The 72,089-nt window shown below is 42.7% G+C and overlaps 2 protein-coding genes across 2 annotated transcripts; both read left to right on the plus strand.

Annotated features, from left to right (window-relative positions):
- Positions 1–4,694: 4,694 nt before the first annotated feature.
- Positions 4,695–28,863, plus strand: GPRIN2 (G protein regulated inducer of neurite outgrowth 2). The gene is made up of 2 exons (XM_075288299.1): positions 4,695–4,868; positions 26,833–28,863. Exon 2 carries the CDS (start codon positions 26,850–26,852, stop codon positions 28,650–28,652), a length of 1,803 nt encoding a protein of 600 aa, XP_075144400.1. The 5' UTR covers positions 4,695–4,868; positions 26,833–26,849; the 3' UTR covers positions 28,653–28,863.
- A 15,388-nt stretch (positions 28,864–44,251) lies between these two features.
- LOC142183552 (elastase-1-like) lies at positions 44,252–65,452 on the plus strand. Its single transcript, XM_075258680.1, has 6 exons — positions 44,252–44,436; positions 54,896–55,005; positions 58,428–58,522; positions 59,243–59,523; positions 61,653–61,816; positions 65,077–65,452. The coding sequence occupies exons 1-6, from the start codon at positions 44,340–44,342 to the stop codon at positions 65,254–65,256; spliced, it is 927 nt and encodes a 308-aa protein (XP_075114781.1). The 5' UTR covers positions 44,252–44,339; the 3' UTR covers positions 65,257–65,452.
- Positions 65,453–72,089: the final 6,637 nt, after the last annotated feature.

Genomic DNA, 72,089 nt, shown 5'->3' on the forward strand with positions numbered 1-72,089 from the left:
CCTACCTATTTGCCTCAACTACCCTAAGCGGTACATGGCAACTGGACAATGGTCCTTTCCTATAATAAGTGAAAACTGAACGCAGACAAGACTAACAACAAAAATGGGTGGTCAGACTAGCCAGGGGTTCCGCACCAGACAGGCAACTAGGTATAACATTGGAATCAGAAGAATAGTCAAGAAGGAAAAAGCAAAGCTCCGACTATGCTAGAGTTTATTGTTTTTCTGATCATTCAAACTCAAAGAGGCTAATACCAAGCACCCAAGAGAGGACTAATAGGCTGTATATAGGAGTCACAGAACCGGCCTCAGACAAGATTGGAAGGCAAGTTGTCAATAAAGGAGCAACAAATGTTAACCCTTAGCAAGCCAGAGGGAACTCAGAGTACTGGCCAGACTGCTTCACTGCAACGAACTCTCAGCTGTGCTAAAACAGATTAGAAAAGGAGGCCCAGGAACAGCAGATCATAAGTGGACACATCTCCTGCACTGTAGCATGTGGCCAAAGGATGGCGCAGACGTCCTAACTGGCAAGGATGTTAAACCCTTTTTTTTTATGTAGATTGCACATCAATTTGGATATAGATCTGCCTTAATAAATCAGTTTGGCATTTAACCATGTATCTGTGTATTTGTATTTGGATTGTAGATCTTAAAATGTTATAGCTTATTCATGGGTATAGATATGTAAACAGATGTTAAAATTTCACCTAGTTAACTGAGTGTCCCTGTTTAAACAAAATTTGGGAGGAGTGTATCAGTACAATAAGACACAGTGCAACATACAACTTATTAAATGAGTCCACCAAGATTCTCCCTCCCATTGTTTTCAATGGGAGCCACAGATCACAGCAGGACATTCAAATAATAATCGCCCTGATCGATCTTGCCGCAGCAGACTTAGCCGGAGATTCCTCAGCTCAAGACTCCTTGCTGATTAGGCCTGTTCATCAGCAGAAAGCCACGACTGAATGCTGATACTCTGCATCGGCATCCCATCGTGGGTAGCCCATGGCCAGAAACTGGTGGTGGAAAATGAAGAGGAATTCCCCATTTTCCACTAAGTGAACTCACCCTTAATCTTCTGAGTTCCTACACAAAGCCAAAGAATTAAGTTTGGGTCCCATGTGGCATAACCGTCACAATTTCCCTTCAGCGGAAACACTGCCCGCATGACTAATGCAGCCAGGAAAGTAGATTGTGAACTACTTTCCTGTACTCATGATCGCTGTGGAGATCTGCCGGCAAGCACACGGACCCCATTATAGTTTTGTTGTTGCAGGTTTTGCTACAAAGTTTTGAGCCAAGGCCAGGAATGGATTTGCAAAAAAAAAGCACAAATATTCTGAAATGTGTGGCCTCAACCTAAAATACAAGAAGTAAGATAAATATGGGATAAAAATAAGAAAAAGAAAAAAAAAAGAAAAAACAAACACACACACACACCCCAGACAAAGGTGTGCAGCTACAAATCATACTCAGCGTAGAATAACAGGACCAAGTAAGCACAGACTGACTGGCAAGGAGAAGAAGTAGCAGAGTCTAGAGAAGGGAAAATCAACCCAGCTTTCATTTAAGGGTGTTCACACCTCCATTGCTCTGTCCATTCTTCTGGTTCATTGTAGGACCAGAAGAATAAAAAAGATTTGTCTAATGATGGACAAGAACAGGTCCTTAGGGACCCCAATGACTTAGTGCCATAAATACCCGGGTAGCAGCGATAGCGGTTGCCAGAGAGCCCAAGACAGCTCCCGATACTTTTTTAATAGGCCGTTACCTGCTGGAGTAACCCCAGCAGTTAATGGGCCCCATTTATTTACCGATCCCCACTCCTGCTCATGGGAATCAGAGGCAGCTGTGAGCAGGAGCGGGATCGGCAAGTGAGGACGCAGATTCACGAACCCCCAAAAACACTGCTATCATTATATTCAGAACCCTGAGTTAAGGATCAGAGGGCCAGGGGAGGTAAAAAGACACTTACTTACATCCCCTGTGCTACAGCAGACTTCGGGCCTATTTGGTGATGTTCCAGATGTCATTTGATCCAGACTGACGTCATTATGCTTCGCAACACTGGCCTGGCTGATGTGACTTCTATACCAACATTGAAGAGATTTGAAAGCAGCGGGGAGTGCACCAGAGCCTGGGAGAGGTAAGTAACAATGTTTTTTATGTTTGTATCCTCTCCTGGGTCTCAGATAATTATACTCTGGGGTCTGAAAGATAATTATTCATGGGTTGTCCACTATGGGACATAATACTATGTTCTGGGGCCACTGTGGAGCATAATACTGTGTGTGCAGGGGCCACTATGGGGCATAACACTGTGTGCAGGGGCCACTATGGGGCATATTACTATGTGCTGGGGCCATTTTGGGACATAATACTGTGTGCAGGGGCCACTATGGGGGATAATACGGTGTGTGCAGGTCTGAATAGGGAATATGACATTGGGGCATTTTCTCTGAGTTAACTTCATGTGATTGCAACCTTCACATCATAATAATGTTCTAAACCCTGTATATTGGTTTTGTTTATACACTACTGTACTGCTACATGATTAATACTAAGTGCTTTACTTTGGTTTACTTCCAGACGCGACCCTGAAATTGACCGCCAGTTGACACCTACGAAATAGATACCCTACAAGAGCATTGGGCCACGTATTAAATGTTCCATATATGTGTCCTCTCCTTTCTTCCACTATCCCTACTCCTTTTGTTCTTTATTTCCTTTTTTTCCCCTTGTTCCTCTCTATTTGCACATGACAAACTACATGACAATGCTAGTCATTTAATGCATTAAACACTCCCCTCCCTCTCTCCCCCTCCCATACCCCACCCCTGGTAGATGCCTGCCCATAGTGTACAATGCTGCATTACATACGTGCAGCTTGCAGCGTACGCCGTAGCCACGCCCCTAATGGGCATACACATTTCCCGAGGCCTCCGGCAACCTTGACACGCCCCCCGCTCGCGTCTGCTGGTTGGGATGCGAGCCGCACGGCAGTGACGTCACTCGTGACGCACGCCGATGACGCGCGTTTGCCCGCGAAAGCAGGCAGTTTAAAGAGGACGCCGGCATGAGCGCACGCCGGCTCCTCTGCTCCCGACCGCCACCAACGGAACCCGCCCGGGGCCACGCAGACTAGGACACCTACACTGGTAAGACTGTACAAGTGGGGAATGTAGCCCTTTACCTCAGGCCACAATGTTAACCCTTTCCTTGCCGTAGGAGACCCTCAGGAGGCCACCACTGCCATTGTGAACTACTCACTACTATGCCTGCTTACATTTGATTTACATGTCAGAGGTATGAACCTTATCCACAACTCTTTGTATTTGTCCTTCTTTTTAACCATACCATGGCTAGCATATTTACTTACTTTTTTATTGCATCCCGCTTCCAGTAGGGCAAGCACAGACCACAGCTACTCTCTAGGGTACCCATATTCTAAGGGACCTATTTGAGCCTATAAGGTAAATCCTATACATATCTCACGCATGTTACTTTACTGAGTATCCTACACTCCTCACAACCCATTCTACTTCCCATAGGTCGTGTTGCACACCTGAGTATACCTTACACGCTAATACGGCCATTACCCGTACTTGCCCGACAGGACAAAAAACAGGGGGGGACATTCACCTTACCCTGCCCATTTGGAGCCTATTCTACACTCCTACCATTACTACGGTCAGTACTTTCTATACCACCTTCTCCCTTCTATCTCTATCTCACCCATTACCCTGCTCTAGTAGTACTTTGGTCATATATCGTATGGAGGTGTGCACACTGCACGGGACATTTGATGGTCAGGGAGTGTACCGCGATGTGTAGCTACGTTACATTTACATGTGATTTTGTTACTTGTTCTCTCCCTTCCATTCATTGTTTTCGGGAACCATGACTTGTTGTATATTTTAAATTGTATATGTTGTATAGCACTACCCTACCACTGTGTTTTCACGATTATTGTGACCACATGTATGCTTTGAACATACCTTTGGATGCCTGTACTGCGTCCCTAATGTATACACTTTTGTTTCACGCACAGAGCTTGAGGAAGGCAGAACTTGCTGAAACGTTCTCGTATATACTCTGTATAGCCATGTGTGGCACAGTGCAATTTGTACTATTAGTCAAATAAAATATCTTTGATATTACAATTTAGCCTACCAGGATCCTTTATTCTCATGTGGCGTTATACTGTTTGGGGGCCAGGAAAGGGCGTGCTATGCTGCGGGGGGCAAGTCAAAAGTTTGCTGGGGGGCCCAGTCTTTGCTAGTTACTCCACTGCATTGACTATTAGGCTCTGTCAGGTGTCAATTACTGTTTCCCCGACATCACCAACATAAAAGTTGGGTTTACAGGACTTTCATACGGGATTTCAGATGGACTCTGCAGCAAACGGACACCGTGCACAGATGTGAACATGCCTTAAGGCACAGTAGTGACAACATGTCAGATAGATCATACACTAGGAATTGCATTCAGTTTAATCCAACTATTCTATGCATGTGAGATTTCATTATAGCTATAGCAATAGGATATTTGTTACATCTTCCCTTGTCTCCCTGCCTGCAACTCTTTCTTGTACTCTCTGGTCTAGTGTATGCGCCTCCCTATAATGAGATTTCAGATTATCTCCCTCCTCCTTCTGAAACACCATCTTGTCCCCTGCCACACAGCCAGAAGTAGGTGGGTTAGAGGAGGGACAGTGGGCACCTGTGGCAGCGCTCATCTCCATACTAGCTCCCTATCTCTACTTCTACAAGGAATCTCAGTCGAGGTAGCAAAATATATCGGTTTTGTAACAAGAGGAACTCACTAACACAGGATCTGCTAGCTCAACATTTAACTTAAAGGTAAGGACACTAGGGGATGAATGAAGGGGTTATACTGTATGAGAATAATTGTACATGTACATTATATTTAACTGCAGCAACATGTACTTATATGTATGTATATAGAGCATAGTAATTCTTCTCAGCTCTGCTATATCAGTAGACTTGATGTTCTTTGTTTTACTCCAAAAACTGTGCATGTAAATGTGCCGATGTCTGAACTGAATTGTTACATTGTATCATGTATATAACAAACATATAAACAAAAATAACAAAGGATACATTGAATTCAGTTCTCATATATAACAGTTTTAGACTGTTATATAGAACGCACAAGACTTGTCAAACGGAACATCTAAAGCAACAAATAAGATAAAGACAAATACTGATGTAGCAGTGCCGAGTGTGCCAAACTCAGATTTGTGTTTGTTAGGAGTTTTCAAGTTTTGTCTGTAAATTATGCAGTCATTTAAGTGAGTTATCGCAATACAAAATGTCAGAAATCTACTACATTAGTATATATTAGCACAATATATGATAATAGAACATTATATGATGAGAACTTTTTGCCTTTGCTTGTATGGAGATTTGTCTGACATTTCACATAAAGACAGCTGTAGCAGTGCTGAGTTTGTCAAGGATGATTTGCTGGTGCACAAATGTATCCGCTGATCTATATTACAGCTAAAATACCGTAACAATGATTAAGAATTGTGCAAAGTGACAATCTCAGCGCTGCTGTGTTTTATTACAGTATGTTAAGTCCCTTATCTGGTAGAAGGAAAGGAATTGTATCATTTCAGCGCTAAACAATACAGATGTTTGTTTCTGCTGACTTTGACATCATGAATAAAATCTTGTCATTGTGGTGGGGTTAATACGAACAGGCCTGGGGATTTATCTCATGAAATATATTTATTGAGATTATTGTACAGCGGAGGTCAATAGGAGACAAACTGAACGCAATAGTCCTGAAATATTGGCAGTTCTGGCCTCTCTATATTATCAAGAACTAGACTGAAAGCCTGTGGTAAGGGTCCTCTCTCCTACTTGTATTATGTTGGCTATTTAGTTCGTTTTGTGTTTGTTGTACTTGTTATTTGGACTATATATGTAAATGTATAGTGCCATGAAATTAATAGCGCTATATACTAGAAGTATAGCTATTATCATCCTACAACTTTATTTGCATATGATCAGTCTATAGGCACAGAATGATTGGTGCCTTGGGTTATTTCCCTTTTAGGGTCAGTTCACACGTGAAAACCGCCTAGCTTATTTGTGCGAGGTAAAAAACCTCGGGGAGTTTTTTTGACGCTGTTTTTTGCATTCCACGCGGTTTTTGACGCGGTTTTCGCTAGGTTTTTTTTTTCCTATATGTGCTATAGAAACTGCAGGCGAAAACCGCGCGGTTTTTTGCAAAAAAACGCGCGGTTTTGTGTGCAAAAAAAACGCACGTTTTTTTACCGCGCGGTTTTCGCCTCCCATTCACTTCTATGCAATTCTTCAGGCGTTTTCCGCCTGAAGAAAGGTCATGTCGCTTCTTCAGGCGGAAAACGCTAGGAGGAAAAAAAAAAGCTAGTGGTCTACATAGACCACCATGTTAAAGGAGCGGTTTTTGAAGCGAATTCCGCTGTCAAAAACCTCCGCTTTGCCCACGTGTGAACTAGCCCTTACTTTACAATAGTCACAACAGTCTCCTTCCTTCCACCAGCATGTACAAAAGTTTAGCAATCCCTCCCCCCCCACCAACCCCAGTACTCACAGCAGTGGCAGCCTCCCCTAATACTCGCAGCACTGGCAGCCTCCCCTAATACTCGCAGCACTGGCAGCCTCCCCTAATACTCGCAGCAGTGGCAGCTTCCCCTAATACTCACAGCAGTGCCTTTCTTCTTAATCATGACATTATCCTCTTTTCTTAATGGTCACAGAACTGCCTATCCCACTTTCACTCTTGTAGCCTTAGTAGAGCTTTTCATTCCCTGGTGTGACCTCGTTCACATTTGCGTTGGTATTCTGTCCGGGGAAGTCCACATGAGGACTCCCTGAATGGAATACCAAATGCAACTGCAAGCAGTGTGCCAGTGAAAGCACATGGACCCCATAGACTAACAGTGTCCATGTGCTTGCCGCGAGATCTCCGCAGGGATCATGCGGACAGGAAATTACTTCACAATCTACTTTCCTGTCTGCATGATTCGTGCGGCAGCACACGGACCGCACATCACTTGCAGTTGCGTTCGGTATTCCGTTCGGGGAGTCCCCATGCGGACTCCCCAAACGGAATACCGAAAGCAGATGTGAACAAAGGGTAAAGCTGGCCATACACACATACAATAATGCAGATCTTTGGCAGATCCTGCTAGATCTGGTAACATCTGGTGAGAATTTAATGTCCTGGGAATTTACTAAGTTGGTCATCTATAAAAGTGTTTCCGCTATGAAGTGCAAACTATACAATAACCAAGAATAAAAAATACATAATACATTTCAATCTGGGTGTCCTGCTGGCTCAGTGGTTAACACTGTATCTTCTAGCTTCAGTTGTATGTTTGTACTGTATGTCCTTCCCATGCTTGTTTGCCCCCCACCCAATACACTAAAAATATACATGAACTTTCTACATGTCTGCCACAAAGAAATGACTCTTGACCGAAAATGATAAATGATGAGAATTGCAGTGCAGCGCTGTGGTATAGGACGGAGATATAATAGCAAAACAAAATACTAAAATAACTAAAAATAATATAGACTTCATCCTAGGACATTCATAAATCCTGAATAGACACAGAAAGCCCCTGAAGTATAATGTTATCTTAATAAAACTAGACAGAAAGGCTTCTGTGTACACGGCATGAGCAGCTGAGCAAATCACATATCCTTCTGGCTTAAAAAGACTTTCTGCCTCCCCTGAGCTAGAGCTTTCCCTCAGCTGTTTCTGACCTTCTTACAACTGGCTAAGCTGACAATCACCTGATCGCTTTGTACAGAACTCCCTCCCGGCTCAGCCGTCGCTGCCAGTTCTTCTGGCTCGCTGTAATGCCATCTCTTCTGTCTAGAGAATAGACTTGTCTTGTGACATCAACATCCACTAAAAAGCTACATACACATAAATGTACGGGTCGGTGAGAAAACGTCACAGACAGCACATGGACACAACTTTGCTGAATCTAGTCGGATCATCGACGGCAACAACACGCAGACAAATTGCTGCCGTTGATGCTCCAGCATTTTGACAGCTCTCAAGCTGTCCTGCTGCTGAACTTGTTCCTCACACCGTGCCTGTGATTGTTCTGGCATCTCAGCAGCTCACTGGGATGCCATACAATGAGTGTGTTATTGACGTCGATGATCAGCCTGCTCTGGCGTTTCAGCAGCTGTCAAGCTGGCCTGCCACTGAACTTATTCCTTGCACCGTGCCTGTGATTGTTCCAGCATCTCAGCAGCTCGCTGGGATGCCATAAAATGAGTGTGTTGGCATCGATGTTCTGCCTGCTCCAGGGTTTTGGCAACTCTCAAGCTGGCCTGCCACTGAACTTGTTCCTCACAACATGCCTGTGATTGTTCTGGAATCTCAGCAGCTCACTGGGACGCCATATAATGAGTGTGTTAGCATTGATTATCTGCCTGCTACAGCGTTTCAGCTGCTCTAAGAGCCGCTTGATGCATAGCTTTCTCAGGAGAATTCTGTTGACTTCTGGCTACTTTCATAGCTCTTATTGTTTTAGAATTTTGCGACAAATTAGATTTTCTTTTTCCCGGCATGTTTTAAATTGGCAAACTGCCAATTTGGATTAAAGAGTTTTTCCCATGTTAGTGTTTCAGCACCGGAGCAGATCAGATAATATGTAAAAGCTTGTACACAATAGACTCAGTGTTATCTGTATGTTTACATAGAGAGATAACAACCCTGGCTTTATCAGAACCTCAAATAAGCTGCTGGCAAGAACAGTGTAATATAGTATGTGAACATAAATTCATAACAGTCGTGAAGCCATGTCATTTACCAGGATAAAAAGTAGCCTGTGTGTTAATCCAGGTTACAAACTATGTGCCGAATTTCATCCAAATCCGTTGAGACGTTTTTGCATGATCGACTAACAAACACACAAACATCCAAACTTTCACATTTATAATATTAGTAGGATAGGAAGGGTTAGCGTGCTAGACTTAAAAGAAACGGACATCACCCTAACAAAGTACCCATTCATACATGGAGCCTAAAGCTAAGGGCCCACATTGCGGAAAAACTGCACTTTTTTTTCAGATTTTACTGTATTCTTTTGAGCCAAAGCCAGGTGTGGATTGCGTAGAAGGGAGAAATAAAAGTACGGTATTTTCTTTATATTTGCCACTGTGTCTGAAGCTAATCCTGGGTTTGGCTCAATAAAACAGCAAAATCTATATTAAAAAATAAAAGTAGCAGCTTTTCCACAGTGGGGCTTCAGCCTAAGAAAAATAAATAGCGTTTTACAGTACCAGAAAAGTGAATGAGATTCTGGCTAGTCACATCCACAAATTGCGGAAACACGTAGCATGTCAATTTTAATTAGCGAAGAACCTCAGAGAAAACCGCAGCAAAAGCGCAATGAAAAACTTGATGCCATGTGTTTCCACTGCCACAAAAAGACCATATGTGACACCACCCGAAGGAAGATTTTTAGTTTCTTGACATGTGAAAAGATATTTTCCTTTTGTTCTAGATGGTAAGGAAATGTTGCGCTATGTAACAGGCCAAATGTTGTTTTCTTCCAATTGACACAATGAAATTGAAGAACCGACCAGAAATCTCTGTAGTTCAAAAGTGACCATTTTAAAAGGCTTGAGCTTGTATGTTCTCTGGAATATAAAGGATATGAAATAAGTGTGTGTGTGTGGCTGGTCGCACTCATCAGTGGACCACCATGATAGTGGGCAGTGAAAGCTTGGCTCCCTAATTGCTATACATAAATCCAATAGATGGCGGAGGTGATGGAAAATAATAAATATATATACCTATCATAAGTTTGCATCGGGGCCCATAAGACTTTACTTATGCCACTGGATATAGATTGTACTCTCCAGGGCTGACAGAATTACTTTGTTCCAGATGATCCTTCTGAAGCTTTAGGATTTTTAGGTAATTCTTCATTATAGCTCAATAAGAATGTCAGATGAGAATGTTGAGGTTTTTATTCCACAATGTGTCGATGGGATTTTCTAGAATTCCATCCACTATGCAGGGACTGTAAAATGCTGCAATTTATCTGTTTACAACACATGGGGCCTTATGGCGCAATGACAGATTAGTTACAAGGTTTGATATTTTATTGATCATGATTGTTTGGAGAGCATATAAACCCTAATTGAAAACAACATGTAATAGGGTCTGTCCCCTCCTCAAAAAATAAAATAAATAAAAGAATACCACCATATAGACCCTAGTTTTAGCTCTGCACTGCTGCATTAGTCGCAGTTGCTAGTGATTACCATGGACCAGTGGAAACATCATCTGTAGTTTTTTTTGTATAATGTATATGCCATGTTATACAGTGTTACCACCAACAAATTACTGTTGCTACCTTTCAGTCAGGTATGTAAATGATGAGCCATATGTTATATACGAGTATGTGATTAGATGGGAGAATATGTCCGCAAGGTGTTGAGGTACTGCCAGTGAAAGGTCATACTTTTGTGCTTTTTAGTTAGTGCACTGGGCCACAAGGAGACATGGTTGTGTCATAGGTTGGTGTCAGGTCAAGTTGGCGTGCACATGCCCTCCTAAGAGTCTAAGAATAGATAAAGGGAGAGACTTTCCCGTCAGTTCGGGTTAGATTATAAGACAGCAGACAAGCACAAGAGAAGATTGTACTGAGGAGGAGGCCAGCTCACTGAGAAACACTTAGCAAGGGAGGTGTAAGCAGGAACCGTAATTATGGAGCGTAACGCTAGGGCCTGGTGATGGCCATAAAGAAACAAAGCCTAAGCTGAACTAGTGGAGATCAGCCTACCTGCAGCAAGATATGAGAGTACCTTCACCAGTAAATTCAATATGTGCCATTCAGTGGCGTAACTAGGAATGGCGGAGCTCGTGGCGAACTCTTGACATGGGACCCGTCCCCCAACCGACACCGATGCCAAAGACCTCGACCGACCCACTCCTACTCTTTCCTGCATGCTCTATTATGCCCCATAGTGGCCCCTGCACACAGTATTATACCCCATAGTGACCCCTGCACACAGTATCATGTCCCTTGGTGGCCCCTACACACAGTATTATGTCCATGAGTGGCCCCTACACACAGTATTATGTCCCACTGTAGATACCCATAAACAATTATTATACTATTATATTATTATAATTATTATATAGAGTATAATAATCGGAGACCCAGGGGGAGAAAAACATTAAAAAAATCAAATTAAAAAAAAATATATATATATATATATATATATATATATATATATATATATGAAGAGCTCAACGGAAAAATGGCCTAAGTCCACATTTTGTCATATTTCAAATTATTACCTAGAAAGCTTCTTTGTACCTCGTTCTATGCATTGGGTTTACAAGGTACCTAGGATTAATGACCTAAGTCCATATATTTCAATGCAGAAGAATTTACATTCAATGGAATAATGGCCTAAGTCCAATACAAACTTTTTTTCTCACAATATTGATTTTTGGACTTAGGCCATTTTTCCGTTGAGTTCTTCATATATATATAGGCCGGGGTCATTAGACGTCAGCAAACTAGGCCAAAACCTGTGTTAATTATTTACAAATAATTGCTTTTTTATCTTTTTCCCTTATTCTTCCATTCCCTCTTTGTCTGAAGGATGGATGTAAAGGTAAATTCACACAATAGAGCTGAGGGGGGTCCTGCAGCACTACTTGGATGGTGGTGGTAGTAGTTTCCCCCAGGGTGCTTCCAGTTGGAGAGGGGACCTCTCCTCTCTGAGATTGTGTGATGGTGTTCGGAAGGGCCCTGATGGTGAAGCAGGCATGGCTCAGGCAGCCAGGAGATGCAATTGAACAGATTAACAGCTTTATTCAGCAACTGGAGACAGGTACAAATGGCAGCTTCCAACTGAGGGTAGTAGCCTTGGTTTTAAGAGGGTGCCCAGGGATTACACAGGCTCTATGGCAGACTTCTCCTCCAACTAAGTGCAAAGCAACTAACTCAGTGTCCCTCCAATGGGATGAGGACCACTGAATAAAGCACTGCGCTAGTTCCGGCTTGAAAATATGTAAAGCTTTTATTGAAGACACACCACAACAACGCTTACAACAGCGTTTCGGGGTGACAAATACCCCTTTCTCAAGTGATACATGGCAAACAATAGAGGGATCCTGTTGGGCCCCCTCTGAACAGCAGCTGGAAGGACACAACAAGCCGTAAGGTAACTCAGATACCTGAGCACATGTATGGTACTGTGGAGGAAAAGGGAATGGTTTGCATGTTTCAAAGGAAACTTTGAAGTAATGTCTGTTGAAAGGTAATACCAATGGGAGAAGACCGCTAGCATAGCAATCGTATATTCAGTGGGACAGTCCGAGATTCTTGGTGCTATCCTGCTTTTATGGGTGCAATGTGTCGGTGTCCACGATGAGGCTATCAGCATAAAGAGAGAACTTAGCCAGTCTAAGAGGTAGATCGCGCACTAACAAAATATACGGCATGATCACGCCATTAACATTATAGTGAAGACCCAGGTAAAAACCCCAGAAATAAGGGTACTCGTAAGTCTAATTGTCAACACAGATACTAGGGCACCAATAAACCCAATAGAACAAAATCCTTATGATTCGTGTCTGGAAATTTGGATGCTTATCACAAAGATAGTACAACAAAACCTTAAATGATGCAATGTGAAAGGTAACTAGGATCACATTAATCCTATGCCAAACATATCAATCGCATCAGTATTACAGATTCTTACCTGGCTCGATAAAGTACTGGAGCTGTAGCTAAAAAATACATGGCATAATACAGTACCAAAACTGTGAAGTAAGAAAGTAATATCATTCCACATTACCATCCCAGATTCCATAATCTAAGAGCTAATCTGTAGACATTGGCCGGGATTCGATCGCAGGTCAGGCTTGGAAGGCAACTAAGCTCACCAATATACTACAACCAAATTGTAAGTGATACTGCCACAATGCCCGCATTACACAAAGGTAATCTCCCATAGGGATGGACTAAGGGCTAGTTCACATCTGAGTTTGGTAATCTGTTCAGGGAGTCTGCATGGGGACCCCCCTGAATGGAATATCAATATGGTCCGTGTGCTTTCCATGTGGTGTCCGCACTGAACATCCGGACAGGAAAGTACTTCGCGATCTTCTTTCAGGTCCGCATGATTCATGCAGGCAGCACACGGCAAGCACATGGACCCCATTATAGTCTATGGGGTCTGTGTGCTTTCACTGCACACCACTTGCCAGTGCATGGTTGGGAATGGAGACATTGTGTATGGGGGTGAGACTTACAAAACTTAAATGGTCCCTTGTTCAGTCCTTTGAAAGTTGGGAAGTATGATACAATAGCAAATATGGAAGCTGACTCTGGTGGCCCCGCTATTATTAATCCCTTTATTGTGACTTCACATTACATTTAGTTCACTTTAGTTTGCACTTTATTCAAATTGATATGGGCGATGAAATGGCGAAAAAGCAACGGTTTGGTTTTTCCTTATTTTTTTCCCCAAGGCATTGATCGTAAAAAATATTTATGTAATTGTAGACCTCATGTTTTTTGGATGTGGGGGGGGGGGGATGTATAATTTGTTTTCGTTTATTTATCTATATTCAAAATCTAGGGAAAGGGGGCGCTTTGAATAAAGTTTTTTTTTTTAGTAGCCCTGGGGGGAGTGAACCTGCCATCTTCTGTATTTCAGACTAGCTGGTACCCGCGACTTCGTCTGCGGTGATTGTAAAAGTGGGTATATACAGGCGTGGGTAAGGTTTTCGTAGTGTGTATAAGGGATGGGATATGAAATGTAAGTTTGTATCTTGTTTTTGCCGTAATTCAGAGAATACATGAGACTTTTGTGTTGAAGTTAATTTGTATTTGAGCTGCTATATATACGGTGTTGTGAGAAACTTTACATAGTGACTTTGGGACAGAAGTATTTGAAGTTAACCCTTTCCCGCCGATGGCATTTTTTGATTTTCGTTTTTGACTCCCCTCCTTCTAAACCCCATAACTTTTTTATTTCTCCGCTCCCAGAGCCATATGAGGTCTTAATTTTTCCTGGGACAAATTTTTCTTCATGATGCCACCATTATTTATTCTATATAATGTACTGGGAAGCAGGGAAAAAATTCTGAATGGGGTGGATTTGAAGAAAAAATGCATTTCTGCAACTTTCTTACGGGCTTTGGTTTTACGGCGTTCACTGTGCAACCAAAATGACATGTCCCCTGTATTCTGTGCTTCGTTACGATTCCGGGGACACCAAATTTATATGGTTTTATTTACATTTTAACCCCTTAAAAAAAATCCAAAACTGTTAAAAAATTATTTTTTGAAAAGTCGCCATATTCCGACAGCCGTAACTTTTTTTATACATGCGTGTACAGGGATGTATAGGGCGTCTTTTTTGCGGGAACGGGTGTACTTTGTAGTTCTACCATTTTCAGGAAATGTTATTGCTTTGATCACTTTTTATTCAAATTTTTAGCAGAATCAAAACAGTGAAAAAATGGCGGTTTGGCACTTTTGACCATTTTTCCCGCTACGGCGTTTACCGAACAGGAAAAATATTTGTATAACTTTGTAGAGCGGGCGATTTAGGACGCGCGGATACCTAACATGTATGTGTTTCACAGTTTTTAACTACTTTTATATGTGTTCTAGGGAAAGGGGGGTGATTTGAATTTTTAATCCTTTATTTATTTTTTTATATTTTTTTTACTTTTTTTTAAAAAATTTAAAAATTTAAAAATGTTTGCATTTATTAGACCGCCTAGGGGTATTGACATGGGTGGGCGGTGTCGTGGATTGTCAGAGTGGTGGGGGTCGGCAAACATGGCTGCTCCGGAGCGTTAAAGAGCGCCTCCTGGAGAATCGTTAAGGTGAGGGGCAAAGTGGTAAAGTATATGTATATGTGATTGTGTGGAGTTAGGGGCTAGGCTGTAGAGGGCAATATGAATTTTGTGGCTTGCTATGGTCCAAAGTGTGTGAGATTGCAGAGATGGTGGTGTGAGTTTGGGTTTTGTGGGGGTCCTGGCACAAACGTATGTGCGCTATTGTGACGAAAAGTAGCCTATTGTTTAATCGAGTGTAATGACTATGTTTGTGGAAAATTTCAGCCAAATCGGTGGTGCGGTTTTTCCGTGATTGAGGAACAAACATCCGAACATGCAAACATCCAAACACACAAACCCACAAACTTTCACATTTATAATATTAATAGGATTATGGAACTTTTGCTACATTACTATTAAGGCTGGTCATCGACCAACCTCAATAGTTATATTCCTATGGCAGGCCTTTTATAAGTCTCCCAGCTCCCACAATCTTGCTGTGTGAAAGTTGTCCTGCAACACAGAAGGTGCGGGTCCAGTGGGGACTGGTCGCAGGGTTGATTATTTTATTATTTTTAACTTTGGGGGGGGGGGGGTATAGGTACACAATGCCCATGATCAGAGTGGACCCTTATCACTTGAATTAGCACTGGGTCTCCACTGTGCATTACAGTGAAGACCCATTGGCTATGGGCGGAATGGGTTAAAAGCAAAGATATCATAGATGAGTCCTCACCACTCTTAGCCCTCATTCACATTTGCATTGGTATTCCATCCGGGGGAATCCGCATGAGGAACACCCCCCCCCCCCCCCCCGAACGGAGTGCCGAATGCAACTGCAAACTCTGTGCAGTAAAAGCACATGGACCCCATAGACTATAATGGGGTCCGTGTGCTTGCCGCGCGCTGCCCGCACGAATCATGTGGACAGGAAAGTAGATTGTGAACTATTTTCCTGTCCGCATGATCCCTGCGGAGATCTGGCGGCAAGCACACAGATTCCATTATAGGCTAAGGGGTCCATGTGCTTTCACTGGCACACCGCTTGCAGTCGTGTTCGGTATTCCGTTCGGTGGGGGTCCTCATACGGACTCCCCCGGACGGAATACCAATGCAGATGTGAATGAGGCCTTAGTATCAGCAGCCTTGCTATGACTTGGCTATTGCCATTTAACTTTAACAAAACCCAAAATTTCTGGGGTTTGGCTGTTGAGATTCAAAACCCTTTGCATTTAAACCCAAAACTCTGTATTTAGAACCACATGAACTTACAGCCAGAACCCTGTGTTGCGGACGGTGCTACATTGAAATGTCCAAATAGCTTGAATGACAATATCTAGAATGTTGTCTGTGCATATGCAGTAACATGGCGGGTGAATTTATTTTCCTGACAAAACAGCAAGAAGATAAATCCCCAATGCCCTGAAGATGCCACATGTCACTAGTTGGAACCTAGCCAGCAATTCTAAGGACATTGCATGTTAGCAGAGAAGGACAATAAGGTAATTTTACTGCAAATTGAGTTTATTCAGTGCAATAGTTCAGCTAAAAAACAATCCTCAGCAATAGGTAAGCAGCGCCGCTGTAATGCAATGATTTGTCTGCAAATATTCTATGAAAGATTAATGGATCATATACAAGAGTAACAGACATCTCAAACGCAGACCCAAGCAATGACTTACACAAAATATATTATAAAAATAATATATCAGCATCTGCTAGAGCTCAGGCTCACGGAACCTAAAAACAGTGGGCAGACAAAAATAGCAAATATGTAATTCAAAGAGGTTTTCCAGGCTTTATTCATGGATGACCTATCCGCTTCACAAGCTATGTGATGTCACTTTCATTGGTTAATCCAATAATGCCCTGTGTCCCCCAAAACATACCCCTGTATGCCTGCTTAAATCAATAATATCTCACCTAATAATGCCCCCCCCCCCCTAATTAATAATTCTCCTGTATATTTCCTTAAAGGGGTTGTTCAGGAAATGCAAAACTGGGGCAGGAGGTCAGAAAAGGTGAAACAAAAAAAAACAAAAAAAAAAACTCTCCAGTCCCCAGCTCTTCGGTGTCCCCATTGCTTCTGTGACTGCTGAAGCCAACGATTGGCCTCAGCAGTCACATATGGCGAGGACTACCGCGAGAACATGCCCATGAGCGGCATTCAACTTTACAGCAGTGGGGGGCATCGGAGGACTGGAGGCAGGTGAATATCTTGGGGGGTTTTATGTTTCACCTTCCCTACTGCCCAATTACTGTAATTCCTGGACACACCCTTTAAATCAATAATATCCACCTTAAATTAGTATAGCCCAATACCCTCTTACATAAATGCTGCCTTCCGATAGCTCCCTTATATTAATAATGCTCCTGCTTTCCCTAATAACCCCTTATGGTTATTGACCCTTAATATTTTTAAGGCCTCCCCCCTTCCCAACAAAAAAACAAACAAACACAATACTCACCTGCCTAAGATGCCTTTGCTTGGTCTTGCCACCACTGACTTTTCTTGCTGTATCCTGCAGCCTACAAGATGCTGTCACCACAGAACGTCTATGTCCCAGCTCAGGCAGCACTATTTAGTGGCGTCATTGTACCCGCCTGTGCCAGGATGCTGACGTCTTAATTGCTGCTAGGGAATCCAGCCCAGTAGGGGGTCAGAGGGTGGTGCTGGTTGACTATTCGGTTTCCTCTATTCTGGAAACATAGAAAAGAGGTCAGGGTTCCAGGCGGGACTTCCTTTTGCATAGCCTGTGCGCATCTTCTACTTTCCTCCTGGAATCTAGACCTCCTATTCTATGAGACTACTGGCAAGAAAATCGAAATTGGGCATAGTCTATGTGGAGGAGGAGGTACCGCACCCCATCACTGTATGGCAGAACAGGAAGCTAATAGCTTATTGATCTAACATGTATTTCTATTATCAGTGTCCTGCAGATGCCAATACAGTTGAATTTTTTGTGTGCATTTCCGATGGCCCCGGAGTAGACCCACTGCCCTCCGGCTAGTTACGCCTCTGCTTGCAATGCTTTATACATACCCTCTAGATCAGGGGTCTCAAACTCAATTTACCCGGGGACCACTGGAGGTAGAGTCTGGGTGAGGCTGAGCAGCATCAGGTTTTTCCCCAAAATTTTTTTCTAAAAGTCCCCATATTCTGACACCCGTAACTTTTTTATACTTCAGTGTACGGGCATGTATGTGGTGTTTTTTAGCGGGACCCTGTGTACTTGTACCCCAGGGGGTCTGATCACTAATGCAATGCATTACAATGCTAATGCATTGCAAAAAATCATCATTTCTTTTGCAGGCTGCATAGAGCAACCTGCAAAAGAAAGTCACTGCAGACCAGCCAGGAACAAGGCTCCCGGCTATCATGCCAAAGTGACATCAGCCCTGAAGCATGCTGCAAGTGCCAGCGATCACCGGCAAAATGGCAGCACCCATGCGCTGCCAGGAAAATGGCGCCTCGGTCAGCATTGACCGAGGCGCCGGAGGGGTTAGTGCGGGCACCAACCGGAGGCATTAGTGCTGGGTGTCTACTGTGTAAAACAGTAGACACCTGGCAGCTATGGTGTCCGCCGGGAGCCGCAAACTATTGTCCCGAGGGTCGCAGTTGGCCTTTGGGCCGCGAGTTTGAGACCCCTGCTCTAGATAGTCCCTAGTTGGCATTGAAATCCATATTTTATGCAGCAATAGTAAAGTAATGGAAGTGGCGCTCACAGGTCAGAGGCACGTTAGTTCATTTATGTTTATTGAGAAGTAAGCACAACGCAAAACAGGTAACCGCGTTTTGGGCCAAAAGTGGTTACTTGTTTTGCGTTGTGCTTACTTCTCAATAAACATGAATGAACCAACATGTGCCTTTCGGACCTGTGAGCGCCACTTCCACTACTTCCCTATTGCTGCTGTCTACTCCCGGTTCCCTTGGAATTCGGTGGCTGTGAGGTGTGTTGCCCCCTCCGCCTGGTCATCCAACCTTAATACGTAGTTGTGAACGGTTCACAACTGGTACAGGTGAGAAGCTATTTGGCCTTATCCATTCCAAACTGGTTTTCACGGTAATAATACACTATCAGGTTGCTCAGTGTCTGTTTTTCTTCTTTTGAATATTAATTTTATGGGCGTAATAGGGTTTTATATAGACCACAACAGAGTAAGACAGTGACCATTCAGTTCTCTACGGTCTCTCTATGAAATACATTCATAGTGACTTAATTCACTGTATGGCAAAGCATGGATTTGGTTTCTTTGGGCGGTATTTAGCCATACTGAAAAATGTAGTTGCATCCCACCAAGAATAACCCGTACAGCAGGGGTAGATCGCAAAGGACGTATGGGTCGATCGCGGGATGCAGGGATCCCCGGTGTCTTGTTCACAGTGCAGGCTAAGAGACATCTCCGGACACTGGCAGGTGGGGCTGCCGCAGCCCCAGCCTGCCAGTGTCCAGAGATAACTCTCAGCCTGCGCTGTGAAGAAGCAGACAGCGGGGATCCCTGGGCAGCCACAGAACGCTGCTGTCTCCTGCTGTCACGATCCGCCTGGCCCCACCCATGTACCCGGCCGCGCCCACATGCCCGCTCTGGCCCCGCCCTAGTAGATCTTTTGCCTTGGTCAGCTAATAAATTACCTCACACACTGAAAAAGTGTAAGCACCCCTGCCGTACAGTACATTTTTCTTTTTCGCCTGCTTACAGTTGCAGAACATTGATAGATTTAGCTTCTTTTAATATCATCGAGGACATCATTTTAATCCAGCGTTCAATGTAAGCCTTTTTGTTTGTAATTTTAACTTTGTTCTATGTAAGTAGATTGAAGATTAAAGAGAATTATTAAATATTGAATTCAGGATTAGTTTATGTTTTTAATATGTGCACAAATAAAAGTATTATTCAAAGATTTATCTTACAATCCTATCACTCTGGGTCAGCAAGAACATCGTGCTAACCATCCCTAACAGACAGATGAAAATCCATAAGGATATCCAATAAATCTCTGTATGTCGCTGCAAAATGTAGAAAATCTATCAATTTAAGGAACAGTAATAAATTTAAAAAAAAAAGTCTAAATTCTGATGGTAAACATATTTACACAAGTTACCACTCAATATCATATTGTACAGTAGTATAAGTATATAGCAGTATAGCAAGTGTGGCAACAGTTGTCAGTATACATCTAGAAAAATAAAGTTATCGGGGCATTTACTGTAAAGTTTCATAGTTTTTAAATAAATCCTTCCTATAGAAGACTATCATCTTTGAGTATTCACAAGGCAGGTTAAAATCTGGACACTGGGGGCAACACGGTGTCTCAGTGGTTAGCACTGCAGCCTTGCAGCACTAAAGTCCTGGGTTCAAATCCCACCAGGAACAACATCTGCAAGGAGTTTGTATGTTCTCCCCGTGTTTGCGTGGATTTCCTCCCATTCTACAAAGACATACTGATAGGGGAAAAAAAATGTACATTGTGATCCCCATATGGGGCTCACAATCTACATCAGAAAAGAAAAAAAAAACAAAAAAACACCTGGATACTGGTTAATATAGAAAAGAGAAAGATGCTAGGCTTTTCAAAACAATAGATAGACAACCAACCAAAAATAAGCAACCTAAAGTATATGCGTAAATGCATGGGTTCCTTTAAACTATACCAAGCCCTAAAGAAATCTGTGTCCTCACCATTAGGGCCGGCGTCAGCACACGGCATAGTCGGGCAAGTGCTGGGGCCCACAGAGCCTGTGGGGGCCCCCCGGCACTTGCCCGCCCCAGCACTTGCCTGTCCCGATTTCAGTCGGATGCCGATGTGCTGAATACATAGGCGACTAAAGCAGAAGCTGTCACAGCTCAGATCCTGCTTTAACACTGCGGTCCGGCTTCTGCATTTGTAGGTGCAATGTGATGACTCACAATTATGTGATTGGAGTGAGAGCGGAGAGAGCGGTGTGGGGAACGTTGGAAGGTGAGTGTTTGTTTTGTGTTAGACATTAAAGGTGGAACATAATGAAGGGGGCCCATGAAACTGGGGGCAAATGAAGGGGGAGGGAACGGCATGACACTGGGGAAGATGAAGTGGGGGAGAACGGCATGAAACTGGGGACAGAGATGGAGAACGGCATGAAACTGGGGACAGAGATGGAGGGGGGACATGAAACTGGGGACAGAGGGGGGCATATAATTTACGGGTGACTGTAGGAGGATTATACTGTGTGGGGGCACATGAAAAATGAATGAGAATGGGCGGAGTCAAAAGAAAAGTTGGCGGGGCTAAATTTGCCGAGGCGCGCAGTGCGCGCCGTGCATTTTGTTCCTCTTTCTACTCTTCAAAAGTTGGGAGGTATGGCATAGGTGATGCCGCGCTCCTGCGTGACGTCACTCGCTTCGTCCTCCCGCAGTGGCACGTAGTGTTCTGACTCCTGCCTCCTCCACAAGGGGGCCCACTGAGGCGCTCTTGCCCAAGAGCCCATAAAAACCTGGAGCCGGCCCTGCTCACCATACACATAAAATATCTACTAGAAAAACAATCGTGAGTATGACACAGTATAAAAGGAATATATTACACATCAATCCCTTTAAATACTTAAAGGGACCACATACCATCTGTTGCACTTTACTTTTACCCAGTCAGTTTGTATTTGTAGATTCCCCTTCTAATGTCCATCTTTTATATATGTGTATGATGTAATAAATAAAATTTTGACAAGTTTATTGACCTAGACTGGATATGTAATATATTCCTTTTATACTAAGTGTCATACTCACGATTGGTTTTCTTGTGGATATTTTCAAAACAATAGTATACAAAAGAAAAGGGTATAAACTGCAGTATTGTAGTCACTTTAGCTATAATGTCAGGCTGAGAAGATATATTCCTAGTGGCTTTTCTTTGCGATGGATTAGTTTCTGGGAGTAAGTAGTTGTCTAAGACTGCAGCCATATAATGTGACAGTACTGGCTAATAACTTAGTCTCACCAAATGGCACCTCCCAGTTTACATCATTCTTAAAATGTACATATGCTTTCATACATTTTTCATAAATCAAAAGTGTATAGCATATAAAATATAAAATAGCATCTGCCTGCAACTTCATTTGCGTGTTGTTGAAGATGATCTGCCTATATTCAGCAAATTGTTGCAGTCGATGGTTCACCTGAACTTGTTCCTCACACTGTGCCTGTGATTGTTCCAGCATCTCAGCAGCTCACTGGCACGCCATATAATAAGCGTGTTTTTGGCATTGATGATCTGCATGCTCCAGTGAGTCGGCAGCTGTCAAGCTGGCCTGCCGCTGAACTCATTCCTCACACTGTGCTCAATTGTTTTGGCATCTCAGCAGCTCACTGGGATACCATATGAGTGTGTTGTTGGCATTGATGATCCACCTCTTCCGGCTTTTTGGCATCACTCAAGGTGCGAGGAGAAAGTTCAGCGGCAGGCCAACTTGCCTGTAATTGTTCTGGAATCTCAGCAGCTCGCTGGGACACCATATAATGAGTGAGTTGTTGGCGTCATTGATCCCCCTCAGCTCCGCTTAAGAACTGTGTGACTTCTGGCTACCTTCATAGCTGTCGATGTTTTAGAATTTTGTGACAAATTAGATTTTCTTTTTCCCCGGCATGTTTAAAATTGGCAAACTGCCAATTTGGATTAAAGGTGTTTTCTCATCCAGTGTGTCAGCACTGCCTGGAACAGATCAGATAATATGCAAATGCATGTACAGAATGGACTGAAGGTTAACTGTGTGTTTACATAGAGAGATAACAGACCTGGTTTTATCAGCCTGCTGCCAAGAACAGTTTAATATAGAATGGGAACATAAATTCATAACAGTCGTGAAGCCGTCATTTACCAGGATAACAAGTAGCTTATGTGTCAATTGAGGTTGAAAACTATCTATGTACCAAATTTCATCCAAATCCGTTTGACCTTTTTTGCGTGATCGAGTAACAAACACACAAACTTTCACATTTCTAATATTAGTAGGATAAATAAAAGTCTACTTCTGCTTTAAAGGGGCTCTATCAGCAAAATTTTGCTGTATGAGCCCCACATATGAGTGAATAGCCTTTTAAAAGGCTTTTCAGGCATCGCTAATCTTATTTTAAACCCCCGTCCCGTTTTAAAATAAAATTATAAAAACATAGGTAAATCATACTTGAACATGCACCCTGGGCAGTGATGCACGATCCAACGTCATCTTCTAGCACGCCTACCTCTTCTTTCGGTGATGCCCTCTGGTCCTGGCTCTTCCCCGGCTTCATCTTCATCCTCTTCCAGCGGTTCAAATCCGATTGGGTGAATTCCAGCGCGTGCGCAGTAGCGCTCCCTCCAGAGCTACTGCGCACACTCCAGTGGCACTGCCATTGAGAAATATGGCTGATTTTGTCCATGAAACATCTATGAGGGACAGTGACAAATGTATTTGCAAAGTCCAGGAACACTATATGCACAGCCTCCCCTCTGTCCAGACTACTCACCTCTTTGTAAAAGCGAATCAAGTTGGTCTGACTTCTGCCCTTAATAAAAACTATGCTATCTGTCACTTACAATGTTACCTGCAGTCACACAGTATGCAGTCTCCACTAGAGCCTTTCCCTTCTGACCTATCAACCACTATAATATCTGTCTCTCCCCCCTCATTCCTTATATGCCCAGTGTAGAATTCTCTCCCACATAAGTTATCTGTGGAAAACTGATTGTATCCAAATATAAAGTCAGCCCAGGGCTCTAGGAAGCCAAACCCTTCTTTCCTACACCAAAACTTGATCCATGTATGCAACTCCCTAAGATCTCACTGCCTTTCCTGCACAGCACACAATACCGGAAATATTCCAGAGAATAGATCCTTGAAGGTCTTTCCATTCGGCTTGGGTGGGTAAATGTCCATGATCAGAGTCATCTCTTATTTTATGGCCACTTTTGCCAGGTCTCTGCTGTGTGAAATAGCAGAGACCCCAAGGCTATAGCGCCTACTCATAGCTGAAACCTCAACATCCGAGGTAATAGTATGGCATGTGTCACAAAGGGGTTAAGAAGAGGTCAGTTTGGCTGAATTTATGCAGGTTTTTTTGGACAGGATTTTAGCACGGAATCCGCCTCTATAAACCGCCTCCCATTGACTTCAATGGGAGCTTTCACTTCTTTTCCACGAGCATTTTTTTTGGCATGGGAGGGGTTAAGTTTCTGCCTAAATTGAATATGCAGGGATAGTGGAGGCGCAGAGTAAATAAGGTTCAGTACAAAGATTTGGCATGTAAGGTGGTTTCCTGCTGCATCATTGTATTATCTGTTATATTACTCTATTCCTAGTTTATTGTGTCCCCTGATAGTTTATAGTTCCTTGTCAAATTTTATAAGGCTTTCTTGTACCCCAAATAATAAAAAATTCCTATACTCACTTTACCCAGATTCTGAAACAAGTGAAGTGACTGAGGCTTCTTCTGACCTCTGGATTCAGTAGTATGGCGCAGGTTAAATGATGCAGTGACAATTACACAACCGGGAAACCGGGGCACTGACATTCTATGGATTCCTAACATGCGGATTTTGCAAAATCTGAGATTAGAATATCTGTGTCTCCAAGAGTTATAGGAACAGCCAAAAGTAGCTTTTCTACACTGTTTCCTTAAAGGGATCCTATCATTAAAAAAAAAAATTTCTGGGTACCACGTAGTAAAGCCCTTTCATATAGCCGTATTTCCAGGACTGACCATGACCTGAATTACAGCATCATAGTGGTATAGATAACGCTATCGGCTTCAGAATTACCAGAATTATGCTGTCAGTTCAGGTCAGTAGAGGTGCAGTAATTCGGAGGCTTACAGCATTATAAATCATTCTACTTTAAGTTCAGTTCATAGACTGGGTCAGACCAGGAAATATGGATGGCACATAGACAAAATTATTTGAGCCATATGAAAGAGTCCTAATGGTCTGTTGACAATGCAGTTAATATGTAGTTTGTGAATAAACCCTAAGCAGAAAGGTATTAACTTCCAGACTTTGACAAGTTCCATTGTTTTTTAAGTACCACCTACAATCTCTATCTCAACCACCCACTGGTAAAGTTCTGAATGGGGGTGTTGCGACCATCGCAGACATTTCTAAAACAATATACATATCCAAATCTCCCCTGACAACACATGTAGGAGGAAGTAAGATCCATTATGTTGCCCAATCCATGTCTTCCCCGGGTGATAAGAGGTGCCTGAAAATGAAATAGGTCACATCTGATGTCACAAGACAATAGGCAATAAGGATAAGCAAAATTGTTGCTTTCATACAAAGAATTAATGAGAGCAACAGACTTAGGATCAGTCTTACAAGCCAACGGAAGCTTAGCCAAAAATAGTATGCATTAATTCTATATCTCTCCTTGTAATCCTTCTTGCGAGCTGCAAACCAAGAGCTAAATCCTGCCTGCAAATAATGTTCTGTGTCTTGTTTAAACCAGTGGGGAGTGGTCCTTATATTAGACCAAACCTCCTTATTAGGTGGAATTTTAGGATATAAGTAACAGAAAAGTCCTTTTTTATAAGTGTTATATGTATTACTTTTACAAAATTCTAGCATTGTATTATGAGGCCTCCTGTAAACAGTTGTTTTATGGCTCCACGTTGTATGGAGAGTATAAAAAAGAGCACCTATGAAGATATATGGTGCCCTACTTTACCTGAGTATGGTCTCCAATTTCTTACAGAGAAATTATTATTATTTTTTTTTTTTTAAAGTTGGCTTTCATAAGGGTCTGAGAAAAAAAAACAAAAAAAAACAAAAAAAAAAACACAGCATGTGCCATTGTATTCTTTAATGTGAAGTTATTTGCCTCGAGATGCATTACTACTAAAGGAGAACATTTGGCACCTGACATAACAGTATACAGTGACAGTACATTCTCTGCTGCTCTATACTGTCCAGCTTCAGGGACTTCGTGTGCCACCATACAGACTCCTGCAAGTAACTCAGATACAATTACCCTTCCTTCACATTTGCATTCAGTATTCCATTCAGAGAGTCTGCATGGGGACCCCCCAAATAGAATAACAAACGCAACTGCAAGCAGTGTGCAGTAAAAGCACACGGACCCCATAGACTATAATGGGGTCCGCGTGCTAGCCATGCGCTGCCCGCACGAATCATGCGGACAGGACAGTAGATTGGGAACTACTTTCCTATCCACATGTTCCCTGCAGAGATCTGTCAGCAAGCACATGGACTCCATTAAAGTCTCTGGGGTCCGTGTGCTTTTACTGCACACCGCTTGCAGTTGCGTTCGTTATTCCATTTGGAGGGGTTCCCTTGTGAACCCCCCCTCAGACGGAATACCAATGCAGATGTGAATGAGTCCTTACAAGCAGAGGCAAGCCCGAGCAGAGCAATAGGGTCCTGGATTTGAATCTGACCATGGGCAACCTTTGAATGGAGTTTGTATGTTCTCCCTGCATATACATTGATTTCCATGGGGCTACACTACTAGGGTAATTGGCAACCTATAATACTGGACATTGGCTTGTGGATATGAGATAGATAGTGAGGCCCATTGCACACAGAGGGTGATATGAATGAATGCAATCTCTGTGCAGCTATGCGAAAAATACTTGGGCTACACAAGAGTGGAAGATTCTAGAAAATCCTTTTGGATTTGTGGTCCACTGTCAGTTACAATAGGAGGAATATCATCAAACTTAAAAATGTGCTTATGTTAGGCCTGATTCACATCTGCATTCGGTATTCAGTTGGGGGGGGTCCCCATGTGGATTACAGAACGCATTGACAAGCAGTAAGCAATGAAAGCACACAGACCCCAAGACTATAATGGAGTCCATGTGTTTTCCGCACAGTGTCCGCACGGGTCATGCGGACAGGAAAGTAGTTCATGAAGTACCTTTACATGTTTCGTGCGGACCTCATAGTCTATCTAGTCAATCTAGTCTTGAAAGTAATTAATTCTTATCTTTGTCATGCAGGTGCTGAAGTACTTATCATGGCAAGCAGGAACCATAACATCTCTTCTCCACCTTGCCAAGAAACATTCCATGTGTTTTGCCAAGAGAAGAGTCATTGTGGCTGCCATTCCCTGTCAAAAAGCTCTTCTGCCCTGCCCAGCAGTGGTGCTGGAGTTCCACAAAAGAAACCAGAGCTCCATAAAAGCCTTAACAATATAACCTATGTGACCAAGTGTAATGAGAACAGTGTTCTTCAACATGCACATAGTTCCGAGTGGACTTCTAGCAAGGATGGTCTTCCTGATCTTAATCCCACAAAATCTGACTGCAATCATCTTTCTGTTGGCCACATGCATGAAAAGATTTATCACAAAATTCACCATCGCTCGGCTGAATCATCCTTAGCAACAACAGATCCGGAGGTCACCAAGAGCTTCGCCAGATACAATGTCTCTGAAAATATTTCCTTACTAGGTCACTCGGAGACATCAATGTGTCAGGCAGACAGTATGGATAATCTTGAGTCGCCAGGCAAGACAGTGCAGAAGAGTTATTCAGATTACTTCTTTGGACACAGGACCTCAGTGCCTCATTGTGTAAAGGGAGATAACACAATCTGTGCCACGTATTCCAATTTCTCTGCATCCAGCAGCATTTCTGAGTCTGGCAGTGATGGGACTTGTACTTTAAGTAATATTACCCAAGACTCGGGAATAGTTCATTCTCCATCAAATGCTCAAAACAATTTAACTGATGTATATTCTGACAAGGAGCAAAATATTCCACTGAGCCATATGGACGGCAGTACAGTCCAGAACAACATCACAGTATATACAGTGCCTGGCGCGTATCAACATGGAGTTCTGGGGCAAAGGAATTCCGGCAATGTGTTTTCCAGCAGTGACTGTATTTATGGTCAATCACACTATAGTATCTCAAGCGTTCTGTCTTGTGATAATATCTCAGAAACCAAGTTCTTGCCACCAGCTATGATCATCCATAACAGCTGCTCTGTCCACTGCAACAAGGGCCACGAACCATTGCTAAAAGTTGATGATACAATTGCTGCCTATTGCCATTCCTTGCCCATACCATCTATTCAATACTCACTTGGTGAGCCGGTTTTAGGGCACACTCTTTCACCGTTCTGTTACCAGTTGCCACAACCTGACAAATATTCGTTTCCAAAGCTGGTATCATCCATTAGTGAATCCGGTCTGGATACTAAAAAGCTTCTACGAAGTGGCCGGATAGCCTTTCCACCGCCTCCTGTGTCCATTGGAGAAATGAATTTGCTAACTTCAGAAAGAGATAGCAGCGATTTCTTCCTTAAAGCAATAGAAACCACATTAGAGGTCTTGGAGATCCCGGATTCGGACACAAAGACAAAAGATACTTGGACAATGACATCGGAAAACTATTTATCACTAGACCCTAAAGCTTCCCTTTCTGTCAAAGATGCCGAAGTACAAACTATGGTGATTATGGAAAGCAAGGCAGTCTCGACCAGTCCTTTTATCCAGAGTGGTAGCCCTTCTCACTTTTTTCCAGATGTCGGCTTTGGATTTAGCCTACAGTGTCCTCAAACCCCGGTACGAGAGGTTAGGTGGGATGAAGAAGGGATGACATGGGAGGTTTATGGAGCTGCTGTAGACCCAGAAGTTCTTGGTTTAGCAATTCAGAAACATTTAGAGATCCAGATCGAACAGAATACACAGCCGACCGAACAATCAAAAGAAACGGAACAATCCAATAAGGCGAAGAGGAGGTCTATCAGAACTGTTATGCAATCCCTGAGACAATCCAACTGTTGTGCATGCACCCCCGCAACGTCTGAGTGACCCTGGGAGCATGCAACACTATTGATGTCACAGCTTGCACTCTATTACCCACAGCGCACAAGCTCTGCTACATATTACTTGAAATAGCTGATATGAAGCCATAACTGTTCCCACACACACTTCTGTTTTATGCATTCATTCAAGGAACATTCAGAGATTAGCAAAGGAGCATGTTATAGAGCCGGAGGAGATGAGCAGATTGATATGTAGTTTTGAGGCAAAGATTCTGCATGAATTGACATTTAGGCTAAGACCCCACAGGACATTCTGCAACAATAAAGCGCTGCGGGAAAAACTGCAGTTCTTCCCGCAGCGCTTTAAAAAGAAAGTTTCCTCTGCAGACTGTGTTACAATTATACCTATGGGGAAACCGCTGGCGTTTCCGTAGGTGTAATTGACATGCTGAAATTTCCAAAAACTGAGTCGGTTTTGGAAATCATGGCGGGTCCGCACAGCGGTTTTTACCACAAAGTGGGCATGGGATTCATTAGAATCCCATCCACTTTGAACTTACTGTAAAATGCCGCGGGAAACAGGGCGTTTCCATCGCGGACAAATCGTTGCATTTCCGTCCTGTGGGGCCCCAGCCTTTCACAGTTTTTCTGATGTATGTTTCAGGTTTGCCTTGCAGTGCAGGTAAAATTAACACGCTTTGTTTTTCAATATTATGCACGGTTTTCAAAACACAAATTTCCACCATGTTTTTTTTTGCAATATGTGAAAGAGAATAAACAAAATTTCAGTCAGTTTTACTTTTTATTCATCTGTAAAACACAGAATTTTCTCCCTCCGTTTGCACAAAACCCCCAAAGAGCTGCATTTCAGCCTTAGCCTAAGGGGGCATTCACACGGTGTAATGTGGGGCTGATTCTGCCATGATAACTCAAGGCAGAATCAGCGCTGATAAAAAAAAACCTCCCATTGATTTCAATGTGTTACGCGCATTAACCTTTTCGCTGCCAAGGGTCTCTGGAAATTTTGCACCTCCAGTAGCCAGAGCAATTTTCACAGTTTTGAGATGGACAAATCAAACCTAAATTGCAACATTAAAAAAGCATCCAACCCCCCCATACCTATATATTTTCTTAAAGTAGACACCTGCAGCATTGTCAGAATGCCACTTGGTACTGTATACGAACAGGCACCTTCATGCAATTTTGATTTAAAGTGAATGTTTTATGAAAAAATGCAAATAAATGTATATTAGTTGTTAAAAGCGGAAACCAAACAAAAAATTAAATGCACCAAAGCTCCTAAAAATAAGAGTTCAACATGTGCAGAGTACATACATATCACTATGGCCTGAACTCGCATGCACGTGTCTTCAGAAAATCGCTAGAACTGGAAGGAACAAAATTCTGCTTTGAAGCTGGAAATGTTAAAAAAGTATCATCCTATAAAATGTAGGGATTACACACCATGAAAAGTAAGTGAACCCCTAAACCCTATATATTTTTTGAAAGTAGACAACCTGAAGATTACAAATGTCTTAATGGGTCATCGATAGCCACATCCACCTTCATGCAACTTTGCGACCAACACAAATAATTTTTTGAAAAAATACGCTAAAACACATATTTGCACCTAAAACTCCTGTTCAATCTCACATTCATATACAAAATACTTTTAAAATAATAGCTTATGGTGTATACAATGTGTATATATACTATATGAACCGCAAACATCAACTACAACAAGAGCTCGGACTCCCAAAAACACGAATACAGAAGACAAGCAGGATTTTGCTGTTGCTCACTAATATGTTAAAAAGCTATACTGCACCTACCAAACTGTGACACCAAAATCTAAACTTTTTTCAGAGTACATAGCATACTGTATATAAAACCACAATTTAATAGTTTATATATACAACCACCTTCATTAAACTTTGCCGCAAACAGAGATTGCTAGCAAAAATTGCGCAAAAATTCAAATTTGCCACTAAAGTGCGGCTCAAGAAATCCCTTTCTGCAAACAATGTACTGTCCATAAAACTGCAATATGTGAGGCGTTCATACATACCACACATGTATATATTTACAGGGGCGGGTGTTAAAGAATCGCCAAAATCGCAGAAATGCGCCATCCCATTTTGTGCATGCAAATTAAATAGGACTTTACATAAAAATGTTATTTTCCATCCCCCTATAATAATTTTAGCAATCTATACGTTCATCTCTAGTGATAATCGTTATTACTATTATTTTAGCGTGTAACGGACATCACTAGAGACGTATTTTACTGTAGAAAGCTCAGGTATAGACAGGACAGGGATTGGGTGAAATGTAAACTTTATTTGCGACTTTATGTATATGTTGTGTAAGTGTTTGGTGCGACTTTTTTTTTTTGGCTTGCGACCTGGACAATGGTAAACGTCTGGGTCACAGTGCCAACAAACTTCCTGGTTATGTTCAGGAGGTATAACATAAGAACACCCCACTAGAAAAGCTCAGAGGGGAATTACATTATAAGGGTGAATTCACACTGAGTAAACGCTAGCTTATTCTGAACGTAAAACACGTTCAGAATAAGCGGCGTCTAAAGCAGCTCCATTCATTTCTATGGGAGCGGGGACACGAGCGCTCCCCATAGAAATGAATGGGCTGCTTCTTTCACTCCGTGCAGTCCCATTGAAGTGAATGGGGAGTGCCGGCGTATACGGCAAGCTCTGCTCATGCCGGAGCGTACACGCCGGCACTCCCCATTCACTTCAATGGGACTGCACGGAGTGAAAGAAGCAGCCCATTCATTTCTATGGGGAGCGCTCGTATCCCCGCTCCCATAGAAATGAATTGAGCTGCTTTAGACGCCGCTTATTCTGAACGTGTTTTACGTTCAGAATAAGCTAACGTTTACTCAGTGTGAATGCACCCTAACTGTATGTGACAATCAGAGACAAATGTATAGTATACGCTCTGATTGGCAGGAGAAGGGTTAATAGGGACAATAGAGTCCCTGCCACCCGCCTCCTGCTGTCACATACAAGTTATGCACAGAGAGAGATCGTTTCACTTTCTCTCTCTCTCTGATGCACAGCTCCGTGTCCCTCTTCCTTTGCAAATTGCTTGCTTAGACAGGAGGGGGGGGACACTTTGGAGCTCTATATCTTTGGACTGCATCAACATATCTTGATGCTTTCAATTGCATTTTAAAGAGGAGAATCTTTAAATGATATCAAGAACTCAATGATTGGATGTACAGTTTTGGAGAAATTCACTGTTGAAATGCTGTCGGGAATTGAGATCTGCAGTTGGATCTCAATGCCAAATAGTGTTTTCAACAGTGAATCACTACAAAACTGTAAGTAAAATCATCAAGTCCCTGGTATCATTTTAAAGATGAGAGTCTCTTCTTTAAAATGCATTTTAAAGCATCAAGATATGTTGATGCAGTCCAGAGATATCGGCATTAGTAGGGAGGACGCTACTAAGTACGTCCTCTGCTACTGAAGTGCCACCTTGGGAGCACGTACAGTGTACGTGCCTGGCAGCGAAAGGGTTAAACGGAATGCATTGAAGTCAATGGGAGTCTTTTTATCAGCGCTGATTCTGACGAGAGTTATCATGGCAGAATCAGCGCCTCATTACACCGTGTGAATGCCCCCACAGTTTTTTTTCTTTATAAAAAATGCAATATGAAACCGGTATTGCTCTGACTTTTTTTATTCACACAGAATTTTTCCCATATGGCATTATAATTTTTTCCTATAATAAATTCAATAGGGAAACGGGTTTTCAAAAAACACCAAAAGAGGTAAAAAGAAAATGCCGTAAAATAAAGAATAAGTGAAGTAATGTGGGCGGCATATATATGTGAATACAGTCCCCATGTCATATAAACAGTGTTTTTGGTACCAGCAAAGTGAATGAGATTTTGTTTAATCTCATACACACACTGCAGAAAAAGAGCTGCAGAAAAGTTGCTTTTTCAAAAACACCTAAGGCTGAGGACCCACGTTGCAGAAACACGTTTTTTTGTTGTTGCAGATTTTGCTGCATTTTTTTGAGCCGAAGCCAAGAATGGCTACAAATGGAAAGGGAAATATATGGGAAGTTCTTATACTTCTACTTTCTGCTCAGTCCACTCCTGACTTGGACTCAAAAAACCGCAACAAAAAAAAAAAGCTGCATTTCCGCAACGTGGGGCTTTAGCAGTGCCGCACCTCCCACGAGGCGACCTGAAGTGAACGCTTCTGGCTGCGCTATACCAGGGCCCCAGGGAGGGCGGCATTTTTTCTTACCTAAGCCAGTCCAGGACAAGCTGTCCTGGACTGGCTTAGCATGGAGCGGTGGTTTGGGGAGGCCACTGGAGCAGCGCTGCTCCAGCAGCCTCCCCTCACACTCAGGCAGAGAGCAGGTCATCTCCGTGTCTGCTCTCTGCCTGCGAATGGCGCTAAGCCCCTTCACCAAGCCCCACCCCATCTCCGCCACGCCCCCTCCTCCCCGGGGGGGGGGGGGGGGCGGCTTTGTCGTTCGCCTCGGGCAGCGAAAGGGGCAGGTTCACCCCTGCAGATGTCACCCGTGTGTTGCCTGTGCACTGGCTGTGCTTTGGCAGCACCTATCATTAAATGAAAAGGAGCCACAGAAGCCAGGGCCACAGAATAGGACCTGTTCTATATTTTGCCGCCCAGACTGTCGGCCCATACGCATGATTGTCCCATTCATTTCTATGAATTACACAGTGTGCTATCCGTGAAATACAACACAGCGATCACGGCCACAGTCATCTGCCTTAGAATCCATTATTGCTGCAGTATGCAATGATAGTCATAAGGTCAGCAAAACCAAAATGTTTATGCAAAAACCACCATGGTTTCGAGGCTAGTGTGAAAATGGCATCAGAAAACACAACACCACAACACTGACATCAAATATACATATGCATATATATATATATATATATATATATATATATATATATACACACACACACACTGTATATGTATGAAATATCTTGTGTCTGCAATTTCACAATCTCATATTGTAGGAATTGAATTTTTGCAATAATCTTGAAAAACCAAATGGATACCCAGTTAGGGCGGGTTCACACCCACACCGGCTCCCGATCCCCGCTTTCAGCTTTCAGTCTTCTGCCCGAGAAACTGGACAGGAGACGGAAACCGGCAGGCAGTTTTCAAACTCCTTCATTTGAATAGGTTTGCAAAGTGTCCGCCCGTGAGCGTGTTCTGGTCTCCGCGGCAAAAGTTTTTTTGAACCAGACAAAGTTGGACAAGCAGGTTTTTTACTGGTTAAAAAAAACAAAAAAAACCCCGATTTCGCTGTGGAGAATAGAAGACGCTCACAGGTGGACACGGTCTGACAGGTTTCTGTCTCCTGTCTGTAGAAGACGGAAACCCACAAAGCGGAGATTGGGCGCAGATGTGAAGCTACCCTTACTACTGTACTTACCAGCTACTACTGCTACAAGCACATCATGTCAGGTACCATGACATCACTGGTACATCCGGTCTGGTGTGATGCTATACCATTAGAATACATTATATAGACTTTTTATAACCCCAGTCTACTGTATTTAATGCTATTGTGATGTCATGCAATGTGCAATCAAAATTTTTTCATGCAGTAAAAGAAAATTTATAAGAAATGGTTTATCTTTTCTTTTATATATACACAGTGCACCAGGATATAAACATTTGCACAATGTCTTCCAGTCTCCTTGCAAACAGACAGAAAACAAATGTACAATGCTAAGGCCCTTATTACATAAAACAAGGGCAACAAAGTAGAATGCGGAGCCTTGGCTCAGATTTCAGGTAACTTTCACACATTGCAGTTTTGCTGCACAACAAGTAGAGATATTTGCCTATAAGCAAAGATGGATATATAGGAGATGCAAAGGCATGAATTACTACTGGGCCCTGGGGGACAAAGGCCTCTCTACAGCATAAGAAGATTTATGGACAGCACATGGTAAGTGGGGACGCCAAATGACTATATGCAATGCTGCTATTTCTCATGTCAATCACAGGGTGCCGCAGTTGTCATGGCAGCAAGGGGATCTAATAAAGGCCCCTACATCTGCCATCTTTGTAAATCTATGAAATACTGCCAGAAGCAGCATCTAATAGGATGTCAGCAATACGCATAATACAAGGGAACAACAAAAGCAGCGCATATAAAATTATTACAAAGTTATGAAAATAATTAAACAGTCTACGAGGACACAGTTGTTATGAAGGGGTTAATGCAAAAAACCCGCATCCATATTGTGTCAGGTTCACATAAGTAAATTTTTTTTTACTCAACACAAAATCAGACACAAGATAATTTTATTATATATATATATATATATATATATATATATATATATATATATATATATATATATATGTGGCTGTTTATGTGAAAAGGGCCCACACTGTCGATATGGAGTTCTTGGTATCATTGTAACGGTTATGGTGTAACATTGTCCGAAACAGCAAAAAAATTTTTATTGAAAGCACAATTGACATATTTTTTAATAAAATTTTTGCATAAAACAAAATTGTGATTTTTTTACCCAAATATGTTTTGGACTATTTTCTCTATAATTAGTATTGACGATCTGGGCCCTTTTCACGTAAACAGCCACATATATATATATATATATATATATAATTTTTTTTTTTTTTTTTTTTTTAACGGAAATTTAGATTTAACTTGCACTGACAAAACACATAATACGATCCTTAAAATCAGCTGCAGAGACCAGCACGACCACGTGTCCGTTACCACAAAAGGATGTTGTGTGACTAAAAATGGGGCAGTGTTAACAAAAGTGTCAAGTGCTGTGTGAGTAATGTGAGGTGATCTGTGGGCCCCAACCAGAAGAGACAGCATTTTAGCACACATCATTCTGGAAAACATGATGAATGTGAGGGCTAAAACACCCAGCCGAGCCCTGTACATAGAGCCCCATACACTATGCATAGAAATAGATTAGGGCAAGCAGAGCCCTGTACATGGAGCCCACTGCTGTACAGGATCTACTAAACCTGTGTGTAGGAAGATATTCTCCCCATACAATATGTATGATATTGAGCCCTATAAGGTTAAAGGGATATCGTCACTCCTTAGGGAGAGACCACCATGTAGGTGTGTGGAGTCTTATTAAGCCATTTGCGCTCCACTGTGAGGGATCATGGGAAGAATATGCAAATCTGCCTTCCATGATGTAAATAGGAAGACAGTGCCTCAGTCATGCTGCCCACAAGGGGGAGCTCCCTTTAACATCATGCCCGACTTTCCCAGAAGCCTTTGCTTCAATGATGTGGGATTTTACCAAGTCAGTCTTACGGCCGAGCACAGCTGTTTCGATCTATTTGGATCTCTTCAGTCCGGCACAGAGAAGACTAACTTGGCAGAGGTGAGAGGCTTCTAAACCATATAGAAATAGATTAGGGCAAGCAGAGTCCTGTACATGGAGCCCACTGCTGTACAGGATCTACTAAAACCACTGTGTATGAAGATATTCTCTTTATGTATGATATTCAAGCAAAATAGAAATAGAATAGAAGCCTCATGAACATCTATAGAGACACCTTTATATTTCCAGAGATAAAACTGCATGAGCCCTTAGCCTAGATTCACACCACCCAATACATCGATCGCAATCTATCAGTTGATCGTAAAGGACGTATGGGTCGATCGCGGGATGCAGCCAGGGATCCCCGGTGTCTGCTTGTTCACAGTGCAGGCTGAGAGTCGACTCTCAGCCTGCGCTGTGAACAAGCACTCCGGACACTTGCAGGCCGTGCAGCAGCAGCTCCGGGGGATGACACGCTCCCCGCTCTTAGGGATGGAGGGAGCCGGGGTGCTGCTTGTTCATAGCGGGGCTGCTGCAGCCCCAGCCTGCCAGTGTCCAGAGATAACTCTCAGCCTGCGCTGTGAACAAGCAGACACCGAGGATCCCTGGGTGGCCACGGAACGCCACTGTCTCCTGCTCTCACGCTCCGCCCGACCCCGCCCACAGACATGCCCCACCCACAAGCTCAAGTTCACATGCTGAAAAAGTGTGAGCACCCCTGACCTAGAAAATATAATACAGAACAGAGGCAAACAGTATAGATACCCATAATGCTAGTAGTCCTTCTCTGCCTGCATACTGTTCAGCCCGGGCAAATCTGGCACTCACACGGACTGAATGTCATTTGTGTGGGCAATGTGCGGCAAGCACACAGAACCCATTATAGTCTATGGGGTCCGTGTGCTTTTACAGCACAGAGCTTGCAATTGCGTTTGTATTCTTTTCAGGCGTCTCCATGCGGACTCTCCCAGGACGGAATACAAAAGCAGATGTGAACGGAGCATTAGACACAGATTAGACATTTATAGCATTGCACACATTACAGATTCTTCACTATCTATGTTGATTCTCAGTAATATATTTAATACATTTATTCTGCAGGCAGTAGGGTATAGAGCATGAGAAGCTGAACATATTGATGTATAGATCAGTGGGGAAAATTTCAGTATAACCTGTCATTTCTCAATCAAATTCTCTGCTTTTTCTTTGCTATAGTGTCCTATCAGTGTGACAACTTCCCCTCTATGACCCTTCCCATCTACAGTATACGTATAGTCTTACCTTAACTACTGACAATCCTCTGCCTAGCAAGAATAAAGGGCTATTCCATCACTTTATGGTCTGGGGAGGACCTCTACCTCTTCTCAGAACGAAGGGGCTGTAGTGCTGACTTTACATTGTATTCAATTCACTTGTTTACCTGCTTTGTTGAAGAAACTTAATGCAGTGCTAAACTAGTTAGGTGACTTAAGATTAGTGGGGTCCAAGGAGTCATATCCATAAGGATTATATGTAAATATAATATGGAGCTACCCCTTTAAGGTACCATACAAAAGTCAATGGGCTTGAACTTTACTTGGTCAGCAGTCACTGTCACCACTCATTATTACCCCCACTCTTAGGAGAAGCAAAATTGTTGCCATCAATAGCAATGCTATAGTTTGGATTTACTGGGACCAGCAGGGCGAAACAATGCCGTTCCCCTGCTCCCTCATATCTGCTAAACTGACTTTCACCCTGCAAATATGTCTTATATACTAGGTTCTTCAAAGTAGCCACCTTTTGCTTTGATTACTGCTTTGCACACTATTGGCATTCTCCTGATTAGCTTCAAGAGGTAGTCACCTGAAATGGTCTTCCAAAAGTCTTGAAGTAGTTCCCAGAGATGCCTAGCACTTGTTGTTCCTTTTGCCTTCACTCTGCGGTCCAGCTCACCCCAATTCATCTTGACCGGGTTCAGGTCTCGTGACTGGAGGCCAGGAGCGTACTGCGCATGCTCGCGTAAGCGGCCACAAAAAAAATGGCCACCAGCATGTGCACTTGGCTCTGACAGTGGCCCGATGGCAGAGCTGAATCCGCAGGCGTCGAAGTGTGACCCCAGCCGGAAGATGATGTGTGAAGAGGCAGTTGCTGAAGAAGATGGAGGTGTTGCTGGAGTGAGTTCTCTCGCAGTATTGGGGACGCCCCCAGAGCTATTGGAGCGTGATGCCCGCCCCCAGTTCTGCAAGATAACTCATTTGCATACCAAACAAAAAAACGGGATTTTAACTGAACGGCAGGGCGGAGGCGACTTCTAAAGGTAGGAGAATAGCCTGTCTTTAAGGCTATTCCGACGTGTGAACGAGAAAAAAAAAAAAGTTTGATTGATAGAATTCCCTTTAAACTAATGTCCTTCTGTCTTCTTGGCCAGTGCCATGTTTTTTTTTTAATTGCCTCTATGTCTGGACTTTTATTTAGTTTCTGCCTGTTATGTTCAGATGTGTTTGTCCTTCTGTTATGTATGAGTGGCCTTTATGATTTCCTTTATGAACGCTTATGTCCATCATGTATACATGTCTGTTACCTATCGTGGCTTCCTGGCCTCCTGTTATGGATGCAGAAAAAAAGCGTGCACTCCAGCATGTCCAAAATAGAATAAAATTTAACTTTTACTCAAAAGGTTAAACACATCTACAAAAACATGGATCCAAACATGAACAAAGATACAGCTTACGCGTTTCGGGCGTTAAAAAACGATCCCTTAGTTAGCGATGACTAAGGGATCGGTTTCTTAACGCCGAAACGCGTAAGCTGTATCTGTTGCTTTTTCAAGTTTGGATCCATGTTTTTGTAGATGTTTTTAACCTTTTGAGTAAAAGTTAAATTTTATTCTATTTTGGACATGCTGGAGTGAACGCTTTTTTTCTGCATCTTGTACCCCGTTAAACAGCCCGGGAGATACTCCGAGCAGTCTGCTTCTGCTCATATATGCTTCTATCACTGAAGGATGCATTAATATGGTAGTAGCAACACACAATTTTGTTTCTCCTGTTATGGATGTCCTGCTATTTGTTTGGACCTATGTCCTTCTGTTTGCATGTACCTTCTATGGACCTGAACTTGAACCTTTATACTTTATAGCGGTTTATTAAAACCGCATGAGCCGAGGACATGAAAGGTTCTCTTTAAGTCATAAAAATGAAAAATGAAGTATCAGTACAGTACAAATATGTCATTCAGAAAGTGAAATATAGTTCAATTTTCAAAGTCAATAGAACACAGTCATGAATCCCAGCCAGAAATAACCTATTTCTATTATAATTATTTTAGAATAGACTTCATTTTTTGCCGTTGTCCACAGACACAAAAGCCTATTTCATTTCAAGCTTTGCTTTATCCATTTAAATACAGCTTCTTAAAACCCTGTGCCATGATCTTCTTCGAAGCTACTGCCAGCAACAAGGATCCTTATACAGGAAAAGACTAGAACCTACATCTGTGACTAAGGCTACAGTCACTGCGCCATCCATCAGAACAAAAAAAAGAAAAGTTTTCCTTATTAACAAAGAAAAATGGAAGACTTGGGGCCACACGGTGGCTCAGTGGTTAGCACTGCAGCCTTGCAGCACTGGAATCCTGGGTTCAAATCCTGCCAAGGGCAAAAAAAACATCTGGAAGGAGTTTGTATGTCCTCCCCGTGTTTGGAGTATGGGATTGAAATCCATGCAAAGACATACTTTTAAGGAAAAATGTACATTGTGAGCCCTATGTGGGGCTCAATCTACATTTAAAAAAAAAATAAAAAATAAAAGGAAGACTTGATGTTTGTGTCAGAGGTGTAGCTAAGGGTTCAGACATCTGTCTCCTCACTTTCCAGCCACCTGACCCACATTTTCCTTGCCTATACAAAGTCCTCATGCTGCCTATCTTAAATAGGCCCCAGCCCACCACATGACCCCCTGCCCTGGAAGTCCGTGGTCCGGTAAAAGGAGGAGACAGGCAACCTTCCCCCACTGCGGAGGTTCAGGTCCTCTTCCCCCCCCCCCAAAAAAAAAAAAAAAACGGAGGTAGCAGGCCGGGGACTGCAAGAGGAGAGGGCCAGGAGGGCCTCCGTGCATCACCGCAGTGCTTCTGGCCCAGCTCCTGACAGAACTTCAGATCAGCTTGAGAGTTTTACTTTATCATATGTGAAAAACAAGCTATTTATTTTTATTATTTAGATGTGAACTTGAGCTCTGGAAGAATACAATGTTTTTGTGTTTGGACCATTTCATTATTAAAAGTAGTGTGAGTTTGAGACAATTTATTTGATGAGTCCAGCTGTTTTGTGACAACAGTATCCTGACTCAAATCATTTGCTTGCTATCAGTTTAGAATTTCCATTGAATATGTCCTGTCGACTCTACCTACACAGTGCATGTAGCAACCAGAACCCTGAAGCTGGCCTAGATCCATCACACGGTGTACAGTCAGTGATAAAATGAAGTCAATTCATGATCGTCACACAGATTTCAGTGAAAGTTTTAGCTCTTTGGGATAGACATGGACAAACTTCATTTTTCTATGCTGCCACTTTGCAGTGCAACATATCCTAAGATACCTGGGTTATATGAGGTAGGTGCTGAGTGCAGTGTCTTAGGCTGGATACACAAACTGTACATCTGACAGGTAGAGAAATGTAAGGGGCAAAGTAATTGTTTGCTACACGATCATTTGGCACATCGGTTGGATTGCTGGACTAAAGACTGTTTTTCTGTCTTGTTATATCCAGTTACGGACACTGGACTACTGCACAAAAAATGTTATCGGTTGTGTCTGTAAGCCGGACATGATAAGGCTGAAAAACACATTTGCCCTTAATTTATGGAATTTACAAAAAGCAGGAGCTCCATGCTAGAATGAGCTGAAAACCAGGAAGTGTGGGGGAGAGGAGACAGGAGGGCTGGTGCAATCCTCAGGAAAACCCTTAAAGTTGCAGAAACGCAGTGTGCTTTTTGTTGCAGATTTTGCTGCGTTTTTTTGAGCCAAAGTCAGGAGTGGATATAATAGGGAAATGTCTAAGAGCTTCCATTATATTCTCCATTCCTTTTCAAGCGATTACTGACTTTGGCTCGCAAAATACACGTCATCTTTGCAACATGAGGCTTTAGCCTAAGGCTAAGGCCCCACGTTGTGGAAAGCAGCTTTTTTTTTTTTAATTGTAGATTTTGCCATGGACACAAACGTTCTTGCACCACAAGTTTTTCCATGATTGTTCAGAACTACTAAAGATCCTTCCGTATCAATAATATGTTCTACTACGTAGGATCGCGTGTAAAGACTTCCTGCAGGAGGTTCAGGATTGTAACTATGAATGGATCTATTGAAGGATAATTTTGTAATTTATCTGACTTAACAGAGAAGACACTTTGGTGTCAGATTCTTTTTCCATTGGCTTTTAGATGGAACTCGAATGTTCAAATTCCACCAAGGGCAAAAATCCATCTGCAAGGAGTTTGTATGTTCTCCCCGTGTTTGCATGGATTTCCATCCCATATTCCAAAGACATACGGATAGGGAAAAATGTACATTGTGAGCTCTATGTGAGGCTCACAATCTACATTTAAAAAAATTATAATAATAATAATAATGATCTATCCTATAGATAGGTCATCAGTATGAAAATTCGATTTGGGGTGGAAAACCCCTTTAATTGTTGTGCTTCATACGGTGTTTCAAAGTTTGAAAAAAAAAAAAAACATGAGGCTGTAATATTTTTCAAGTGCTATATAATTTTGGCATATGTGTTACAGTGTTTGCTGTCTTCTGCTGTGTCAGCAGAGGTATTTGTGTCCTCTACGTAAATATCCAATTTGCATTTGAATCCTTTAAAGCTTATGTTGGACACTGCAAAATTTCTTGGCAGTTTCTCCCACAATCCAATTATCCTTCACAGTGTAATGCCTACTTGTGTCTTCCATTGAGTCACAAATACAAAGGTCATTACTAACTGTTACTTACTGTCCTGGCTAGAACGTATGAAGGTGCAAAGAAACAGATAGATGGATAGCTAGATAGATAGATGGAAAGAATGGATAGCACTCCATATATATGCAAAAAATTATATCATACTGCTGCGATAGATTCCATACAGATAGATAGTCAAGTTGAATTCTTCCTAACACACTTGCCATCACAATGTTCCAAAGGGTTAGATTGTTGGTGTGCACTGGGTTGGGGTGTCTGCGACCGGAGCTGCTAAAATTCATTGGTTTGTCACGATATATTGTTTTTGTGATCACATCTCAGTGTGCAAAGACTAGACATCTGTAGATAGAAGCAGCTGAGGATGAGTCAAAGCTTGACTATCAGAAGAGCAATGGGTGAGATTTATGAAAATTAGAATTTTCATATCTCCTGTGCCTGATTTATAGGAAGGCATATGCGCCTATTACTAGCATAGATTTCAGACATCATTTACATGATGACAGGCTGGTTAGAAGGGCCTGCTCTGTCCTGGGGAGCCCCCTAGACCCAGTACAAGTGGTTGGTGACAGAAGGATACCGTCCGTGGTGAGCTCCATGCTGGAGAACAACTCCCATCCCATGTATGAGACTGATAGCACAGGGCAGTACTGTCAGTGACCAACTGCTTCACCCCAAGTGTGAGAAGGAGCGCTATCGGAGATCCTTCCTCCCAACCGCTGTCAGGCTATATAATCAACACCGAGCTAAGTGAAGACCACTCCGCACAGAGAACTAAATGATCCTGAAGTCTCTCTTTTCTTAGTTGCTATGACTCCTAGTATCTTTTCTATCTGCTATTCTGAGCTTGTATGTGTTCCTTCTGTAATATATTACTGTATTATCCATGCTGATGTAACACTGAATTTCCCCATGGTAGGACTATTAAAGGATTATCTTAGTTTACAGTTTCTGGTGTAAATGATAATAAATCTGGCAGAAGCCAATTGCCCCCCAGCATACCCCCTTATTAGAAAAGCCAATTACGACAATGTTTGTCATAACTGGCATTCAAAAAGCCACACACAAGGATTTTTTTTTTTCTTTTTACATCAGAAAAGTAGTATAGAAGATTAAACACACGTATTAAATTATATGTCCATTTGAAAACAATTTCAAAGGAACATTTAAGTTACATTTTGTTAAAATGTTCTTATTGTCTACTGTCAATTTCCTTATCAGTCTCATTTTTCTATATTAGTAAACTTCAATGTTGATCTGCGGCGCCCCCTAGAGGGTGATCTTTACCCAATTTGCATTTACTGCAAATAATCGCTTATCAGTGTGCATACAATATAGTTAATGGGCTGTGAGGTCAATATTTTAAGCTAGATCTGTTTTTATGGGACCATGGCTCCCTGCATTGTGTACATGCCAGGAGTTGCAGTGCTCACATGCCATCTTTTTTTTATTGCTGCTGAGCATTACTTTTCGTCTATGGCTTGCTACGAAGGGCTTTATCCTTACTAAGGGTGAGGCCACATGTTGCGGAAATGCAATGTTTTTATGGCATGTCAGGAAAGGGTTGTCCAGAAAATGGATATACACCGGCAGGGCCCAGGGAAGAACAAAAAAAAAAAAAAAAAACTCCACAGTGGCCCCCACACAGTATCATATGCCCACAGTGGTCTACACACAGTATTATATACTCCACAGTGGCCACCAGACAGTATCATAAACCACAGAATACAGAGCCATAAATAAGTATATAAGTGCAGACCCCATGCATGTGTCATGTGTGTTAAATCCGTTTGAGCTGTCAAGCTTGTTATTGCTTTATGGCACTTTAAGCAGTTGCTTACCCTTGCCTACCACTCGTCCTGACACTTTTAATGTGTAGCACGCGAGAGACGGCACCCATTGAAGTCAATGGGATTCTGTTTTGCAGCGCTGACTCTCACACGAGTTTACGTGTCAGAATGAGCGGCGCGTTACTCTGTGTGAACGGGGCCTTATGAGAAAAAGGCTCTCAACTGTTAAGTGGGTGGTATCAGGCCTAAGCATGCAAGGGGGTGGGTGCGATTCTCAGCTCTGACACCGTCTATCTACAGAATACAGAACTTACAACATATTTAGAGCATAAATATACTTATAAAATAATCACTGACTAGAGTTATTTGTATGCACTGACACTTCTCATAGTATACACTGATCCTGTTTTTTGCCTGCCAGTATAAAACTGCTGATATTAGCCATAGTGGTCAGTTTGTAAGTAGAATGCTAGTCATATGCAGAACCATCCAGGCCCACGTGTTTTGATCAGGGTGCATTGTTGTATGTGCATCAGGACCCTGGTAACAGCAAAAGTTAGTGTTGTCTCCCCTGTGTGACGCTCATGGCTCTGCCTCTGCTGTATAAATACCAACACTACCCTCAATACCTCAGTTCAGGAACCTGGAAATGATTTTAAAGGATCTCCTCATCCTGCTTTTTGTGCTGTCGCTGGCACAGGCGACCTCTCCGCAACATATTATCCACCCCAAGTTTCTACACCTGGGTAAGTGGATTGTTTTGTATCTTGATATATTGTTGCTACCAATGTATTACTTGTATTCTTGTATAATATAATGTATTATTTGTGACTTACTGCATGAAACCTATCTATACAGTTTCTGTATTATTACCTCTATATAGACATGCTAACAGAAGGTTTATGTCTGAGGATCCCTGAGGGTTCGCTGATGACGGAAACTATGTTCCCTAGCTGAGCCATCTGCCGAGCCTTGTAGGGCTGTGAGATATTGCTAATATGTACATATGCTAAGGAGGTTCCAATATCCGAAGTAAACTGAACAATATGTTGTGGGCATTTCATTTTTATCCGGGTACGATATCAGGTTATGCATGACATTTACCCTGGTTATATGATGATGAACAATATTTGCCTATTAACATTATTGTTTAGAGGAATAAAAATGTAGGTAAAGTTTAAGTAGAGTTACCAGCTAAAAAGCAAGGCAAATAATGCAGTTACTACAATTTTTGGTGGCTACATTAGGCTCCGTTGTGCAGGGCCAGCGTCAGCACCCGACATACCCGGGCGAGGGTCAGGGGTCCATTTGGCTGCTGGGTGCTGACTGTTACATACACTTTTTCCTCTTTGACCATGTAGACAGTTTTAATTGCAATACTTGAGTATGCAATTACTACTGTCCTCATGGGCTGCTATGACTTGCCAGGGTGGCCGTATCTCCCCAGTGTTTGCTGCTGCTCTTGCTCCCTGCTCTTCCTTGGCCCTACCCCTGGGTATCTGGCCCCCTAAGAAGAATCTGTGAGAGATGAATCTGTAAGAAGAATCAATCATGAGGAGATGAGAAGAAGCATGTGTCATGTGTCAGTAATATGCCTGTGAGTACTTGAGTGTTGGCAATGCTATGCTTCCTCAGTCCTCAGTGCCTGCTGCTGGTGTACCCTCTTCCCATTCTAAGCTCCCCAGGTAGGTGCATCCCTCCCCCTTTCAGTTCCCCATGTAATTCCCCCCCCCCCCCATCACTGTGTGAGAGCCACTGTGGAGCATATAATACTGTCTGGAGGCAACTGTGTGCATGCATATAATACTGCATGGAGGCATCTATGGATCATATAATACTGTGTGGGGGCCACTGTGGAGCATATGATACAGTGTGGGGGCACTGTGGAGCATACGATTTGGTGTGGGGGCTACTGTGGAGCATATGATACAGTGTGGGGGCACTGTGGAGCATACGATTTGGTGTGGGGGCTACTGTGGAGCATATGATACTGTGTGGGGGCCACTGTGGAGTGGTACTATTAACAGTATCAGGCCCTTCACAAAGCAGAATCTGGCACTGATTTTGTAGCCGGGAGATAGGGAAGTAACAGGTTTTTTGTCACAATACCCTTTCTATTTTCTAGAGACCAATGGCTGGGAACAGTGAGTCTAGCAATAGTAATATACAAATTGACTTACAGTCTGTTCTGTGGAAGGCAGGGAGGCTTGGCCGGAAGCAGTGGTCCTATACTCAGCAGGAGGGCTTGCTGGAGGCTGTAGTTCCACGGCTCCTTGGGACCGGGTGGGTGGCAAAGTCCTTGTAGCAGGAGGGCTTGCTGGGATCAGTAGTTCCACGGCTCAGTCTGTTCTGTGGAAGGCAGGGAGGCTTGACCGGAAGCAGTGGTCCTATACTCAGCAGGAGGGCTTGCTGGAGGCTGTAGTTCCACGGCTCCTTGGGACCGGGTGGGTGGCAAAGTCTTAGTAGCAGGAGGACTTGCTGGGGGTAGTGGTTCCAGGTAGCAACCAACTTGCAGGTAACTAACCAACTTGGAACAGTCAGTTTAAGCTTGAGGACCTTGCAGAAGACAGACTTCTGAAACCAATACTCAGGCAACTGGGTAATCAGAACACACATGCTAAATAATCGAGAAATCAGGAAATCAGGGTAAGTCACAGACAGGAAACACAAAAGACTCCATTTTGACTGCTGGCAAAAAAGAGTTCAATAAAACAAGATCCTGACATTACTCCCACCTCAGGAGCGGCCTCCGGACGATCCCAGACCAGGCTTCTCAGGATATTTATCATGAAATTGTTTAATCAATCGAGAGGCATTGATGTTGTCCAGAGGTTCCCAGGAATTCTCTTCTGGAGGATAGCCTTGCCATTTGATAAGATATTGTAACTTGCCCCTGAGAATCCTGGAATCCAGAATCTTCTCCACAACAAAATGTTCTTGATCATCTACCAAGACAGGACCAGGAGGAGGAGATGACCGTCCCGGAAAAGGATTTGAAATTGTAGGTTTCAGCAAAGAGACATGGAAAACAGGATGAATCTTCATGGTCTTTGGAAGATTCAATCGACAGGTTACTGAGTTTACCAGACCACTAATCTTAAAGGGACCAATGTACTTTTGTCCCAATTTTCGTGACGGCACCCTTAATTTCAGGTTCTTGGTAGATAACCAAACTGCGTCTCCTACCTTGAATGTTGGTGCTGGTTTACGACACCTATCAGCTGTGTTCTTAAATCTCTCTTGAGCTGTGCGCAATGTCTGTTTTAACAAATTCAGATCTTGTTGTAAAGAGGCGATTCTTTCTGTAACTGCTGGCACAGGGGCATCCACCGGAAATCTGGGAAAGATCTTTGGGTGATAGCCTTGGTTAGCATAGAATGGTGTTACTTTTGTAGAAGCACTTTGCGAATTGTTGTAGGAGAATTCTGCCATGGGAAGCAAATCAACCCAATCATCCTGTAAATGGCAGACGTAGCATCGTAGATATTGTTCCAGAGTCTGGTTAGTACGTTCTGTCTGTCCATTTGATTGTGGATGGAAAGCGGAGGACAAACAGACATCTATGTCCAATGCCGCACAGAACCCTCGCCAGAATCTTGCAGTAAATTGAACACCTCAGTCAGACACAACCTCATCTGGAACTCCATGTAGGCGAAAGATATTTTGAATAATTAAGTCAACAGTGTCTTTAGCTGAAGGTAGACCTGCACAGGGTATGAAGTGAGCAGCTTTCGTCAGACGATCAACCACCACTAAAATTGTATTTTTTCCCTTGGAGGTTGGCAGTTCTACAATGAAGTCCATGGAGATTGACCCCCAGGGGCGAGTTGGGATAGGAAGAGGCTGCAGTAGACCTGTTGGTGCAGAACGTGGTGTCTTACATCTGGCACAGACATCACATGAGCGAACATAATTCCTGACATCTTCTCGAAAACTTGGCCACCAGAAAAAACGAGAAAGGGAATCTTGGGTCTTCTGTATTCCCCTGTGACCTGCCATCTTGGAATCGTGCATCAGCTTCAAAATCTTTACTCTCACCGCTTCAGGAACATAAAGGCTTTGCCCTTGAACCCACACTCCGTTCCTTAGAGTTAAACGTACATCCCTTGTGGGTTGTGAAAGAAATGGATCTGAATTATAAGCCTCCTTAATGTCTCTCAACAAATCTTGATTGTGAATTACCCCTACAAAATTGGAATTTGACAGTATTGTCTTGGGTAAAGAACCCGGAGTAGGGTCAGCAGCGTACATTCTGGATAAGGCATCAGCTTTACCGTTACGAGAACCTGGCCTAAAAGAAATTACAAAATTAAATTGATTGAGGAATAAACTCCAGCGAGCCTGTCGGGGAGACAAACATTTAGCAGATCTGATAAACTCCAAGTTACGATGATCAGTGAGGACAACAATCTGTTGTGATGCTCCCTGGAGATGATGCCTCCATTCCTTAAAGGCAGCGATGATGGCCAATAATTCTTTATTCCCTACATCATAATTTCTTTCTGCGGGTGACAAACGTTGAGAAAAGAAAGCACATGGATGTAATAAATTCTTCTCTCCTGTTCTCTGAGAGAGAATAGCTCCCATAGCACTGTCCGATGCGTCTACCTCAACAATGAAGGCCCGTTCAGGATCAGGATGAATTAAGACTGGGGCTGTGGTAAATTTTTCCTTTAAACGGTCAAAGGCTTCCTGTGCTTGAGTGGTCCAAATAAACGCTGTTGACTTTCTTGTTAGTTGGGTAATAGGGGAGACGATCCCTGAAAAGTTCTTAATGAAGCGTCGGTAGAAATTTGCAAAACCAATGAAACGTTGAACTTGCTTAACGTTCTTGGGAACAGGCCAATCAAGGATTGCTTGTATCTTACTTGAATCCATGCTCAATCCTTGAGGGGTGATTATATACCCCAAAAACTGCACTTCAGTTCTATGGAACTCACATTTCTCAAGTTTGATGTAGAGATGATTTTCCCTCAGGCGTCCCAAGACGGTCTTTACATGCTGTTGATGTTCCTCGAGAGAATTTGAAAAAAATCAAGATGTCATCCAGATATATGACCACGAAGAGATCTAGAAGGTCCCTGAAAATGTCATTGACAAGGTGTTGGAAGGTGGCTGGAGCATTACAAAGTCCGAACGGCATCACAAGATATTCAAAGTGCCCATACCGAGATCTGAAAGCGGTCTTCCATTCATCCCCGGTCCTGATGCGGACTAGATTATATGCACCACGAAGGTCTAATTTTGTAAATATCTTGGCCTGTCGTACTCTCTCCAATAATTCTGGGATTAAAGGCAAAGGATAGCGATTCCTAACTGTAACTTTATTTAATTCCCGATAGTCTATGCAAGGTCGGAGAGAGCCATCTTTCTTCTTGACAAAGAATATGGGAGCTCCAGCTGGAGATGAAGAGGGACGAATAAAGCCTTTAGCCAAATTTTCATCAATGTACAACTTGAGAGCTTTCAGTTCTGGCCCTGCTAGTGGATAAATGCTCCCAAAAGGTATCGATGCACCGGGTCGGAGATCTATCGGGCAATCATATGGACGATGTGGAGGAAGTAGATCGGCTTTCTTTTTGTCGCAAACATCAGAGAATATCTCATAACAAGGTGGTAAACTTAGCACTTGAGCTGGATCTTGAATCTTTATGCTGGTAAGTGGTACATTTGGAGCTGGAGCCGGATCCCATATATGCATGCTAGCAGGGAGATCCTTTCCCGGAAAACGTATCTCACTAGTCTCCCAGTTGATATCAGGGTTCTGGGTCTGCAACCATGGAAAACCCAAAATAACAGGAAAGTGTGGCGAAGAAATCAGCATGAAGGTAAGTGTCTCTTGGTGATCAGGTTTCAGCTGGATCCTCAAGGGTACTGTCTCATGATCTACGGGCCCTGAGACTAGTGGAGATCCATCCATTGTCTCCAGTACCACCGGTGAAGCCCTCTTCCGGAACTTGATTCCATGCTCCTTGGCAAACAATAGATCTATGAAATTTCCACTAGCTCCTGAGTCAATCATGGCCGTACTAGTAACCCACTGAGAGTTGATCAATATCTGAATTGGAAGGAGGCAGTGTGATCCTCTTTCCTTTTCTTTAGGGTGCAGAGTCACAGGAGCTATGACAGCATTCAGAAGCAAAGCTGACTCCGAAACGACCGACTCAGAAAAGTCACATTCAGCAATTGCTGCAGCCGTTCTAAGGGGACGATTAGGACAATTCATAAGGAAGTGACCCGAACCACCACAGTACAGGCATAAGCCCTCCCGAAGCCTATGTTCTTTACGGTCCTGACTTTGACGTCTCTGTAGAGAATCTATTTGCATAGGTTCAACCCCTGCATCCCGGGGAGGTTTACTCAGTGGATCCTTCACGGATGAAGAGGGGAAAAAATTACTACTCCGATTCAGGGCGAGCCATCTCTCTTTCTCCTGCCTCCGTTCAGAAATACGCGTGTCAATACGGATACAATGATTAATGAAATCGTCCAAGCTGGAAGGAGCCTCTGCTCGGGATAATTCATCCTTAATAATACTGGATAGGCCCTTACGAAAAAGAGGAAGCTGTGCCTGACTGTTCCAGGTGGTATCCACAGCCCATCTTCGGAATTCCATAGCGTAGTCAGTAACAGAGCGCCTGCCCTGACGTAAAGTTAGAATGGCAGCTTCAGCTGTAGCACATCGATTGGGGTCATCAAACATTAGATTCATAGCGGTAAGGAAATCGTCCAATTTGTCCAAGATGGGATCTTCAGTCTCAATGAAAGGGTTGGCCCAAAATATGGCTTTATGAGTCAGGAGCATGATAATACACAGCACTTTGGAACGATCAGTTGGAAACTGGCTAGCATTGGCATCAAAATATAAACGGCATTGGTTTATGAAGCCACGGTACTTGTCACGTTCACCGCCGAATCTAAAAGGTGGTAACTTAGGAATGGGACTAGGAATGGGAACTGGTGCCTGCGCCTCCAATTGTGCAGTGCGGTTACGTAGTTCCTGAATTGCTTGCCCAAACACCTGGGTATTATGGTTAGATTGTCCCTCCATTGCATCAATCTTTGCTTTTAGAGCCTGCATCTCAACATGCATAGAGGTAGTCAGATTGTATAGTTTCTTGAAACGTACCTCCAAACTCTCTGAACCAGCGGTCTCCGTCATCATGGCCTGAGTATTCTGTCACAATACCCTTTCTATTTTCTAGAGACCAATGGCTGGGAACAGTGAGTCTAGCAATAGTAATATACAAATTGACTTACAGTCTGTTCTGTGGAAGGCAGGGAGGCTTGGCCGGAAGCAGTGGTCCTATACTCAGCAGGAGGGCTTGCTGGAGGCTGTAGTTCCACGGCTCCTTGGGACCGGGTGGGTGGCAAAGTCCTTGTAGCAGGAGGGCTTGCTGGGATCAGTAGTTCCACGGCTCAGTCTGTTCTGTGGAAGGCAGGGAGGCTTGACCGGAAGCAGTGGTCCTATACTCAGCAGGAGGGCTTGCTGGAGGCTGTAGTTCCACGGCTCCTTGGGACCGGGTGGGTGGCAAAGTCTTAGTAGCAGGAGGACTTGCTGGGGGTAGTGGTTCCAGGTAGCAACCAACTTGCAGGTAACTAACCAACTTGGAACAGTCAGTTTAAGCTTGAGGACCTTGCAGAAGACAGACTTCTGAAACCAATACTCAGGCAACTGGGTAATCAGAACACACATGCTAAATAATCGAGAAATCAGGAAATCAGGGTAAGTCACAGATAGGAAACACAAAAGACTCCATTTTGACTGCTGGCAAAAAAGAGTTCAATAAAACAAGATCCTGACATTTTTTTTATGTTTTTCTCCCCCTGGGTCTCTGATTATTACACTCTGGGGTCAGAAAAGAACCTAGAGTATAATAAATGTTTATTGGTGCCCACAGTGGGACATAATACTGTGAGCAGGGGCCACTATGGGGGATAATACTGTGTGCAGGGGCCACTATGGGGGATAATACTGTGTGGAGGGGCCACTATGGGGGATAATACTGTGTGGAGGGGCCACTATGGGGGATAATACTGTGTGCAGGGGCCACTATGGGGGATAATACTGTGTGCAAGGGCCACTATGGGGGATAATACTGTGTGCAAGGGCCACTATGGGGGATAATAGAGCATGCAGGAATGAGTAGGGGGGGCGGTCGTGCTCTATGGCGTCAGTCGGGGGGGGGGGGTCCCCATGTCAAAAGTTCGCCACGGGGCCCCGCCATTCCTAGTTACTAGAGACGAGCGATCCGAACAGCACACACGCATTGAAATGAATGGAAGCACCTGGTACTTCCACTTTGATGCCGGCCGCTTAACCTCCCGCGTGCCGGCTACGTCCATTCATTTCAATGCGTGCGTGCTGTTCAGATCGGCTGATGCAAACAGTACTCGCTCGTCTCTACTAGTTACGACACTGCCTCCCACACTACATTTTTTTGCAGACTTGCATCCAGAAACCTAGGAACACTAGGATTATGTCCCACAGTTGCCCTGTGCTCCTTACACCCCGGCCAATATCTTAAAGCAGCTACCAAAATCTTACCCTGCTACCAGGGTACCCACCACAGTTACCGCTCAGCAATACTGGGGAAAGAAAACACCCCCCCATCAGAGACAGTTAACTCTGCCAAGACATCACTGGTCTATACCAACCTTCAACTGAAGACCCCCTGTAGGAAGTGGTGCAGATCGTGATGACCCCACTTTCTCCCTGGCACTGCTTATCTCCTTATAGAAGCAATGCACTCATTAACAGTGACAAGTTATCACCCTACCAGCAGTGAAGCTTAATGACAGTGACAAGGAGACTGCTAGCAAGGATATAACCTACATAATAAAGGATAAAATCAATATATAGAGAGGCAAACTAAAATAGCAGGTTAAATAAATAATTCAATAAGGACTATATATATATATATATATATATATATATATATATATATATATATATTAGCTGGTACCCGCGTCTTCGTCTGCGGTGATTGTAGAAGTGGGTATATACAGGCATGGGTAAGGTTTTCGTACTGTGTATAAGGTATGGGATATGAAATGTAACTTTGTATCTTGTTTTTGCTGTAATTCAGAGAATATGTGAGACTTTTGTGTTGAAGTTAATGTGTATTTGAGCTGCTATACGGTGTTGTGAGAAACTTTACATAGTGACTTTGGGACAGAAGTATTTGAAGTTAACCCTTTCCCGCCGATGGCATTGATTTTCGTTTTTGACTCCCCTCCTTCTAAACCCCATAACTTTTTTATTTCTCCGCTCCCAGAGCCATATGAGGTCTTAATTTTTCCTAGGACAAATTTTTCTTCATGATGCCACCATTATTTATTCTATATAATGTACTGGGAAGCAGGGAAAAAATTCTGAATGGGGTAGATTTGAAGAAAAAATGCATTTCTGCGACTTTCTTACGGGCTTTGGTTTTACGGCGTTCACTGTGCAACCAAAATGACATGTCCCCTGTATTCTGTGTTTCCTTACGATTCTGGGGATACCAAATTTATATGGTTTTATTTACATTTTGACCCCTTAAAAAAAATCCAAAACTGTGTTTAAAAATTTTTTTTTGAAAAGTCGCCATATTCCGACAGCCGTAACTTTTTTATACGTGCGTGTATGGGGATGTATAGGGCGTCTTTTTTTGCGGGACCGGGTGTACTTTGTAGTTCTACCATTTTCGGGAAATGTTATTGCTTTGATCACTTTTTATTCAAATTTTTATCAGAATTAAAACAGTGAAAAAACAGCGGTTTGGCACTTTTGACCATTTTTCCCGCTACAGCGTTTACTGAACTGGAAAAATATTTGTATAGCTTTGTAGAGCGGGCGATTTTAGACGTGGGGATACCTAATATGTATGTGTTTCACAGTTTTGAAGTACTTTTATATGTGTTCTAGGGAAAAGGGGGTGATTTGAATTTTTAATCCTTTTTATTTTTTTTTTATATTTTTTTTACTTTTTTTAAAAAAAAATGTTTGCATTTATTAGACCGCCTAGGGGTATTGACATGGGTGGGCGGTGTCACGGATTGTCAGAGCGGTGGGGGTCGGCAAACATGGCTGCTCCGGAGCGTTAAAGAGAGCCTCCTGGAGTATCGTTAAGGTGAGGGGCAAAGTGGTAAAGTATATGTATATGTGATTGTGTGGGGTTAGGGGCTAGGCTGTAGAGGGCAATATGAATTTTGGGGCTTGCTATGGTCCAAAGTGTGTGAGATTGCAGAGATGGTGGTGTGAGTTTGGGTTTTGTGGGGGTCCTGGCACAAACGTATGTGCGCTATTGTGACGAAAAGTAGCCTATTGTTTAATCGGGTGTATTAACTATGTTTGTGGAAAATTTCAGCCGAATCGGTCGAGCGTTTTTTCCGTGATTGAGGAACAAACATCCGAACATGCAAACATCCAAACACACAAATCCACAAACTTTCACATTTATAATATTAATAGGAGATATATATATATATATATATATATATATATATATATATATATATATATATATACTAGCTTTTACCCGCGACTTCGTCTGCGGTGATTTGAGAATTGGGCGGACACAGACGTGTGAAACTGTAAAAGTGCTTTAAAAAGTTTGGTGGGCTAGCAAATGTGATGTGATGTGTTGTATTGTGTATGTAGTGATACAGACAATGTGATGTGTTGTATTGTGTATGTAGTGATACAGACAATGTGATGTGTTGTATTGTGTATGTAGTGATACAGACAATGTGATGTGTTGTATTGTGTATGTAGTGATACAGACAGTGGAAAGCTATATGTAAATGTGAGTGAGTAGAGTGAGGGCTACTCCTGAGGTGACAGTAAGGAGTGTGCAGGCAGGTTGAGGCAGGAAATGCCAGGCAGTGTGTGTGAGTCTATAGCTGGGGCTAGGAGTCCTGCTTTTGTGAGTCTCCTGCTAGGAAGCCATGTTGTTTAGTGGCACCAAAAGTAGCCTGTGACTCAATCCTAAGGGAAAACTATGTTTGTGGAAAATTGCATGCAAATCCGCCCAGGCGTTTTAGCGTAATTGAGGAACAAACATCCAAACACACAAACTTTCACACTTATAATAGTAGGATATCCACTTTTGATCTGAAATCGTTAGATGCTTATGGAACCTGATACAATGGTGTTGAGGTCTTATCTATTTGAAAACTCATACTGCTATTGTTTCACATGTAGTTTCTTCCTTTTCTCAGACTGGCCAGCAGACTGTGGGGTTGCATTTTTCCAACAAAACACAGCTGGAAGGATTGTGTCTGGAAATGAAGTACGCCCGTTCTCCTGGCCATGGCAGGTTTCCTTGCAGGTAACATTTTTCTTTCTTCAGTGCTACATTTGCCTCTACTAGACAATAGATTACTTTAAGACCGAGGCCCCATAGTGCGGAAATGCAGGGTTTTTTGCAGATTTTGCTGCGATTTACATATCATACACATCCAGTACTTCAGCCTACTGGATGTGTATGATATGCCAGTAGTCAAGTATCATAGCCTTTGCTTAAAGGCGCTCTATCATCGGGAAAAGTCATTTTAACTAATCACATCCATGCATAGCCTTTAGAAAGGCTATTCCACACCTACCTTTAGTATGTAAATTGCCTCAGTGGTTTCTGAATAAGTCCATTTTTATTCATATGCTAATATGAGTGCACATCGTGCACTCCTCTCCTATTGTTTCCTATGGGTGTACACAGCACATGCTGCTGCTGATTATGATGATAATTCAGCTTCCTGTTTGCACACACACATAGGAGATAATAGAAGAGAGGAGGCTGCTGGGAACTTCCTGTGTTGGCTGGAAGCTCATTAGCATATGAATAGAAACGGACTTATTCAGGAACCACTGAGGCAATCTACATACTAAAGGTAGGTGTGGAACAGACTTTCTAAAGCCTATGCAAGGATGTGATTAGTTAAAAGACTTTTCCCAGTGATAGAGCCCCTTTAAATAGAATGTTGCATTTGTGGTTGCAATCCATATTTCAACTGTGGCAATCACAGTTGGAACCAGCTTCTTCAGCAGATGAGGCTATGCCTGAATTGCATGTAGATATCTTGCTTTTTCTCAGCAGCAATATTGCACTTTGATACAAAAAAAGGCATTTGAGTGGTTTTCTGGAAGATTCCTTGAGGCTAAGGCCCCACATTGCAGAAACGCAGCTTTTTTTTGTTGCAGATTTTGTTGCATTTTTTGAGCCAAAGCCAGGAGTGGATTGAGTCAAAGGTAGAAGTATAAATTCTTCCTTCAAGTTTATCATTCCTTTTGTAGCCATTCTTGGCTTTGGGTAAAAAAAAAAAAAAAAAAAAAAAAAAAACGCAACAAAATCTGCTACAAAAAAAGCTGCATTTCCGCAATGTGGGGCTTTAGCCTAAAAAAGCGCTGTGGGAAAAACTGCGGCAGCAACGCATCGCGGTTCTGCCTGCAGCACTTTAGACAGAAAGTTCAGAGTTTCTCTCTGCAGACTCTGTTACAATTATACCTATGGGGAAACCGCCGGCGTTTTTGTAGGTATAATTGACTTGCTGCGATTTTCCAAAACCTTGCTGATTATGGAAATCGCAGGGTGTCCGCAGCATGGTTTTTACCTCAAAGTGGGCATGGGATTCGCTAGAATCCCATCCAATTTGCCCTTACTGTAAAATGCTGTGATTTTTCATGGCGTTTCTGTTCTATGGGGCCCTACATTGCAAAAACACCAAGTTTTGGCCACAGCAGAAATGGCGCAGTAAAAAACAATACGTTTAAAAGTACCTGCAAAGTGGATAGGATTCTGACTAATCCCATCCACACTTTGCAAAAAAAGAAGGTTGTGTTTTTAAAAGTCACAGCACGTCAATTATACCCGCAGAAACACTGGCGTTTTGTTTTAGGTATAATAGGGGCAAAAAAAAAAAAAAAAAAAAACAGGGCAGAGTTTGTGCCACGGTCTTTTCCTGCACTTCGCTGAGGCCTTAGCTTTACACGGAGTCTATCAACAGGAAATTCTTTATAAACCTAATAACATTGTTTTGTAGTACTATCTGCAGTTTCTTAATATGCCTTTGTAAATTCAGTGACATTTTCACGTAAGGTGCTTAAGATAAAATAAGATAATTCTTAGTCCAACCATGGGAAACTCAGTGTGTTACAGCAGCATGGATAATACAATATACAAATACAGAAGCGCTAAGGTAGAGGCAGCGACAGTAGGAACAGATAAAAAGGTAAAAGTTAAAGAAAAGGTAGTAGAAAGGATATCACTACATAAAGGTCTTTCAGTTCTTTGTATGGAGTGATCTTCGCTTAGCTTGGTGTTGATTATACAGCCTGCCTGTGGTTGGGAGGACGGACCTCCAATAGCTCTCCTTCTCACACTTGGGGTGAAGCAGTTGGTCACTGTCAGTACTGCCCAGTGCTGTCACAATCTCATACATTGGATGGGAGTTATTCTCCAGCATGGAGCTCACCATGGACAGTATCCTTATGTCACCCACCACCTGCACTGGCTCCAGGGGGCTCCCCAGGACAGAGCTGGCCCTTCTAACCAACCTGTCAAGTCTAGTTCTATACCTGGCTGGTATTCTACTCCCCCAGCAGGCCACACAAAGATGGCGGCTGATGCCACTACCGAATATAAAAAAGGCCCTAAGTGGCGGCCCCTGGACTCCAAAAACCCTCAGCCTCCTGAGCAGGTAGAGCCTGCTGTGATCTGTGCAACACATCCAGGTGATCAGCCCAGTTCAGGTTATTATTATTATTGAGGAGCACACCCAGGTACTCAGAGGTCTTGACTATCTCAATGACTGTCCCCTGGAGGTCCACTGGTTTTGGAGGCTATCTGCACTTGCGAAAGTCCACCACCATCCCCTTAATCCCAAAGTGGTTCCTCTGGCACCAATCTGTCTGGGCTCTAGAGCAGTTTTCTATTTATTTACACAAATGGGATTTTACTCAGTTTACAGCTGACAGACTCCCTTTAATTCATTCTAACTTTTCCATCCGAATTTTAGGGCATTATTATTCCCATCATTGAATTAGCTAAACTGGGTACAGAAGGTGTGACACTATAAATGGACCTTATGAAAGGAAATGAACAGCTATAAACAACAGTGACATACATATTTAGTACATAAGTACCATTTTAGTAGTATTCTGACGCATTAGTTATATATAGGCGCCCTATTGTGTTTATTAATATCATTTTTTGTTAAGGATCCAAAAAAATCAATGAATGCCTAAGGGTGCATTCACACTACGTATACGGAAGCTTATTCTGAACGTAAAACACGTTCAGAATAAGCGGCGTATAAAGCAGTTCCATTCATTTCTATGGGAGCCGGCATACGAGCGCTCCCCATAGAAATGAATGGGCTGCTTCTTTCACCACGAGCAGTCCCATTGAAGTGAATGGGAAGTGCCCGAGTGTACGGCTCGGCATGAGCAGAGCTTGCCGTATAGGCCGGCAATTCCCATTCACTTCAATGGGAGTGCTCGTAGTGAAAAAAAGCAGCCCATTCATTTCTATGGGGAGCGCTCGTATGCCGGCTCCCATAGAAATGAATAGAACTGCTTTATACGCCGCTTATTCTGAACATGTTTTACGTTCAGAATAAGCTGCCGTATAAGTAGTGTGAATGCACCCTAACATTTTCTCTGTAATAAGAGGAATAGTAAATTTGCTATCAGTTAACTGTTGTATTTGCTTGACATACTCAATGTACGCTTCAAAGTGTGTTTTTATTTCTTAAGGTTCGGTCTAGGGGAAATAAGAAGTATGTTCACGTCTGCGGTGGTACGCTCATTCACAAAAATTGGATCCTCACTGCGGCCCACTGTTTTCAGAAGTAAGTCTTACCATTGTAGGGCATCAAATGTTGATCTAGTTTTTTTATTTTTTTATTTGGTTTTCATTAGTGTTGAGCGAATAGTATTCGTCGAATACCTCGCCGGCATAGGAATACGTGTAATCGGCTGAACATCAAAGGGTTAAACGCATTGAATCTTTGAAGCGTTTAACCCCTAGGTGTTCGGCTGATTACACGCATTCCTATGCCGGTGAGGTATTCGACGAATAATATTCGCTCAACGGTAGTTTTTATAAATACTAAATTAGAATTAGTTTTGCTTGCAACATTTCCATTGTGTGAGTTTTCCCTAACGCTTCCTAAGGTTGTATTCATACCTAGGGTATTGTTTTAGCAGCAAGCATGTGTATTTCTGCATTCTCCATTCAGATGAATGGAACAGGTACAGAAAACTTCTACTACAACTTGCTGCTTGTAAACTTTCCTTGGGCATCCCCAGGGTAACCTCTTTAGTTGTAGACAGTGTTGGATTGGCCCACCAGAGTACCAGTGGATGCGCCAGTGGGCCCAGACTAACAATTGTTATAATGTCATAATCTGTTTCCTTGGGAGTGTTAGATGGTAGTCCCCCAGAATCACTTTGAGTGGCCCAAGGAACCTCAGCCCAACACCGGTTGTAGAACATAAGTTCAAGTGAAAATAGTTCTTATTATCAGGATTCTGTTATATTCCTCTTAATGCCATTTGTTTATTGTAAAGGGGGAAGGCAGAAGATGCCGCTAACTGGAGGATCGTCCTTGGGAAGCATAACCTCAACCGTACAGAACCTACGGAGAAAATTTATGATGTGAAGCGCATATACAGGCATGAACGTTTCCGCTACCCCCATTTGAATGAGCTGGACTATGACATTGCATTAGTCAAGCCTGTAGGAGACATAATGACCACCCACTTTATACAGTATGCCTGCCTTCCTAAGAAAGAAATGACTCTGCGCCCCGGTCATTTCTGCTGGGTAACTGGATGGGGAGATACCAGAGGTAACCTACTTGTACATGTAATTAATCATGTTTCACTTAAAAAAATCATATTAAAAGAAAGCAAGATACAATGTAATAAGCTGACATGTAGGGTGGAAATATATGCAATAAGCATAGAGAAAGTAATACAAATGTAATATTAAAAGGGTTGTGCAGGAATTGGAGCAACCCGGGAGAGGTAAAAAAAAAAAAAAAACCCAAAAAACAAAACCTCATTTTCTGCCGTCCTGGTTTAGGCTTGTGCTGATTCCTCAGTCTTCACAACCGCTCAATGTCGTAATTGTGGCCTCTTGCTCTGTATATGTATATATATTCCTAGTATCATTGGAAGATTAAAATGTTATGGAGTAGGCTACAAATTCAGCATTTAAGACTAAGGCCCACATTGCGGAAAAGCTGCTATTTGTGTTGCAGATTTTGCTGTGGCTTTTTGAGACAAACCTAGAAGTGGCTACAAAATTAAAAGGGAAATATAATGTATTTATAGTTCTGCTTTCTGCTCAACCCAATCCTTAGCCTAAGGCCCCATGTTGCGGAAACGCACCTTTTTTTCGCCGGTTTTGCTGCGATTTTTTGAGCCAAGGCCAGGAGTGGGTTGTGAACAAAGGAGAACTAAAATTGCTTCCTTTATATTTCCCATTCCTTTTGTAGGTACTCCTAGGTTTAGCTGAAAAAACGCAGCAAAATCTGCAACAAAAAAGGAAAAAAAACAGCTTTTCCACAATGTGGGGCCTCATCCTAAGGCCAAGGCAATAAAGTGCTGTGGGAAAAACCATGGTGGACTTTCGGTTACAATTATATCTATTGGAAAACCGCCAGGTGTTTTGGTAGATATAATTGACATGCTGTGTCTGCTTGGTGGTTTTTACTGCAAAGTGGGCATGGTATTCACTTGAGTCCCATCCACTTTGCCTGTACTGTGAAACACCACGATTTTTCCAGCGGCATTTCCGGCCCGCGGGTCCCAGGCCTAAAGGGGTTTTCCCATCTAAGGCTACGGCCCCACACTGCAGAGATGCAGCTCTTTTTTGTTGAAGATTTTGGTTTGGTTTTTTTTGAGACAGAGCCAAAAATGGCTATAAAAGGAATGGGAAATGTGTAGGAAGTTCTTATACTTCTACCTTCTGCTCAATCCACTCCTGGCTTTGACTCAAAAAATCTGCAGCAAAAAAATTAAAATAAAAAAAAATTTCAAAGCATGGGGCCTTAGTCTAAGGCCTGGTTCACATCTGCGTTGGTAATCCTCCCTCCAATGGACTACCGAACGCATTGGCAAGTGGTGTGCAGTGAAAGCACACGGACCCCATAGACTATAATGGGGTCCGTGTGCTTTCCGCACGAGTCATGCAGACAGGAAAGTAAATCATGAACTACTTTTCTGTCCGCATGTTCCCTTCAGAAAGTACATGGACTCCATTGTAATCTATGGGGTTAGTGTGCTTTCACTCCGGTTGCAAATGCGTTCGGTAGTCCGTTCAGGAAGGGGGGGGTCCCCATGCAAACTCCCTCGAACGGATTACAGAAGCAGATGTGAGCCAGGCCTAAGAGTTTCACCTGCTCTACTTTCTACTCCACTTCTTGATTTCACTGACAAGTTGGTGGGATGTAGAGGTCAGGCTAGCAGCATTCTCCCAGACTGTGCACAATGTTACATAACAGACACTGATCATACATTCTTCTAGCTCTTATCAAAGTGCACTGTGTAGCATTGGCAGAAGGCACCGCTAACCATTAATCACAGTGAGGAGAAGAGGTGGCCAGGAACATGGACTGATATCACCAGCCAGCCACTGCTAATAGACAGCAGGGGTGGTCTGAAACCTAGGCAACAAGCTGTAATCACTTACACAGACACATTCAGTAGTATCTGGAAAATAAAGCTGATAGATAAAGTATTGGGCAAAAACAGCAGTTAGCTTTATCTTCAAGTTTAAATATAATCCTGGAGCTGGAATCGCCATACACCTGCCATTCTATAAGACTGACTTATGCCTTGTTCATTTATGTACCTTGTGGTGTCTGCACATAAGCTTTACTTCTATCTAATATCTTGATGGTTTGTTTGGTTGCTTAGAATCTGTCATTGTAATGTGTTACAAAAATTATTTCATGCATTTATTTTTCTTAAGGTGGAAAGGAGAACCTTACACTTTCAGAAGTTCTGAACCAAGCCAAGCTGCCAATTATTGACACCAAAACATGCAAACAGAAAAAATTCTGGGGTGACAGGGTTCGGGAGTCAATGATCTGCGCCGGATTCCGAGACATTGGAGGACCCCCTGCTGCATGCCAGGTAACTAACAACATGTACGGCTGTACAATAGTGTGAATTTCAAAACACTGAGGCCTTCAGACATTAATATGAACTCCTGGTTGTATATCTAGGCTCAGTAGAATAAAAATATCATGAATTATGCAAATATATATATATATATATATATATATATATATATATATAATGCTTAAGAGTAGGGGCATGCTTTCATTGCAGCTGACACTCTTCTACAATGATGGAGTTCAGAGATAGTGCTGATCCTGGGGCTAAGGTCCTACATAGCAGGCTGCAGTGAAAAAGCATTGAGGCAAAAACTGCCACAGAAACACGTTGTGGTTTTCCCATAGCGATTTTCACAGAATGTCTGCAGAGTTTTCCATTGTGGACTTTCTGCTTCAATTATACCTATAGGGAAACAGCCAGCGTTTCCATAGGTATAATTGACATGCTATGATTTTTAAAAACACAGCGTTTCTGCTATGGATATTTTTCTGCAATGTGTGGATGGGATGCGCTAGAATCCCATCCACTTTGTAAGGACTGTAAAAGGACACGTGAGACCCCAGCCTAAAGTGGTTTTATAGAAAAAGTCGATGAGTAGTTATGGCAGCTAGGGGCCTTACAATAAGGGCATTATATTATATAAGAAATCAATGCATGGTAATCTTCCTAAGTGGGAGTAGAAAAAATCCCAAAAAAATATAAAAACACTTTCTACAATTAAAAATGCTTCCTTTAGTAACAAACATTAAAAGAAAAGTATATGGAATTGGTATCTCTACAGCCTTAATATTTTATGTACCCCACACAGTGAACACTGTAAAAATGCACCTTTAAGGCCGAGGCCCTACGTTGCAGAAACACAGCTTTTTTTTGTTGCAGATTTTGCTGCAGTTTTTTGAGCCAAAGCCAGAAATGGATTGAGCAGAAGAGAGAAGTGTAAGAACTTTTTTTATATTTCCCATTCCATTTGCAGCTTGACTTTGGCTCAAAAAACTACAGCAAAATCTGCAACGAAAAAAATCCATAAACATATCCAAATATGCATAAACATCCATTCTATACAACAAATGCATTAGTCAGCATCCCACATGAACATGTCTATCTCATGGATACAATGGGGTGGATTTTCTTAGTTTCCTGTTTATAGGATCTAGTGCAGGGGTGGGCAATTAATTTTCCCATGGGGCCGCATAAGAAATTGAAACTATGCTAGAGAGCCGTGCCATGGCAAATTTAGCTCCACCCACTTCTATGTTGACTATGTTCCCAATCATCTTTCCATGTGCCCCCACAAAGTATCCCCCTCCATCTCTCCCCCAGTTTCATGTCCCCCCCTCCATCTGCCATCTCTGCCCTAGTATAACATTCCTTCCATTTCTGCCCCTAGGTTACTGAGACAGACACATAGACAGAGACACATATAGACACACACTCTCCACCCTGCATCTCACCTTACATCTCTCAGTACCTTATGACACACTCCACATGTCTCCATCTTCTGCCAGCACTAAGACACACGCCCTAGACACGCCCCCCTAGTCAAAGCTGTGCGGGCCAGACTGAATCAATCAGTCAGAGGTATGGCCCGGGGGACGGACTTTGCCCAGGTCTGATCTAGTGGGTGATCACAACTGAGAAACAACAACTGCAACCTACAGTAGTTATAGCAGTCATAACTTTTGTGGATCAGGCATGTAGCTATAGGGTTTGCAGAAGTAGCATTTTTACCATAACAAAACTTTCTCTTTATGAAAGATTACGTGTCCAGTTTTACAAATATGTGACAATTGGAATGTGAAGTAGGAAAACCACACACTGTTCCATGCTGTTTCTGTAACTCCTGTTGGACTTCCATTGGAGTTATGGAAACAGTGTAGCTCTGAAAGCTCTTCTGTTTTTGTAAGCCCAACCATCCAGGAAAGTATTCTCAGCAAGATTGTGGCGAGGTAAGAGTAGGGCCACAGACACTGCAAGGTTCAGAGATAGTTGGAAACCCATCTATGGCCAGAGTCCCACAGGCTGGAAACATTGCGGGAAAAGTTGTGGCATTTTACAGTAACTGCAAAGTGGATGGGATTCTTGTGAATCTCATGCCTACTTTGCGGTAAAAATCATAGCGCAGACACGCTGTGATTTCCAAAACTGGCGTGGTTTTGGAAATTGTAGCATGTGAATTATATCTACGGAAACATCAGCGGCTCTCCTGTAGATATAATTGTAACAGAAAGTCCAGAGAAAACTCTGCAAACTGTTTAAAGCACTGCGGGAAGAACCGCGATGCATTCCTGTTATAACTGTGTGTTGTCCTGTGAGGCCTTAGCCCATCAGACACTAATAGGATATCCCGTGGAAATGCCTTCCATGTCTTTCATGGGAAAACCCCAAAACAGGCACATTGTAGGTTGATATTGTAATAGGGAACTTTTTATGTTATTTATTAATGCAATATATTTTAATCATATTTTTTATAGCGTGCACTACTATACCATATATAAAGATTTACAGAACAATGTACATCATTTTCTATATTATGATATGCTGCCAAGTAAAGACAAAATAATAAAATGAAAAATTCAATCTGGGACTAAAATTTTTCATTCAACAGGTTTTTTTTAACTGTTTAGCTAACATTTAGTCTCCATTTAGACTGAGATACAGAATGGCCATGAAAAACAGTCATTTTTCTTGGCCATCTTGCACCCAAAGAACAGCCGTTTTCATGGATCCCCCATACCTTACAGTGTATATAGAACATGACCTATATTTTGATGGTCCACGACATTGAATTAAATGCTGCCCTGTGAGGTCCATTATATGGCCATTATTAACTGTTGTGTGAATGTAGCTTTATGATTTTGAAGCAGAACAATTCCTGTAAAGGGATGCGTTCATTTCCCTTAGGTTAAGTGGACCATAAAATATCAGATGCCTTACCAACCATTGGCGAGTCTACTGTCTGTCATTAAAATTCCCACTAGGGCAGCACAATTTCTTGCAACAAAATGTTCTTTCTCCAAAGGTATCTGGGGAATAGAAAAGAGCTTGAAGTACTGCAGTAGACAGTCTTACTAACCAATATACAAACTGCTATACCATCGTGCTTCCCTGTGATCTAGAAGACTTCCGGTAGTGCTAGAAAATGCTCATAATCTGAGTGATGGGGGAGCACACAGGACCCTCTACTGCAGTGGATACACTTGAAAAGTACCTTTTATTCCATGGATTTCACCTGTTACCATAACATGCCTAAGAGTATAAGACTTTCTCGTCTACAGGGCGACTCTGGAGGGCCTCTGGTTTGTCAGAATGGAAGAGAAAGATGGGAAGTCCATGGTATTGTCAGCTTTGGACCTATTGGTTGTACAGTAGAGAACAAGCCAAGTGTCTTCACTAGGACTTCGACATATATTCCTTGGATTGAGGCTACAAGGATCCGGGATTTCTTTCTACACTAATGGAAGAAACAGAAGATAACATTTTGGATTGTAAAAGGGATTTGTGCTTATTCTTTATAGCAGGGATTTCGTCATCACATGAAACTCCTTGTGGTTTTTTTTAGTTATGTTAGAGTTGTGTGTGATACAGATTCTTGCAGAAAGAAGTAAGATAGGCAGTTCAATGTTCCGTCTTCTAGACAGATTACAGTCCTATGGTGTTCAGACATAACTCTGACATAGATATTAGATCACAAGTGTTCATGGACCACTAAGGTGATTGTAAACACTAATTCGCAGGGTCCAGTCAGAAAAGTGATGTCAACACTAAAGACCATGAACATATTGTAGACTTTACAAACATTTTTGCTGGCGTCAGTGTTCCCTATTCACATGTAGTATTATAATCCAGTGTTTATAAGCACCAACCATATAGCACGCGTAAGTCAATGTAAATGATCAGACGCTTTCGCTGTAGCGCGAAATTGCTAAATATATCTGCTGAAGTGCAAAGATGAAACCACATGTGAAGGTCTGTAAACTATTACATCACATTTAAGGTTGAGCAACTTAAAGTTTGTTATAGTTATTTTTTCAAGAAACATTTACCGCTGGTCACGTTGGTGTGCGAGAAAACTCACTGCAAGGATGGAGACAGTATTTCTCATATGTTACAGAAATAAAATGAATAATATTTATTTGAAATCTAGATAAAAATTTTTTATTTTTTATTCCACACTGATGTACTGTAAGGGCTAGTTCACACGTAGTTATTTGGTCCAGATTTTGATCCACGTCAAAATGCGCCTGCTGTGGCTAGCCACAACCATCGCAGCTTCCAACAGTCGTGGCTTTCCGCTCCTGATTAGGCCCAAATGAATGGGCCTAGTCCTGAGGGATTGTCTTGATGCAGACGCCGCAGCTGTTTCCGCCGCAGAATCCACGTCAAGATAGGGCAGGTTGCTTCTTTTTTCCGGTATTTTAAAGGGAAATGAACAGCTCCCATTGAATTCAATAGAAGGCGGTCTTTTGACCTGGATTTTGATGCGGATTCCACGTCACAATTCAGACCAAATAGCTGCGTGTGAACTAACCCTTAGGGCTTCATAAAGGGAAAAGTCTCCTGTGGATATTCCATACAAAATGGCTGTGATCACAAAGTATTTTTGCATGATAACTCCATTCTAAGTGATATACACACCTCTAATGTATGTAGGTTACCTATTCAGCAAGTCTATATTTTAGGTTGCACATGTTTTGTATTCAACCATTCCGTAATCCAGATACATTACATGCAATACATACAGTATAGTAAAATTGACTGACTGTTGTCTACTAAACTGGAAAATATGCTTTATAATAAAATTGTATAAGAGTGTCTAATTAGAAATTGACTAAGCCCTCGTTCACATCAGCATTTGGATTTAATCCGGGGAAGTCCGCATGGGGACTCCCCCAAACGGAATGCCAAATGCAATTGAAAGCACTGTGCTGTAAAAGCACACGGAACCCATAGACTATAATGGGGTCCGTGTGCTTGCTGCCAGATCTCCACAGGGATCGTGCGGACAGGAAAGTAGTTCCCAATTTACTTTCCTGTTTGCATGATTCATGCGGGCAGCGCGTGGCTAGCACACGGACCCCATTATAGTCTATGAGGTCTAAGAGCTTTTACAGCACAGCGCTAGCAATTGCATTTTGTTCGGGGGGTCTTCATGTGGACTATCACCGAACAGAATACAAAAGCAGATGTGAACCAACCCTGAGATAATGGTTGGAAATGTGCCATAAAAGGGTATTTCCATAGGGGTTCTTAAAAAAGGTGACCCTTTAAATATATTGTATGCACAAATAAGTATTGCTTTTCATTTGTCACAATACCATCAGCTGTTTATATCAGATGTGTTCTATTATATTTCTGTGTTTCTAGACTTTTCCATGTGGTTGAAATGCATTTATTATATCAATACCCATACCGGTGCTATGCATTAATTATTCTGTGTATTTATGTGTGCTTTTATTATTTATGCTTTATGAAGATTGCTGTTCTTTCATGCTAGTATATTTTTCTATATTCTATTTTGAGAAAATATTTACTGTATAAAAAACCCAGTAACATAAGGTAGTTGAGCTGCTTTCTGTTAATGTTAACTCTTATTGTTGGATTGTGGAAATTCTGCATCGGGCTTAATAAAACAATATAAGCATCATTGGGATTTCCTAATGCTTTAATGTTACTGATGTGGCCAAATGTGTATCATAGAAACAGCAGGGTCCGAGCAGGTGATATGAGCATAAATCGCACTCATCCATTGTACTGGGGGGCAAATAAGTTTAGTAAATTGCCAACCGGGGAAAAATTAAGAGTGAAACCATGTTAATAGTTCTAGCTGCCAAAGGTGACCATGTTTCTATACTACAATACTACAGGCTTGGTGGTAATGTCAAAAGAAGGGCCTGCAAATCCTAAAAAGGTAAAATTTGGGCAAATAAAAAAAAAAAATCTAATCGCCATATAAATCGCGTTTCAAACATCTGTTTACATAAGTGGTTTAAACTTTTCATAAAGTATTTGTAGAATATCTTTTTTATGCTTATAATTAATTGGTGTTTCTTACCCCTCGTTCACATCTGCGTTTGGTCTGCATGGGGACCCCCTCGTACGGAACACCAAAAGCATTTGCAAGCACTGTGCAGTAAAAGCACACAGACCCCATAGACTATAATGGGGTCCATGTGCTTGCCACACGCTGCCCGCACGAATCATGCGGACAGGAAAGTAGATTGTGAACTACTTTCCTGTCCGCATGTTCCCTGCAGAGATCTGGAGGTAAGCACACGGGCCTCATTATACTCTATGGTGATCCGTGTGCTTTTTCTGCACAGTGCTTGCAAGTGCGTTTGATATTCCGTTCGGGGGGGTCCTCATGCGGACTCCCCCGAACAGAATATCAACGCAGATGTGAGGCCTTAGGGTATGTTCACACTGTTTTTTGGCAGCAGATTTTGATGCGGAATCCGCTGCCATTGACTTCAATAGGATCTGCTTGTGTCTTTTTTTCCGCTAGCTAGTAGCACAAAAAAGAAGCAACCTGCTCCATCTTTCATCTGATTGGATAAGCACAGGAGCTGAGCTAAATCTAGCCTTCAAGGCCTCAAAACCCTCGACTGCCTCCAAAGGCCACTGCGAGAGGTCCGCCCCTTTTTTGTCGGTTATAGGTTTAGCAATCACAGAAATATTTTTGATAGATTTCCTGTAATAATTGACGAAGCCCAGAAACCGCTGTAGTGCTTTCAAGGTCTCAGGCCTTGGCCAATCTAACACAGCTTTAACCTTTTCTGGGTCCATCTTGAAGCCCTCATGTGATAGGATATACCCCAAGAATGACAACTCCTGAACTGCAAACAGGCATTTTTCCGGTTTAGCACACAAAGCATTTTCTCTGAGTATTTTAAGACCTCTCTAACCTTTGCCCAATGAGATGAAATATCCTTAGAATAAATCAAGATATCATTCAGGTAAACCAGAACTCCCCTACCAAGAACCGGACCTAACACATCATTAATGAAATTTTGGAAGAATGCTGGGGCATTAGTTAGACCGAACGAAATGACATGATTCTCAAAATGCCCCTCAGGGGTATTAAAGGCGGTTTTCCATTCATCCCCTTCCTTGATTCTCAAAAGGTTATAGGCCCCCCTCAGAACAATCTTTGGGAACTATTTGGCCCCCACAACTTGGTTAAACAGGTCCGGTATGAAGGGCAGGGGATAAGGGTTCCTTATTGTAATTTTATATATGTCCTGGAAGTCTAAACATGACGTAGACCTCCGTCCTTTTTCTTTACACAGAAAAACCCTACCGCCACGGGAGATTTTGAGGGTCTAATGTGACCGGCTTCAAGACTCTTGGTTATATAATCCTTTAATGCCTCGCGTTCAGGTATAGACAAGTTAAAGAGGCGACTCTTAGGCATAGACGCCCCAGTAATAAATTCTATGGAACAATCATACTCCTGGTGAGGCGGTAAGGTCTTTGATTCAGATTCACTAAAGACATCATGAAAATCTGATATTTCAGCAGCTAAGGTACAATCAGTTAATGTGGCAATCATGGCGGCACCACACCTTTTAACACATTCTTTGCCCCAGGACAAAATAACATTATTGGGCCAACCACAGGATTATGCTTCCTCAGCCAGGGAAGCCAAAAAAAAATACTGGCAGGCAAATTAGCCAAAATAAACTGTTTAATGTTTTCTTGATGATCAGGCTTTAAACAAATCAAAATCATCAACCAAATGGGTAATAGCATTAAGGCCCAATGGAGAATTGTCAATTGCAGACACTGGAATAGGGAGAGACAACTCTTTTAACTCCAAAGAGTTGTCTTACGCAAAGTTAGCGTCAATAAGGTTCAGAGCCGAACCACAATCAATAAGGACATCAATCTCCTCCCTGTTACTGCACAGAGAAGATTTTCCATGAAACATAAAATCCTCCGGAGTTCTAAACGCCAATCTAACCGGACTAGACACAGAAATATCCTTGGGAGAGGAAGATTTTCTCTGTTTAACATCCCCACCAGGTCTGCCATTAGGACGTTTCCCACAATGTTTAATAAAGTGGCCCAGTTCTCCACAATAAAAACACTGACCAGTCTGACGGCGCCTTTCTGGCTCCCGTCTGCGATTGACCATACCACCCAGCTGCATGGGCTCATCACAAAATTCAGCTACGCGGGAAGGTTCAGCTGCTCTGAAGCACCAGTCAGTATCCTCAGTCTGCCTCTCCCTGAGACGCCGGTCAGCCCTTATTGCCGACAGCATGGCGTCCTCGAGAGATTTAGGCTTGGGGAAAGCGACCATAAGATCCTTAATCTTATTATTCAAACCAGTCAGAAAAAACTTTAGTGCTGACGAATTCCAAGTGATATCTGCTGACCACCTACGGAACTCCAAGCAATAGGTTTCAGCGTCCATCTTTCCTTAACACAAGGACCACAGCATAGATAGATTCTGCTGTAGACTCCCAATCACGGTCCTCATATAAAAGGCCAAGAATCCTGAAAAATTCCTCCACAGAGTGTAGGCAAAGAGCAGAGGCTGGCAACGAGAATGCCCACGTCTGTGGGGAACCCCTAACCCCTGAAATACAATTTACATGCATGCTCAAAACGAAAAAAATCCTGCCGGTCCCCGGTAAAAAGTTCCGGCAGGCCCACCTTAGGGTCCCTTGTCCGTGGAACGACTACAGGCATGGCTTCCATACGCTTGTCCATTTCGATGACCTTCACAGTTAGTCTCTGCATCTGTGTCACCAGATCTTCCAGGGATATCATGATACAATGGACAGATGGGTATTTTTTTTTTTTGGGGGGGGGGGCCCAGTTTTACTGTTAGGTTTGCATCTATGACCAGACACAGAATACGTACTGTAGAATGCACCGCTAAGGGAATAGGGATGGGAGACTTTCCCTGACACTATGGCAGCTGGCTAGACCCTGCCTGCGGGTGGTGGTCAGCTGTTCCCAAGCTAGCCTTGGCCCCAACAACTCCTGGCTCTCTAACACGAAGACCTAGCCAAAAGATAGGGGAAGAGCTAAAGAGAGCTAGGGACTGGGAATACTAAGGTGGTCACCCCTACAGAAACCAAGGTGCAGCTGCAGACAAAACAAACGGGATGGGATGTGCTGGACAACAGACATGCAGCACAACACAATACGCAACAAGAGAATGAGGAGAGGGATAGTGGAAGGGTGAGGAAAGGGTTAACACAGGACTGGGGCAAAACAAACTGGAACCCAAACCTCACAAACACCAAGACAGTGACAGGCAACCAGAACTGAAGGACAGGGCAGAGTAGAATTTATGTGTGGAGGGAAAAACCCAGACTCACACACAAGGCAACACTCACACCGCTTCCAAGTCAGCTATAGTTTCCACAAACAATCCTCCTCCCTGAGCCACAAATTTTAGTTTGTTACAACAAAAACTGGTAACTAGTGGAGCCAGCCCTCTTCCTTATACAGGCCCCAGAATCGTGCGATAGGATGGTGGTAATGACCAACACCTGAGGTTCAATCCAAAGAACCTCAAGTATATTCTGAAGGCCAAAACTCAATGCACAAACAGATGGCTCAAAGGCAAGGAAACCACCAGAAGACCACAGCACACTGGATCGTAATCCCCACCAGAAACACACACAAATTTTATACAAGTATTCAGGTCGTGACAATAATGCAGCCACGGCCCCTGTCCTTCAGACGTTGCTGGCATCCATTGCGGTTCCTGCAGCTAAGCCTTCTCCCACTCCTTTGGCTAGTATACATAATGATAACTATTTTTGTGGGGTTAGTCAGAAGATATGGGACAATCAATATATTGACATTTGTCAACCGATCAGGGAGACAGGGAGAGAAAACGTTTTTCGGATCAACTAATAGACCGTAAGCCAAAATTTGCCCACACAATGAATAACTGGATGCAAGCCTTTTTTATTTTAGGGTGTGTAATGGGCGAGAAACACCCGGAACGCTGCTCTGAGTTATTCATGTATATGGATTTGATTTATAATGCTTTTAAGTCACACGGCGGGAGCACATGGTGGAAGTACGATGAGGACTTCTGGCGCCGCCTCTCATTGCAGCCTTTGTTAAGATGGGGAATTAAGGCAACTGACGTCTGGCTTTACCTTATGCTATCACAGCATCAGCCCTTTCAATCAGGGGCCGCTGCTCCAGCCTCCCCGTTCGCAGACCAGGAGCCTGCTGGCTTTTTAATGAAGGCCACTGCAGGTTCTATGGCCTCTGTAAGTATAGGCACGAATCCTCCCACTGCGGAGGAAATCATTCT

This window comes from Leptodactylus fuscus, chromosome 10 (genome assembly GCF_031893055.1).
Source record: "Leptodactylus fuscus isolate aLepFus1 chromosome 10, aLepFus1.hap2, whole genome shotgun sequence".
Taxonomy (NCBI): Eukaryota; Metazoa; Chordata; class Amphibia; order Anura; family Leptodactylidae; genus Leptodactylus; species Leptodactylus fuscus.

Bases quoted from the DNA above. Each gene is read 5' to 3' on its own strand.
- LOC142183552 (XM_075258680.1), top strand. From the start codon at position 44,340: ATGATTTTAAAGGATCTCCTCATCCTGCTTTTTGTGCTGTCGCTGGCA. The intron at 58,523-59,242 runs GTAAGTCTTACC...TTTATTGTAAAG, and splicing joins GCGGCCCACTGTTTTCAGAA to GGGGAAGGCAGAAGATGCCG. The intron at 61,817-65,076 runs GTAACTAACAAC...TCTCGTCTACAG, and splicing joins GACCCCCTGCTGCATGCCAG to GGCGACTCTGGAGGGCCTCT.
- GPRIN2 (XM_075288299.1), top strand. From the start codon at position 26,850: ATGGCAAGCAGGAACCATAACATCTCTTCTCCACCTTGCCAAGAAACA.